Source organism: Ahaetulla prasina, chromosome 2, assembly GCF_028640845.1.
Source record: "Ahaetulla prasina isolate Xishuangbanna chromosome 2, ASM2864084v1, whole genome shotgun sequence".
NCBI classification, from domain to species: domain Eukaryota; kingdom Metazoa; phylum Chordata; class Lepidosauria; order Squamata; family Colubridae; genus Ahaetulla; species Ahaetulla prasina.
In genome coordinates this window covers 5,782,387-5,842,125 of record NC_080540.1, presented here as the reverse complement: position 1 = coordinate 5,842,125, position 59,739 = coordinate 5,782,387, and the positions used below count along the sequence as shown (strand labels likewise).

The following is a 59,739-nucleotide window of genomic DNA, read 5'->3' as shown; positions in this document are numbered from 1 at the left end:
GCAGACACTCAACTGGTCCAACAGCCCGCCTAACTCTATGGAGGGGACTTTGGATCCCGGTGTGGCCTTTGGGGGGGATCCGCCCTGAGTCCCTAGGGAGATAGGGCGGTATATAAATGTGATAAAATAAATAAATAAATAAATAAAAATAAAATAAAATCTCTGGAGGGGGTCACAATAAGGATACCTACAACCATATTCCTGGGCTCTCCCAGCCCTTAAACCCCCTCCTATCGTGGATAATCCAAACTTTTCTTCTCCCCACCAATCTTCAGCCTTACTAGCTTTCTTTGAATAATTTTCAAGGCCTCTTTCCTGTCCCCCCCACAATAGAACCCCTTGTAGCCCCCACAAGTCCATCTCAAAGAGAGGGGCCCCAGCACCCTTCGCTAAAAGGACAAGTCTGGAAGAGCAATTCACACACACCCCAATAGAAGCAGAGATGGTGAGTGAGGGGAAGATCTTCAGTCTAGCGGGGTGGTTGCAGCTTCAGGGGGGTCTTCATGCCAGGACTGGAGGGCAGTGTGGGCTTCCTTTTGTGTCCTCCATGACTCTCAACTGGAATCTTTCTCTGATTGGGGGGGTGGACTAGATGCCCCCTTAAGGACTTTTAAGGCTCCCAAGAGTCCAGGCTGGGTCTGCTAAGATTTCGAAAGGGGAAAGTGGAGCCAGGGGTCTCTTATGAAGAGCCTCCATCTTCCAGGTCACGATCGTCCACAAGATGCTTTTTCAAAAGGGATCTGGACTTTCTTGGTTGTTTCTCTTGAAAACATTTCCCTTCTCATCCCAGAAGCTTCTCCAGTTCTGACTGAGCGGTGGAGGATGGAAGGATTGATATTCCTTGCAGTCACTTGGTGCTGAATCAGGGAGCAAAGGGGTCTGGAGCCTTCCTGGGGCTGCTGAAAGGACCCTGTTGTAGACAGGAGGTGGGGGGGTCCTTTCCACCCCCCTCTGTTGTGGGAGGGCTGCTCATTTTATTTATTTATTTATTTATTATTAAATTTCTATACCGCACCATCTCCCGAAGGACTCAGGGTGGTTTACAGCCATATTAAAATACACAATACCAATACAAATATAATAAATAACAATATTTAAAAACAATTAAAACCAAATATTTAATGGCCAGATCATTAAAACGGTCAAAGACCGATTTAAAACCCATTTAAAAATTTCACTAAAATATTTCTTAGGCTAGTCCCGCTCGATGGAATAATAAGGTCTTCAGTTCACGTTTGAAGGCCCGGAGGTCGGGAAGCTGTCGTAACCCCAGAGGCAGCTCGTTCCATAGGGTCGGTGCTGCCACAGAGAAGGCTCTCCCCCTGGGGGCCGCCAACCTGCATTGTTTGGTCGACGGCACCCTGAGAAGACCCTCTCTGTGGGAGCGCACAGGTCATTGGCAGGCAATCGGTGGCAGAAGGTCGTCTCGTATATATATCCCGGTCCTAAGCCATGGAGCGCTTTAAAGGTGGTAACCAGCACCTTTTTTTTTTTTAGGGCAAATTTTTTTTATTTTTTTTCCATAATAATTCCCACAATTTGACCAGTGTACAATACAATCACTTATACCAGTGATTCCCAAACTGTGAGCCGCGGCTCCCCAGGGAGCCGCGCTATCGTCATGGGGGCGCCGCGGAATATCTGCGCCCGCTGGGTCCGGCGCTGATGCGCCATTTCTGGGGCGCCTGGTGCGCATGCGCAGTTGCAGGTCGGATTTCCGGGGAGCCGCGGGCGCGTCTGGTGCGCATGCGCAGTTGCAGGTCGGATTTCCGGGGGAGCCGCGGGCGAAAAAGATTGGGAACCTCTGACTTATACAACAATCGATCCTATACTCAAATTATGCTCAATCCGGGCTGCTCGACCGCTACTCCCTCCCTTAATCCTTTCTACCCTTCTCATCCTTCTTCAACTTTCCCCACCATCCTTCTCCTCGCTTTCCTACTTCCCCACCTCTTTCCCACTTCTCACTACCATCCTTTCTAACCCTCTATCTTCTCCTCCTTCTTCTCCTCCTATCCTTTCTTCTCCCTCCCTTCTTACCTACCTACCTACCTACTTTCTTCCTTCTTTACTCCTCTTTCCTTACCCTTTCCCTTCGGGAGTGGTTACCGAGCAGCCCCGACTTTACACCATTCCAACTTGTTTAATTCTACCCTTATTTCTGTACAATGGCAATCAATCAACTTATAATCTTCCCCATGGGGGGAGGGGGGGAAATTGGGGATGGGGGGTAACCAGCACCTTGAAGTGCACCCGGAAGGCTACCGGCAGCCAGCGCAGGTCGCGCAGGATAAGTGTTATATGGGAGCAGCGCGGTGGCAAAGATTTGGCCCCTCTTTCCATCCAGGGCTCCTTTCTGTCCAGAAGGTGGAGATGAAAGAGCCCCCCATGTCTTTTTAGATGCAGATCTCCTCATGGGTTTGTCCTCTGACAACTATAAATCCTTCCTTTCCCCCCCCCCCCAAGTCAGTCAGAACTGAAGAAACTTCTTAGATGAGAAGGGAAACGTTTTCAAGGGGAAAAAATATCCAAGAAAGTCCAGTTTGCCTTTTTTGTGGGGGAAAAGCACCTTTGGGAAGTGAAGCCAGAGTTTTGGGGCTCCTTCGGACTCAAGGTAGCTCTAGGTCCCAGGAAGCCTGGAATCTTTGTGGCCTTGCAGCCTTCAAAGATAGCAGGAAAGAGCAGCCCTTTTCCCTCATGCTCTTCCCCACCTGATGTCTCTCCTCTTCCTTTGAGTTTCTCCACTCACAGCTATGCATTGGTCCCTCTTGGGCTTCCATCTTGCTGGTTTCTTCCATTTTGGCTTATCAAGACCTTCTTGAAGTTTTGATTTTATTTCCATTATTTGTATCATAAATAATTCCATTTTCTCCTCCCTCTTCCAGGTCATTTAGAGACTATGTTCAAGATTACTGTCGGTATCTGAGACTTTTTAATTTCTCTTTGCAGGAGACCAGTGAGGCTGTGGCTGTGAACTCCAGAGAGGAGAAAGGGGCGTTGTTGGATCGGGATCTACCGACATTTGGCCGGGACTCCATTCTAGAGAATTTGGAAATCTTGGCTCAGTTGGAGAAGCAGCTTCCTGCACAAAGGGTCAATCGATTAAGGAGAAATCAAGCCGGTCAGCGGTGACGGTCATCCCTGGTCTTGACTCAGAAGGGAAACAAGTGACCCTGAGACCTCATAACTGCAAAATTAAAAGTGAGTAAACAAATCTTGGTTTGGAAAATAAGCATTTTTTATCTTTAGTGGACAAATGAGCAATGTAGAAAAATCGGCTTTTGCTCCAAAAGTGCTGGATGAAGTTAAAATATACTGTAGTTCCATGGAAGTCTACACATTGAGTGAGGTTGGACAGCCAGGTGTGAATCCACCTGGTGGTGATGCTGTCTATCCCTCATTTTTCTATCTTGTAAAGAAGTAGGCTGGGGTCTATTTTGTCACATGCCTTCCCGAAATCCAAATATATTGTGTCCACTGAATGTCCCTATTCCATTAATTCAGTCACTTGCTCAAAAAATGCAATAAGATTTGTCTGCCATGGTCTGTTTTCGACCATCCCGTGTTGGTTTCTAGTAATAGATTTGCTTGTTTCTAGTCTTTCCCAGACCCCTAGCTTGATTATCTTTTCCAGGATCTTCCCAGGTATTGATGTCAGGCTGTTAAACAATTTCACCAGTCATCAAGCAGACAAAGTCCCAGGTAAGCAATCTGGGGTTGCCTTATGTGGGAGGAGAGGCCATGGGAGTCGTGACACAGGTCATGGGCCTATTGAGGGGGTCCTGAAAGAAGGTTAGAGATGCTTTGGGACACCTTGCTTGGAAACAGTCTGGAACATGCACAGTTTGGAGAATGGCGCAACGCTAGAAAAACTGGTGGCCTGAGGTTTGAGACCTCATTTCTCAGTAGTTGTGGTGACACTGGGCTATGCAACCAAATAAAAACTGAATGCACAAATTATCACACCAAGCAAGAAGAGAACCTTCTGCACACAAATTCCAGTCGTTTTATAATTTTGTTAACAATAAACTTAAAGATTCAAGATCCATCCCACCACTAAAAGATTCTAACAACAAAGAATGCAATGACGAAACAGTTAAAGCAAACCTCTTCAACATTTTCTTTGGCTCAGTTTTTGTTAACTCCGATAACACATATCCGACATTCCACAAACGTACCAGCAATGATTGATGACTTAACTCATATAGATTTCACAGAAGACAACGTTGGAAAAGCTCTTCATAACTTAAAACCATCGCTATCTATTGGACCCGATGGACTATGTGCATACTTCTTAAAAAAACTTTCCATTAATATAGCAGAACCCCTAAGTATTATCTTTGATAAAGCTTTCACTACCAGTTCCCTTCCCAAACTTTGGTCACTAGCCACAGTCATCCCTATCTTCAAAAAAGGAGACCCCAGCTTAGTCGAAAATTACAGACCAATCTCTCTGTGCTGCGTCATCTGCAAAGTCATGGAATCAATCATCAACCAATCCATTACCCTCCACCTAGAAACAAACAACCTACTCTCCAATAAACAATTTGGTTTCAGGAAAAAATTATCATGTAACTTACAACTTCTCCATTGTAAAAACATATGGACTACAAATCTTGATCAAGGCAAAACAATAGATGCAATCTACATAGACTTCTGCAAAGCTTTTGACTCAGTAGTACACGATAAACTTCTCCTAAAACTAACATCCTATGGCATCTCAGGACCCCTTCACAAATGGATATCTGCTTTTCTGTCTAACAGACAACAAGTGGTCAAAATTGGCAATGCTCTATCAAATCCTGTTCCTGTCAAGAGTGGCGTTCCTCAAGGCAGCGTCCTTGGACCAACACTCTATCTATATGTATTAACTATACATTAATGATCTTTGTGACCATATCTCAAGTAATTGTGTTCTCTTTGCTGACAATGTCAAACTATTTAACACCACAGACAATACATCTATCATTCAAAATGACCTTGATCATCTAACCGCTTGGTCTAAAACTTGGCAGCTCCAAATCTCAACCAGCAAATGCTCAGTCTTATATATAGGAAAAAAGAACCCAAACACTAAGTACATACTAGATGGACATTACCTTACAGACGACCCCCATCCCGTTAAAGACCTTGGAGTTTTCATGTCAAATGATCTAAGTGCCAAAGCCCACTGCAACTACATAGCAAAAAAAGCTCTAAGAGTTGTAAACCTAATCTTGCGTAGCTTCTTTTCCAAAAACACCACACTACTAACCAGAGCATATAAAACATTTGCTAGACCAATTCTAGAATACAGCTCGCCTGTTTGGAACCCTCACCACATCTCTGACATCAATACAATTGAACGTGTCCAGAAATATTTTACAAGAAGAGTTCTCCATTCCTCTGAAAACAATAAAATACCTTATCCCACCAGACTTGAAATCCTAGGCTTAGAAAACTTGGAACTCCGTCGCCTTCAACAAGACCTAAATTTAACTCACAGAATCATCTATTGTAATGTCCTTCCTGTTAAAGACTACTTCAGCTTTAATTGCAATAATACTAGAGCAACCAATAGATTTAAACTTAATGTCAACCACTTTAATCTAGATTGCAGAAAATATGACTTCTGTAACAGAATCATCAGTGCTTGGAATACTTTACCTGACTGTGGTCTCTTCTCATAATCCTAAAAGCTTTAACCAAAAACTTTCTACTATTGACCTCACCCCATTCCTAAGAGGACCATAAGGGGCGTGCATAAGTGCACAAACGTGCCTACCGTTCCTGTCCTATTGTTTTTATTTTCTTCTTCCTATATATATATATATGCTTATACCTCCTTATATTTACTCATATATGTGTTTATATATTATATAATCTTTTTGTATGATACCTACATATATTGTTGTGACAAAATAAATAAATAAATAAATAAAGTCCAGTCCTGAGATCAGTGGCAGCTGGTTGAAAGTGATGAGGGCCTCTACTTTAGGCCCAGCCCCAGCATTGCTATCAAACAGAAAAGGTTTAATCATGCGCAGGATCAGTGGTTTTGTGCAAATATAACCCACTGAACAACGAGGTGTTCTGATGTACATATCTTTATACTTGAGACAATACAGGAAACAGGAAAATGAAAAAAAAACATCTTTCTCTATATGGTTGTACAAGCATATATCAGAGCATGATTGGCTTATTGACAGCCCACTATCTCAGTTGCCCCCCTAAATGTTGCTATAAGCTTATTTCATGTGTCCTTCTGCTAACTAGGGCACAGGTCTTACAAAGCGATCTAAGTTTTTTGTTGTTGTTGTTTACATTTATACCCCGCCCTTCTCCGAAGACTCAGGGCGGCTTACAGTGTATAAGGCAATAGTCTCATTCTATTTGTATATTTTTACAAAGTCAACTTATTGCCCCCCCAACAATCTGGGTCCTCATTTTACCTACCTTATAAAGGATGGAAGGCTGAGTCAACCTTGGGCCGGGCTTGAACCTGCAGTAATTGCAGGCTTTGTGTTCTTAATAACAGGCCTTACCAGCCTGAGCTATCCGGCCCCTGTTCAGTTACCTGTCAAACTGTCTGTGGTTTCGGCTATGAACTTCCTGTAGTTATAATTGTGGTTAAGCACTTTAACGTTTCTTGACTTGTCTGTATAATACGAATCTTCTAACACCAAGAGTGGAATTTGAACACAATTCATTAGGATTCTAATGAATCCTTTTTCCCATTTTATTCCATGTTATTCCATCTTATCAGTGGGGGCTCTTTGCATGTCTGGATTGGGGTGACTCAGGCTTCCAGGAGTGGCTGCAGCTTTGCATCCTATTTCAGCTCCCCCAACTCATGGGGGGGAGAGCCTATTCCATTGCTCCAGGACCTCCCCCACCGCAGTGACACCCCAAAATCCCTTGGCTGGGGCTTCCTCCACCTAAGAATCCATCAGATCATTTAATATCATCAAGCAGGAGTTTGGGATTATGCTTGTCGAGACCTGATCCCTCATCTACCCACTGCTTCACTGAATGACCGAGATTCCAGTCCCAATTGTAGTCATAAATTGGGGACTACCTCTACATTCAGAGCTTCCTTTTCGCTTTGTAATAGGACAAGAACGAAGGAGGAAAAGATAAGAGCCAATGAACAGCAGAAGAGTTTGACACGTTGCCAAAGACTTAATTGGCAATTAGCTTTGCAAGGCCATACAGAGCACAAAGTCAAAATGGAGCTTCAGGATTTAAACTGACCACCACGAACAAAGTTGCTTCCTTCAAAGGCTCATGTGCCTTTGCTCCTCCTTTATGTCTTATGGGAGGGGCCAATCTTCTCCAAGTCTTACTCCTGAGTCGCCCCTTTTATCTTAACTGTTCTTGCCTTCTGGCAGCTCTGCGTATGCGGGCACTGGGAACAGTCTCCCGTCATTCCTCTGCCTCGCTGACGTCAGACTCTGGAGGCTCTGGAGTCAGCACAGAACTCCCAGATAGCCCTGGCCCCATCTCTGCCTCCGATGCAGAGCCCTTGTCTGAGCCTTCCCCAGACTCCAGGACTGGCCCATGTTCCTCCCCAGCCTCCTCACTGTCTGACTCTGCTGCCAGCTCACAGGCTGCCAGTGGACGACAACAAAATCTAAGATTTTGTGATTCTTTGTGTTTCTCAGAAGAAAATATGATTTCTGTATTATTTTTTCTAGCAGGGACCCAAGATTTACCCACAAGACCACTATCAGTAGATAGTGAAAATTCGGCACAACCAGCAGCTGCAAGAAAGCATGGATGGTGGGAAACTCTTGAATCTCCCGACAGAAACAAGCAGCACTCCGAAAAAGTATGGAAGACCCCATGAATGAGTGTGGGAAATCCTTTACTCGCAGATCCCTCCTTTTGACCCACAGGAAGGTCCATGTGGGAAGTGGATCCAGTCAAGGTTCGGAGGGTGAGAAATCCTCTGGAAAAGACTTCAAAGGTCTCAGAAGCTCCTCCAGACTGAAACCCCATAAATGTGAGGAATGTGACTTATGCTTTGGTCAAAAGTCAACCCTTCTTACACATCAGAAAATCCACACTGGAGAGAAGCCTTATGAATGTCTGGAATGTGGGAAATTTTTCCGTGAAAAAACCACTCTCAGAAATCATGAGAGAATTCACACAGGGGAGAAATCTTACAAGTGTTGGGAATGTGGGAAGAGCTTTTCTCAGAACTCAAGTCTTTTGGCCCATGAGAAGGTTCATGCAGGAATCAAATCTTAAAGTGCTTTGAGTGTGGAAAATGTTTCACCTCGAGTTCATCTCTTCAGAGTCATTGGAAAACACACACAGGGGAGAAAAACGAAAAGTGCCTCGAATGTGGGAAATGTTTTTCCCAGAAATAATCCCTGGTGAAACACCAGAGATGTCACGCAGGAGAGAGACCCTATGAATGCCCAGAATGTGAGAGACGATTTGTGGATTCTTTTGAACTTCAGAGACATCAGAAGAGGCACAAAGAGGAGAAACCATATAAATGTGGGAAAGGTTTTATTTTGCCAGGAGAGTTTCAGATTCATCGGAGAATTCACACAGGGGAGAAACCCTACAAATGTGGGGAGTGTGGAAAATGCTTCTCCCGAAAACAACACCTTAGAAGCCATCAAAGGGTCCATACAGGAGAGAAGCCATTCAGATGCGTAGAATGTAGAAAATCTTTTGCTTATACGGGAAACCTTTCGAGACGTCATAAAACCCACACAGGGGAGAAGCCACATCAATGCAATGACTGTGGAAGATTTTATCGTACCTCATCAGCCCTTAGAAGTCATGTGAAAATTCACACAGGGGAAAAAAATTACAAATGTTTAGATTGTGGGAGAGCATTTGCTCATTAGAAGTCACAGCCGAATCCATACAGGAGAGAAACCCCACAAATGCTCAGAGTGCGATAAATGTTTTTCACGGAAAGATTCTCTTGTGATGCATCAACGAATCCACATTGGGGGGGGGGGGGAATGTCTGGAATGTGGGAAATGTTTTGCCCAACCTTCAGCACACCAGAAATCACACAGGAGTCTGGCATCACAAGTGTGCAGAGTGTGGGAAACCTTTTCACTGTAAATCAAAACTAAAAATGCACCAGCAGGTCCATAGCAGAGATAAATCTCTTCCGTTGTGAACAATATGAGAAACATTTTTTTCAAAAGTCACATCTTACCATTCATAAGCAATTTCACACAGTGACAGAAGGGAAATCCTACAATTGCTTGGTGTTGGGAGCATGAGGATGTTTTGCTCACAAAGCTGCATGAGTAACTTACCAGCGTGATTACCCAAAAGACTTAGGAGTGTTTGGGGAGTATATACAATGTTTTGCAGAGTACAGATGGTCTTCGAGTTATGTCCCTAACTGGGAATGGATTTCCAGTCATAAATCGAGGCACGCAGGTGTTTTAGTTAATTCTTACTAGAGCTTTGTTGATCCATAAGGAGAACCGGAGATTCAGAGAGGAGAAGAATGGGGTGAGACTTGGATGAAGATGCCTCTGGTTGTTTATTTAGAGATAAATAAAATATAGAGGTTGTTTGTTTAGTGTTGATGTTGAATCTGCTGCTGAGAATGAAACGGGAAACTTTATTTTTCCTATTATCTTTTTTTGGAGGGGTTTCTTTTTCTTTTTCTCCACCTTGTCTTTTTCATATATTCACACACACATATTTGTATTAAGCTTCTTTGTTTGATCTTTGTATACAATCCTGAATAAAATTATTGTTCAAAATAATCAAGTGAACTGTTTTCAGGTCATGACTGGGAGCTCAGAAATGCCAAGATGGTTGTCCGATTGTGCCATGCTCTGCAGTCAAAGTCCTGCTGCTTTTTAGCTTTATACGTGTTGCCCTTTAAAACAGCCGCCATCTTGATTCTTTTGACTCCATCTTGTCTAGCTGGACACTTCTGACTTCTAGGGTGGAATTAAAAGTTTTTGGATGAACTTTAGGAAAAATGTCCTGGAGATTTGGATGGACTCCTGCTCCTAAAAGGCAGATCATTGGAGGCTTCCTACATGTGCCTGACACACACCTGGTTATTTTGGACCACATCTTACGTAGAACTTTTGGTCACAGGAAGTGGGACTTTGAATTATGTAATCAGTTTGGTGTGAATAGTTAAGTGGCAAAGTCCTTAGAATGCAGTAAGGCTACTTCTGCTGCCTGCCAGCTGCCTGCAATTTGGCAATTTGAATCTCACCAGACTCAAGGCTGACCCAGCCTTCCAAGGTCCATAAAATGAGGAAAATAGCTGGAAACAATGACCCCGGTTCTAACCCTGGCAAATCATCCTCCCAAACAAGCCCTGATTCTCTCGGGTAACAGGGCTTCTCCTACTCAGGGTTTCCACCTCCCATTTCCCACCTTGGCACAACATAGAAGGCAAGAAGTGCCCTTAAACCAAAGGGAGACGGACTCTTCCCCATCCCCAGCAGCTCTTTCTCCGAGTCAAGATCGGACCTCGAGATGCGCCTCCTCCCCTCCTCTCCAGCGCCGGAAAACCACCAACTGACCTCCAACCTGCGAGACCATCAATGACCCCCAAACTCTTGTGATGCCTTTGCGCAACTGTTTCAGGGCCGTCCGCAGAGCTTAAGCTTTCACACAAACACACACACACAACCAGAGGTGGGTTCCTACTGGTTTTACCGAATAGGTAGTAACGTTAGGGACTAGTTCTCCGAACTAGTAGTAAGGGCAGCCTGGCCACGCCCCTGAACCGGTTCCCCAGTTGCTGCTTGCTCGCCCACCCTATGCATCCATCGGATGGTACGCTGACCAGAACTGACCAGAACTGGGAAGCAGCTGGCTGGCAAAAGGGCGCCGAAAAGTCCTTCGGCCGGTGAGAAGAAAGCTGCGCACGCGCAAAGATGGCGGCAGCGACCGGAGGTCTTTTCGGCGCCCTGCATCAGCGGCTGGTTGGAAAAGAAGCCTCTCGACTTCCAAGCTCAGCAGCAGGCTTGGTCCCTTCACAGGGTCGCTCTTAGAAGTCACAGCTGAATCCATACAGGAGAGAAACCCCATAAATGCTCAGAATGCGAGAAATGTTTTTCCCGGAAAGATCGTCTTTCGAGGCATCAGAGAAACCACACTGGGAAAGAAAACCACATAAATGTATGGAGTGTTTTGCCCAACCCTCAGCACTTCACAGGCGTACCAGAAATCACACAGGAGAGTGGTCTTAGAAGTGTGCAAAGGGTGAGAAAACTTTTCACACTTTGTGAATCACAGGTAGCAAATCACAGCTAATAATGCATCGGAAACTCCATGGCAGAGATAAACCCCTTCCGTCGTGAAAAATGAGGGGAACATTTTTTCAAAAGTCACACCGGAACTTCACACCGTGACAGAAGAGAAATCCTACAATTGTTGGTTTGGGGAAAATACTTTTTCTAGTCACATAAGCTTAAATTTAATCAGGGAGTACATAATCAAACAAAAGTGCACAAATCTTGGGAGTGTTGGAAAGTTTGGCTCACAAAGCAGTAGCACTAGTAACTTACAGAGACGTTACACAAGAGAGAAGAGTTACAAGTGTTGGGGAGTGTAGATTATGTTTTGCAGAGCACAGCTAGTCCTCAACCTACGATTGTAATTGGGAACAGATTCCTGGTCATAGCTTTATATGATCCTCCGTTGTAGTACGCATATGACAGGATCCAGGGGTGGGTTCTACTTACTTTTACTACCAGCTGGGAGCACGCGAGCACGCACTTCTGCTCATGCGTAGATCGACCATAATTACATCCGGGCGGGTGGAACTGGTTGCAAATTAATGTTATGAAACCTTGATAAACCTTGGAGGATTCTCAAAAGGGAGTCATTGTATAAAGACAATAAATGTGATTCTGGCCACCCCTCTTGTAAAACACAACTCTGAAAAGGGGCTCCCAACCCTAGAGCCAAAATCAAGAAAACCAAAACAATCAGGCACCTGAGACACACCCACAAACAGACCCAAACTCTAATCCTCCCATCTCAGCCTGATCCTGTCCCAGAAACTGGAGGAAAACAGCCCTCTACAGGTGTCCAGAAGGCTGGAATGGTGGGGGACCTGCAGCATCTCTCTACATGGGGCTCCCCTTGAAGAGTACCCGGAGGCTCCAGTTGGTTCAGAACGCAGCTGCGCGGGTGATAGTGGGAGCCACACGTTGCTCCCATGTAACACCTCTCCTGCGCAGTCTGCACTGGCTACCTGTGGTCTTTCAGGTGCACTTCAAGGTGTTGGTGACTACCTTTAAAGCGCTCCATGGCTTAGGGCCAGGGTACTTACGGGACCGCCTGCTGTTACCAAATGCCTCCCACCAACCTGTACGCTCGCATAGAGAGGGATTCCTTAGGGTGCCGTCCGCCAAGCAATGTCGGCTGGCGGCCCCCAGGGGTAGATCCTTCTCTGTGGGGGCTCCCACCCTTTGGAATGAACTTCCCCCTGGACTTCGGCAACTGCCGGACCTTCGGACTTTCCGCCGAGAACTGAAGACCTATTTGTTTGTTCGCGCAGGACTGGCATAGGATTTTAATAGGATTTTAATTAGTCTTAATGTTTTAACATTTTAAAATTTGGGTTTTATTCTAAATGTTTTAATTCGGCCATTTGTAAAATAAGTTTTTTAAATTATGGTTTTATGTGTATCCTGTTGTTGTTTTTATCATGGCTGTAAACCGCCCTGAGTCCTTCGGGAGAAGGGCGGTATAAAAATTTAATAAATAATAATAAATAATAATAATAATAATAATCCCCCAGGAAAGGGTCTTCCCCAGGGCAGGGACTGCTACAGAACAGTCACACATCCTGGGTCTCGCCAGACGGCAAATTGTAACAGTCAGGATCTGGGTTAATTATCCGTTTTATCATGGTTTGTTGTTTCCTGTTCTTCAGCTCCTCCTTCAAGTGAGCAAGGGCCCTGCCAGCCACACTGACCTGGAACAAGTTCCGGACTTTAACGTGGATTTGGATCTTTACATTTCTCCTTGAACAGGGAATGATTTCCATAAAGATACACAGTCCTCAGACATATATGTGTGGCTGTATGGACACTGGTCTATGTCTGTGTACGTCTATATTCTCAACCTTGACAATTTTAAGCTGAGCATGAATTCTGGGAGCTGAAGTCCCCCCATCTTAAAAGATGACCCTTCCCAATCAACACCCAGGACATCCAGTATGGCCTAGTGGTTAAAGGCCCTGCCTTAGAAAGCCTGAGGCCATGGGTTCCAGTCCTGCCTTGGCCATGAAAGCCAGCTGGGCGACCTTAGGCCAGTCACTCTCTCAGCCTAGCCCGCCTCACAGGGTTGTTGTGAGGAAAATAGGTGAAGGAAGATGTGTGGGATATGTTCCTTGCCTCGACTTATTTGTAAAAATAATAAAGGCAGATATAACAAAACAAAAAATGAAATCATTTCTATTTTGCAGTGGTTGGCAATATTTTCAGCCTTGTTCCCCTGTTACGCTCGCATCGCTTTAACCAAAAACTGTCTACTGTTGACCTCACCCCATTCCTAAGAGGTCTGTAAGGAGCGTGCATAAGAGCACAAACTACCATTCCTGCCTACTGTTTCATTATATCCAATATATATAATTATTTCATACTCATATGAAATATATACTCATATATATGCTTATATATTATATAGTTATGTAGGAAGTTAGCACCCACCCCCCTCCTAGAAGAATGAAACATTTTAGAAAATATTTGAAAGGCAGAATATATTTCCCTGGATGAGAAATGGAGAAACATGTTTTAAAGACAAAGCAGCTTCCTGACTCCCCCCACCTTTGTCAATGGGTCAGAGGTAGAAATTCATTCTCCCCACCTTTGTCAATGGGCCATCATCTGCAACACAATAGGACCCATCTAGCAACTGAAACTCACCACATGACACCTGGAAAGATTACATCAGCCAGCAAGGCTAGCTAAGACCCCCCCCACCCACTGGGAGTCTGACAATCAATCAGAAGACTTCCTGTGCCCTGGGAAGTTCAAAGCTCAGAAAAAGTATAAAGCCAGGGAGTCCACAGGATCTCAGCCCCCTTTTCTGTTCAGGATCTCAAGCCATGTGATCCTGACCACCATTAAACCATCTTTCCAAGCAGCCTCCATGTTTCCAGTGTCTTTATCCCCACTTGGAACTGAACCCAGATGGACGTTTCTTCCAACCCCCCTTTCAGCCAAGAGCTCATCAGGCACAACTGGAGGGCAGACGCAGCCATGGAGGTTCACTCCAGGCAGCCATCAACCTGCGACCGTTTGTAGTTATGACGGACAGATCCCCAAATGGGACCTATGACCCAGACCCATAATGGGCTGACAACAAAAATAAAACCAAAATCAAGAGACCCAAAAGGATCAGGCTCCCCTTGTAGACACAGACACACAAACCTCAGTCTCCAATCCTCCAATCCCAGCTTTGCCCTGTCCCAGACATTGATAAACAGTTATTTGTAAAAATAATAAAAGGCAGAGATAAATAAAAAAGTTAAAAGGAAAAAGGAAATCATTTCTATTTTGCAGTGGCTTGGCAATATTGTCAGCCTTGTTTCCCTGTTGTATTGTGCTGCCTCTAAGGGAACAAGCATGAGATCTGGGCTGCCCCCCCAAACTCGGTCTGGGGGGGTCTCTGGGGATTTGGAACCCAAAGAATGGGAGAAGACCCACCAGTGCTCAGAGACACACACCCCCCATTTAAACTCTCAGGATGAAGGGTCACCATGTAACCTCTGTACCAATGGTTGTTAGAGATCAGTGTAAGACCTGATGACAGCTAAACTAAAAGATCCTGGGAGTGAAAATAAATATTTATTATCCAGGTAGGAAGGAACACCAAAAAAGGAAAAAAATACAAAAACAAAAGTAACTGAAGATTACTGGCACACTGAACGGAGATACTCAAGGGAAAAACTCAAGGGGCTTCTCGGTGCCGGACTTCATGCAACCTCACACTGGATCAGGAGGGGCAGTCCCGCTTCCACCGTACAGGGGAACCTTCTTTCCATGGGCAGAGGAACCCTCGACACCGATGCTCATAGGAGGAACAGGGCAGCTTTCCTGGCTGGGAGGGGAGACTGAGAGGGAGGGAGGGGGGGGAGGAGAAGAGGCTGCTAAGGGGCGGGGCTGCAAGGAGGGGGTGGAATCCTAGATGAGCGCAGGAGACCCGCCCCCACTTCTCTCCGCCCACTGCCTGGATCTCCGCTTCTCTCCGCGTGTCCCGCTTCGCCCGGCGAGGATCGGCGCTGGATCCCTCGGGAGAGCTTTCTGGATTACGCTCGCGTCAGGTGGGGCTGCTCTCCCTCCGGCCTCTGGGCCGCCCTTCCTCCCAGGAGATCTTCCCCCCGCCAGGAGGAAGGGAGCTGCGGATCCCGCTCTTCGGCTTGCCGGGGGTTTCCTCGGGGAGATCCGGCTCTGGGTTGCCTGCAGGGAGCGGATCCCTTCCTTCCCTCCAGGGGGACAAAGCGGGCTCCGTCCCCGGGCTGGATCTGCCCCCTCCTCGCCCGGCCAAGGCTCCCCGGGGGACTTCGGGTGGATCCTGGCAGGAATTTTGGGGAGGTTACTTTCAGAAGGTCTCTCTGTGGGCCGTTTGAACAGGAAGCCTCTGAACATCCGTTTCTCTCAAGTGCAGTTGCAAAAATGGAGTAAACGGAGCTTCAAGTGGTTTTTTTTTTGAGATATGCAAGGTAGATTTAACACAGACTGACCTCCTTGCAATGGGGAGGCTGGGATGTGGCATCGCCTCCTTGTTGGATGTTTTAGAATCCACAAACTCTAAGGAACGTTGGAGGCTGATCTCCTGAGCAGCTCCTAGAACAAGCTGATGGCCAGAAGGTTGCCTTGCGTGATTTTCAAATGCCTCTCCAAAGTAGCTTTGGGTCCCAGGAAGCCTGGAATCTTGGTGGTCTTGCAGCCTCCAAAAAGAGCAGGAAAGATGATCCCTTCTCTCATCTCCCTTGTCTTCCTTTGAGTTTTCCTATTCACAACTATGCATTGGTCCCTGTTGGACTTCATCCTGCTTGTTTCTTCCATTTTGGCCCATAAAGAATCTTCTTGAATCTCGATTCTATCTCCTGTTATTTTGTATCCTTAACAAACAACCCTATTTTTTTCCTCCTTCTTCCAGGTCATTTATAGATTAAGCTCAGCGTTGCTGTCGGCATCTGAGCCTTTTTCATTTCTCTTTGCAGGAGACCAGAGTGGATGTGGCCGTGAACTCCAGAGAGGAGAAAGGGGCGTTTTTGGATCAGAAGCCACAACATTTTGACCAGGATCCATTCTTGAAAATTTGGAAATCTTGGCCCAGTTGGAGAAGCAGCTTCCTGCACAAAGGGCCAATCGATAAAGGAGAAATCAAACTGGTCAGCGGTGAAAGTCATCTCTGGCCTTGATTCAGAAAGCTAACAGAGACCTCTTAGCTGTAACTATAAAGGTGAGTCAATGAAACTTGGTTTAGAAAATAAGCCTTTTTGAAATCTTTATGTGGCAATGTTATAAAATTGGGTTTTTCTTTCAAGGTGCAGAGTGAAGGCATAATTTGTTTAATCAATAATAGTTGTAGAAGCCACTCTTGGTTGAGTTGGAGGTGGACCCTGGGCAGAAGGCCAGGGAGTGGGGGAGTCGTATCTGCTGAGTGGATGCAGCCCTGAAGCCAAAAGAGGCATCCTAGGGACTCAAGTGGAGGTGGGGCTGCCCTCCCCCCCCACAGCCGTCATCTGGTTCTGTCAACACGGTCAAACTATCTACTAAATCTGGACTCCTATTAATCTTCTCATCGTTCCCATCTCCTTCCACTTATGACTGAAACTTTGTTGCTTGTATCCCTAAGAAACAGGACCATTCATTTCAATTTTGAGAAGCTCTATGTAGCTTTATTTTCTCTGATCATCAATGATCCTTTTTTGGGTGCCTGTGCTGGCTCTCCTGGAGAAGGATGAAACACCAAATCAAAGCCATTCCCCCCTCCTCTTTTCCTGCCTGATGATCTGGGATCCAGTCTCTTTTAGGGTGGCCTGACTGAACTTCCCCTTCTAATATAGAAAGCTTTTTGGTTGGACCTGGTTGTGCTCAGGGCATCAGACAAGCAGCCTGGGGTGGCCCAGGGAATCGGCCGGCCTCTCTCCCATCCGGGTAGGAAATGCAGAGGGAGGACCTCAATTCAGCCAGTCCTGTGTCTTGTGCTAAACTGTGGTTTGTGGAAGAAGCCAGATGTGGCCCCGAAGGGAAACTCTTGATGGAGAAGGCAGCAGCTGCTCTGTCCCCCTCCCTTCTTGCCCAAGGCAGGTGTGGCCCTTCCTACTGAAGGACCCCTGTGGGGCAGGTAGAGAGGAGGGGGCTACGTACGGGTCTGGATGGGGAGAAACAGGCTCAAGCTTAATCCCTCCAAGACGGAGTGGCTGTGGATGCCGGCATCCCGATTCAGTCAGCTGCAGCCGCAGCTGGCTGTCGGAGGCGAGTTATTGGCCCCAAAGGATAGGGTGCGCAACTTAGGTGTCCTCCTGGATGATCGGCTGTCGTTTGAAGATCATTTGATGGCCGTCTCCAGGGGGGCCTTCCACCAGGTTCGCCTGGTTCGGCAGTTGCGCCCCTTCCTTGATCGGGATGCCTTATGCACGGTCACTCATGCGCTCGTTACCTCTCGCTTGGATTATTGTAATGCTCTCTACATGGGGCTCCCTTGAAGTGCACTCGAGGCTACAGTTAGTCCAGAATGCAGCTGCGGGGGTGATAGAGGGAGCTACGCGTAGCTCCCATGTAACACCGCTCCTGCGCAGACTGCACTGGCTGCCTGTGGCCTTTCGAGTGCGCTTTAAGGTGTTGGTGACGACCTTTAAAGCGCTCCATGGCTTAGGACCTGGGTACTTACGGGACCGCCTGCTGTTACCACACGCCTCCCACCGTCCGTGCGCTCCCATAGAGGGACTTCTCAGGTGCCGTCCGCCAAACAATGTCGGCTGGCGGCCCCAGGAAGGGCCTTCTCTGTGGGGGCTCCCACACTCTGGAACGAGCTTCCCCCGGGTTTACGTCAAATACCTGACCTTCGGACATTCCGTCGCGAACTGAAGACCCATCTTTTTATTTGCGCGGGGCTGGCTTAAATTTGGATTTTAATAACGGGAATTTTATTAATTTTAAATGGGGTTTTAACTGATGGCAATTTTTTAACTTTGGGCTATTTTAAATAAGTTTTTTAAAGGGTATTTTAACTTGTATATTTGTATTGTTGGTTTTTATCTTGCCTGTACACCGCCCTGAGTCCTTCGGGAGAAGGGCGGTATAAAAATTAAATTAAATAAATAAATAAATACTAGACTGAATAGAATAGAATAGAATTTTATTGGCCAAGTGTGATTGGACACACAAGGAATTTGTCTTGGTGCATATGCTCTCAGTGTACATAAAAGAAAAGATACGTTCATCAAGGTACAACATTTACAACACAATTGATGATCAATATATCAATATAAATCATAAGGATTGCCAGCAACAAGTTATAGTCATACAGTCATAAGTGGAAAGACTGATAGCCAAGCCTATTTCCTCCAGCACTCACTGCTTCACCCACCCTCCATTTTTCATTTGACATTACTGTACCTTCATTGTGTGTCCCATGGCTTCTCATTTCATTACTTGGTACTGTTGTTTTTACACTTATATTCCTTTCTCCCTTTTTACTCTCATAAGACCCCTGGAGGAGTCCCTCGGTGAGATGGGTGGAAAATAAATTTAAACCGCAAATAAATAAATAGCACAAAGAAGACCTGCATGGTCTTCCCAAGAGGAAGAGGCTGAGCTGTGAAACGGATCCATGCAGGGAGAGGAAACGTGTCATGAGGAGGCCAGGATCAACTAGTCATGATGGGATGGAGCTCATAAGTGGAATAATCAGAAAAAGCAAGAAAAGGGGAGAAGAAATGGGTTGCTTACACTAACCTCAACTCTCTTTCCTCCTCTTTGGCTTCTGTGATGCCTTAATCTTTTGGGTTGCCTGTAGGTAGTCCTCGACTTATGACTACAAATGGAATTGGAATCTCGCTTGTTTAGCAAAGTGGCCATTATGTGAGGTATCACATGATGTCTTTACTCAATTAGTGTAACGATTTCACTGGTCGTTGAGTGGATGAAATCCCAGGTAAGAAGCACGGCTTTGTCTCGGGGGAAGGGGGGCAGAGGGCACGGGAGGCCATCGGAGTCCCAGCACAGCCCTATTTGACTTGAGGGGGTCCTGGAGAAGCTTAGAGAAGCTTTGGGACATGTTGCTTGGAAACGGTATGGAACACGCGGCTTGGAGAATGGCAGAAGGCTGCAAAGGCCTTAATACTGCCTAGGGGTTAAGGGCGCATTTCTGGGTGGCAGCAGTGACAGAGGCTGAAGTCCAGGCCTGGGGTCAGTGGCTGATGGCTGAAATGGCTGAAGGCCCCAGGCCTCCACTTAAGGCACCATCATGGCATTTCTGCCCCATTGCAGGGCCCAGATGGGGCGACTGAGGCTTCTGGGGGGCTGCAGCTTTGTACCCCACTACGTGGCCTGTGCTGAACTTCCAGGGTGTCCCCCACCCCTTCAGGCACCTCTCCACTTCTTCCCTGGGTCTCCCTTCACTTAATGACCCCCCAAAAAAAATCACTTAATGACCACAACAACATAAATGTTTTCCTCCTAGAGATTTTGTGACTCTCTACATTTTTGGAAAGGAAATTCTCTTCTCTGCTTCTGTTTCCTTCCAACAGCGGATAAAAGATTGCGACCAGATTTACCTGCAAGTCAACCTGTCAACAGATAGTAGAAAATCAAAGCAAGGCAGCAGCCAAGAGGAAGCATGGAGCCTGGGAAGCTCTTGGATCCCCCGTCAGACACAAGCAGCTCTCCACAAAACGACAAAAAAACCCATGAATGCTCAGAGTGTGGGAAATCCTTTACTCTCCAGTCCCTCCTTTTGACCCACAGGAAGGTCCATGTGGGAAGTGGATCCAGTCAAGGTTTGGAGGGTGAGAAATCCTCTGGAAAAGACGCCAAAGATCTCAGAAGCTCCTCCAGACTGAAGACCTATAAATGTGAGGAATGTGACTTACACTTTGGACAAAAGGCAAACCTTCGTACACATCGAAAAATCCACACTGGAGAGAAACCGTATCAATGTCTGGAATGTGGGACATTTTTCCGTGAAAAAGGCACTCTCAGAAACCACGAGAGAATCCACACAGGGGAGAAACCTTACAAGTGTTGGGAATGTGGGAAGAGCTTTGCTCAGAAGTCAAGTCTTTGGATCCATGAGAAGGTTCATGCAGGAATCAAATCTTACAAATGCTTTGAGTGTGGAAAATGTTTCATCCAGAGTTCAAGTCTTCGTAGTCATGAGAAAACACACAAAGGGGAGAAAAACGAAAAGTGCCTCGAATGTGGGAAATGTTTTACCGATAAATCAACCCTGGTGCGACATCAGAAACTTCACACCGGAGAGAAACCCTATGAATGCCCAGAATGTGAGAAGCGATTTATATATTCCTATGAACTTCAGAGACACCAGAAGTGGCACAAAGAAAAATTACCCTATAGATGTGGGGAGTGTGGGAAAAGTTTCATTTCGCCAGGAGTGCTTCAAATTCATCAGAGAATCCACACGGGGGAGAAACCCTACAAATGTGAGGAGTGTGGGAAATGCTTTTCCCAAAAACAACACCTTGGAAGGCATCAGAGGCTCCACACAGGAGAGAAGCCATACAGCTGCATAGAATGTGGAAAATGTTTCACTCAAAAGGGAGACCTTTCGAAACATCATAAAACCCACACAGGAGAGAAGCCACATCAATGCTATGAATGTGGAAGATTTTATAGTACCTCATCAGCCCTTAGAAGTCATGTGAAAATTCACACAGGGGAAAAAAACTACAAATGTTTAGACTGTGGGAGAACATTTGCTCATTCATTTCACCTTATAAGCCACAGCCGAATCCATACAGGAGAGAGACCCTACAAATGCTCAGAGTGTGATAAATGTTTTTCACGGAAAGATACTCTTGTGAAGCATCAGCTAATCCACACTGGAGAAAAACCCTATAAATGTCTGGAGTGTGGGAAATGTTTTGCCCAACCTTACACACTTCACATGCACACCCAAATTCACGCAGGAGAGTAGCCTCACAAGTGCACCGAGTGTGAGAAAGCTTTTCCTAGTAAATCAAAGCTAAAAAAGCACCAGAAAGTCCACAGCAGAGATAAATCTCTTCAGCTGTGAACAATTTTTTTTTTATTATTAATTTTTTTTTTTGCTTTTTTCCAACAAACAAAAAAGAAAATACATTATTGCACCCTTGTGCTATACATAAAAAAAAAAGGAAGATTTGGGTCTTCGGATATGTCCTGATTGCCAAAATCCACGTTCTCGAGGTACAGGTAAAATTAAAATTAGAAGTGGTGTGTATAAAGAAGATATTTTCTGGAAGACTTGGAAACCATTCGTGGACTATGCGCTTGGAAAATTGGACGCTTTGGTACGTGAACAATTTTTTTTAACACATTGTTTATCAGGAACTTCACATAGTGACAGAAGGAAAATCGTACAAATATTTGATGTGAGGAAAATGTTTTTCCTAGTCAAGCAACCTTAAATCCCATCAGAGAGCACACAATGAGGCAAAAGGGCACAAGTGCTGGGAGTGTGAGGATGTTTTGCTCACAAAAGCCACATTAGTAATTTATGTGTGGAGTAGATATAATGTTTTGCAGGGAACAGGAAGTCCTCGACTTAGGACCATAACTTGGAATAGATTTCCGGTCATGCGATGCTACAGTTTAAGTATTTTTGTTAATTTTTACCAGACTTTTGTTGATCAATATAGAGAACCAGTGGTGGGATTCAAGTAATTTAACAACCGGTTCTCTGCCCTAATGATTTCTTCCAACCACCAGTTTGCCAATCTGTTTAGAAAGTTAACAACCGGTTCTCCTGAAGTGGTGCGAACTGGTTGAATCCCACCACTGAAGAGAACTGAAGATTTAGAGAGGAGAAAATGGGGTGAGGGTGGAATGCATCTGGTGGTTTATTTTGTGATAAAATATTGATGTTGAATATGGTTGCTAAAGAGGATCTTACTATCTTTTTTGGAGTGATTTTTCACATATTATCTTTTTCATGTTTTCATACAGACACACAGATATTTATATTGTTTCTTTGTTGGATCTGTAAATACAATCCTTAATAAAATTATTGTTCAAAATAATCAAGAGGACTATTTTCAGGTTATGTCAAAAACTTCAAAATGGCAGTCAAATTGCGCCACAGTGTTTAGTCAGAATCTTGCTGGTTTTTTTAGCTCCGTGTCTGATGCCCTTTAAAACGGACAGAACACAAGTTGTGTAGAAACAGCTGCCATTCCGATTCTTTGGGCTCCATCTTCCCCCGCTGGGCACTTTTGACTTCCTGTGTTGAATTCAAAGGGGAACTTTAGGAGAAATGTCCTGGGTTGGAATTTGGATGGATCCCTGCTCTTAAGGGAAGTTCATTGGTGGCCACCTACATGTGCCTGACACACCAGTGATTAAATGAACCGCATCTTACTTAGGACACACATCGTAGGCCACAAGAAGTGCGACTTTCCATTATGTCATCAATTTATTGGAAATTGATACCAAGTTGAGTTTCATGTGACTCCAAATTCAGTTACTGTGAGGCTGTTGTGTGTGCAATTAAGGCTACTGTGTTCATATTTGTGGATTTAACTATGAATTTACATTCCTTTAAGTTTATTCTGAGTCTTTATGGAGATATTACATTATTATTCATATATTGTGTTACATTGAATATTTTTCTTGCCTATTTCCATCAATGCAAATCCAATTTATCTCTTTTTCATAAAAATACCACTTTAAATAGTGTACATTTAATAGGATCTTTTTGTGGGATTCATAAACCTCACTAAAGGAGACCTACCTTAACTCCTCCTTTGCCTTTAACCCTGGTTAAAAACAACTCTAGCTGTTTTCCTTGGGAAGTGGTCTTTTCTCTCTTGACCCCATAGAAATCTCCTTTATGACATCCTGGCTGAGCTGGGATCTGCCAGTCTCCTATTGGCTACTTCAGAGGGGGTTCTGGCATTTCCCCAGCCCCTCCAAGCACAGGGCGGGGCCCTCTGTGAGACACCTGGTTCCCCAGAGGCGCCTGGTATCTGGATGCTCCTCAAGTCTGATGGAGGCTCTTTCTCTTTATGGATTTAAGGCTCTTTGGGAAGAAGGTCCAGTTGTGGGATACCCAGAAGGTCAACTGAAAATAGGAAAAAGGGGCTGTTATGTCATTTCATGCTGCTAATTCCTCCACACACACCATGTTCCTCTGAGCATTCAGCTCCTCCTGCCAAGAAAGGGGATTCCATTATTTGTGGCCCCTCCTCTGGGGGGTCTCTGCCCTCTTCCCTTCTCAGTTCAAGGGAGAGCTGAGGCTGAGTTTGGGTATTTCCCCCTGTAGGAAGTTAGCACCCACCCCCCTCCTAGAAGAATGAAATATGTTAGGAAATATTAAAAAGGGCAGAATATGATATTTCCCTGGATGAGAAATGGAGAAACATGTTTTAAGGACAAAAGCAGCTCCCTGCAACTTCTTGCCATCCCCCTCCCACCTTTGTCAATGGGTCAGAGGCAGAAACACTTCTCCCCATCTTTGTCAATGGATCATCAACTGCAACACAATAGGACCCATCTAGCAACAGAAACTCCCCACATGACACCTGGGAAGATTACATGAGCCAGCAAGGCTAGCTAAGACCCCCACTCCCTGGGAGTCTGACAACCAATCAGGGTACTCTTCCTGTGCCCCGGGAAGTTCAAAGCTTAGAGAGAGCATAAAGCCAAGGCGTGCACAGCTTCCCTTCCCTTTTCTGTTCAGGAACTCAAGCCATGTGATCCTTACCACCATTAAACCATCTTTAAACCTCCATGTTTCCAGTGTCTTTATCCCCACTTGGAACTGAACCCAGATGGACGTTTCTTCCAACCCCCCTTTCAGCCAAGAGCTCATCAGGCACAACTGGAGGGCAGACGCAGCCATGGAGGTTCACTCCAGGCAGCCATCAGCCTGCGACCATTTGCAGTTATGACGGACAGATCCCCAGATGGGACCTATGACCCAGACCCATAAATCCCAAACCAAGAAAACCAAAAGGATCAGGCTCCCCTTGTAGACACAGACACATAAACCTCAATCTCCAATCCTCCAATCCCAGCTTTGCCCTGTCCCAGATATTGATAAACAGTTATTTGTAAAAATAATAAAAGGCAGAGATAAATAAAAAAGGAAAAGAGCAGAGGCTTGGCGATATTGTCAGCCTTGTTTCCTTGTTGTATTGTGCTGCCTCTAAGGGAACAAGCATGAGATCTGGGCTGCTCCCCCAAACTCGGTCTGGGGGGGTCTCTGGGGATTTGGAACCCAAAGAATGGGAGAGACCCACCGATGCTCAGAGACCCCCACCCAATTTTCATTCTCATGATGGAGGGTCACCGTGTAACCTCTGTACCAATGGCTGTTAGAGATCAGTGTAAGACCTGATGACAGCTAAACTAAAAGATCCTGGGAGTGAAAATAAATATTTATTATCCAGGTAGGTAGGAACACCAAAAAAGGAAAAAAATACAAAAACAAAAGTAACTGAAGATTACTGGCACATTGAACGGAGATACTCAAGAGAAAAACCTCAAAGGGGCTTCTCTGTGCCGGCTTTCATGCAAGCTCACACAGACACGCAGGAGCAGGAGCAGCAGCCTCGTTTCAACCGTGCAGGGGAACCTTCTTTCCATGGGCAGAGGAACCCTCGACACCGATGCTCATCGGAGGAGCAGGGCCGGTTTCCTGGCTGGGAGGGGAGACTGAGAGGGAGGGAGGGAGGGGGAGGAGAAGAGGCTGCTAAGGGGCGGGGCAGCAGGGAGGGGGTGGAGTCCTAGGTGAGCGCAGGAGACCCGCCCCCACTTCTCTCCGCCCCCGGGCTGGATCTCCGCTTCCCTCCGCGTGTCCCGCTTTGCCCAGCGAGGATCGAGGATCGTCGGTGGATCCCTCGGGAGAGCTTTCTGGATTACGCTCGCGTCAGGTGGGGCTGCTCTCCCTCCGGCCTCCAGGCCGCCCTTCCTCCCAGGAGATCTTCCCCACGCCAGTAGGAACGGAGCTGCGGATCCCGCTCTTCGGCTTGCCGGGGTTTCCTCGGGGAGATCCGGCTCTGGCGTTGCCTGCAGGGAGCGGATCCCTCCCTTCCCTCCAGGGGGCCAAAGCGGGCTCCGTCTCCGGGCTGGATCTGCCCCCTCCTCGCCCGGCCAAGGATTTCCGAGGAAAGGGCTCCGGGTGGATCCAGGAAGGCGCCTTTGAGGAGGTTACTTTCAGACGCTCTCTCTGTGGTCCGTTTGAACAGGAAGCCTCTGAACATCCGTTTCCCTCAAATGCAGTTTCTCTTTGCAGGAGACCAGAGTGAGTGTGGATGTGGCTGTGAACTCCAGAGAGGAGAAAGAGACATTTTTGGATCAGAAGCCACATTTTGACCAGGATCCATTCTTGAAAATTTGGAAATCTTGGCCTGGTTGGAGAAGCAGCTTCCTGCACAAAATGCCAATCGATAAAGGAGAAATCAAACTGGTCAGCAGTGAGGGTCGTCCCTGGTCTTGACTCAGAAAGCTAACAGAGACCTTTTAGCTGTAACTTTAAAGGTGAGTCAATGAAACTTGGTTTGGAAAATAAGCCTTTTTAAAATCTTTATGTGGCAATGTGATAAAATTGGGTTTTTCTGCCAAGGTGCAGAGTGAAGGCATAATTTGTTTAATCAATAATAGTTGTAGAAGCCACTCTTGGTTGAGTTGGAGGTGGACCCTGGGCAGAAGGCCAGGGAGTGGGGGAGTTGTATCTGCTGAGTGGATGCAGCCCTGAAGCCAAAAGAGGCTGCCTGGGGACTCAAGTGGAGGTGGGGCTGCCCTCCCCCCCCACAGCCTTCATCTGGTTCTGTCAACACTGTCAAACTGTCTACTAAATCTGGACTCCTATTAATCTTCTCATCGTTCCCATCACCCATCTCCTTCCACTTATGACTGAAACTTTGTTGCTTGTATCCTTACCATTTATATTGATATTGATTGTTTCCTGATTGCTTATTTGCACCCTATGACTATCATCAAGTGTTGTACCTTATGATTCTTGATGAACGTATCTTTTCTTTTATGTATGCTGAGAGCATATGCACCAAAGACAAATTCCTTGTGTGTCCAATCACACTTGGCCAATAAAAAATTCTATTCTATTCTATTCTATTCTATTCTATTCTATTCTATTCTATTCTTTCATGGGGAAATGTTCTCTCGGCCCAAACTGGGTCTTGGTTCAGTGATTCAATTTTAGCTATAATGTGTACCGATTGTTCCTGTTTAGGCCTTGTCCCACAATGCACTTGGGGGTTACAGTTTAGTAGGCCTTCTCCTATAGCTTAAATTTTAATTGAAATTCTCTGGATCCTTTATTGGGGATCCTTTATTTGGGTCTTTTCCTTCTGAAGCTATTCAGTGAGTCCCCCCACCCGACCCCTTCAGAAAATGTAGGATCAAGTTTATCCCAGGATTAAGCCATGTCACAGATTGTTGGTTTATCTATTTTTTTCTTCTATTGCTTTTGGGGCCAGTTGGCATAACAAACAGGATCATTCATTTCAATTTTGAGAAGCTCTATGTAGCTTTATTTTATCTGATTAACAATGATCCTGTGCTGGCTCTCCTGGAGAAGGATGAAACGCCAAAGCGGAACCATTCCCCCCTCCTCTTTTCCTGCCTGATGATCTGGGATCCAGTCTCTTTTAGGGTGGCCTGACTGAACTTCCCCTTCTAATATAGAAAGCTTTTTGGTTGGACCTGGTTGTGCTCAGGGCATCAGACAAGCAGCCTGGGGTGGCCCAGGGAATCGGCCGGCCTCTCTCCCATCCGGGTAGGAAATGCAGAGGGAGGACCTCAATTCAGCCAGTCCTGTGTCTTGTGCTAAACTGTGGTTTGTGGAAGAAGCCAGATGTGGCCCCGGAGGGAAACTCTTGATGGAGAAGGCAGCAGCTGCTCTGTCCCCCTCCCTTCTTGCCCAAGGCAGGTGTGGCCCTTCCTACTGAAGGACCCCTGTGGGGCAGGTAGAGAGGAGGGGGCTACTAGACTGATAGCCAAGCCTATTTCCTCCAGCACTCACTGCTTCACCCCCCCTCCATTTTTCCTTTGACATTACTGTACCTTCATTGTGTGTCCCATGGCTTCTCATTTCATTACTTGGTACTGTTGTTTTTACACTTATATTCCTTTCTCCGTTTTTACTCTCATAAGACCCCTGGAGGAGCCCCTCGGTGAGATGGTTGGCAAATAAATTTAAACCGCAAATAAATAAATAGCACAAAGAAGACTTGCATGGTCTTCCCAAGAGGAAGAGACTGAGCTGTGAAACGGATCCATGCAGGGAGAGGAAACGTGTCATGAGGAGGCCAGGATCAACTAGTCATGATGGGATGGAGCTCATAAGTGGAATAATCAGAAAAAGCAAGAAAAGGGGAGAAGAAATGGGTTGCTTACATTAACCTCAACTCTCTTTCCTCCTCTTTGGCTTCTGTGATGCCTTAATCTTTTGGGTTGCCTGTAGGTAGTCCTCGACTTATGACTACAAATGGAATTGGAATCTCGCTTGTTTAGCAAAGTGGCCATTATGTGAGGTATCACATGATGTCTTTACTCAATTAGTGTAACGATTTCACTGGTCGTTGAGTGGATGAAATCCCAGGTAAAACACGGCTTTGTCTCGGGGAAGGGGCAGAGGGCAGGAGGCCATCGGAGTCCCAGCACAGCCCTATTTGACTTGAGGGGTCCTGGAGAAGCTTAGAAGCTTTGGGACATGTTGCTTGGAAACGGTATGGAACACGCGGCTTGGAGAATGGCAGAAGGCTGCAAAGGCCTTAATACTGCCTAGGGGTTAAGGGCGCATTTCTGGGTGGCAGCAGTGACAGAGGCTGAAGTCCAGGCCTGGGGTCAGTGGCTGATGGCTGAAATGGCTGAAGGCCCCAGGCCTCCACTTAAGGCACCATCATGGCATTTCTGCCCCATTGCAGGGCCCAGATGGGGCGACTGAGGCTTCTGGGGGGCTGCAGCTTTGTACCCCACTACGTGGCCTGTGCTGAACTTCCAGGGTGTCCCCCACCCCTTCAGGCACCTCTCCACTTCTTCCCTGGGTCTCCCTTCACTTAATGACCCCCCAAAAAAAATCACTTAATGACCACAACAACATAAATGTTTTCCTCCTAGAGATTTTGTGACTCTACATTTCTGGAAAGGAAATTCTCTTCTCTGCTTGTTTCCAACAGCAGATAAAGATTGCGACCAGATTTACCTGCAAGTCAACCTGTCAACAGATAATAGAAAATCAAAGCAAGGTAGCAGCCAAGAGGAAGCATGGAGCCTGGGAAGCTCTTGGATCCCCCGTCAGACACAAGCAGCACTCCACAAAATGACAAAAAACCTCATGAATGCTCAGAGTGTGGGAAATCCTTTACTCTCCAGTCCCTCCTTTTGACCCACAGGAAGGTCCATGTGGGAAGCGGATCCAGTCAAGGTTTGGAGGGTGAGAAATCCTCTGGAAAAGATGCCAAAGATCTTAGAAGTCCTCCCAGACTAAAGACCTACAAATGTGAGGAATGTGACTTATGCTTTGGTCAAAAGTCACACCTTCGTACACATCAGAAAATCCACACGGGAGAGAAGCCTTATGAATGTCTGGAATGTGGGAAATTTTTCCGTAGAATAGACAGTCTCAGAAACCACGAGAGAATTCACACAGGGGAGAAACCTTACAAGTGTTGGGAATGTGGGAAGAGCTTTTCTCAGAACTCAAGTCTTTCGGCCCATGAGAAGACTCATGTAGGAATAAAATCTTACAAGTGCTTTGAGTGTGGAAAATGTTTCACCCAGAGTTCAGGTCTTCACAATCATCAGAAAATACACACACGGGAGAAAAACGAAAAGTGCTTTGAATGTGGGAAATGTTTTTCCCAGAAATCAGACCTGATGAAACACCAGAGAATTCACACGGGAGAGAGACCCTATGAATGCCCAGAATGTGAGAGACGATTTATGTATTCTTCTGAATTTCGGAGACACCAGATGAGGCACAAAGGGGAGAAACCTCATCAATGTGGTGAGTGTGGGAAAAGTTTTATTTTGCCAGAAAAGCTTCAGATTCATCAGAGAATCCATACAGGGGAGAAGCCATTCAAATGTGGGACGTGTGGGAAATGCTTCTCCCAAAAAGCAAACCTTGGAACCCATCAGAAGCTCCACACAGGAGAGAAGCCATACAGATGCGTAGAATGTGGAAAACGTTTCACTCAAAAGGGAGACCTTTGGAGACATCATAGAACCCACACAGGGGAGAAGCCACATCAATGCTACGAATGTGGAAGATTTTATTGCACCTCATCAGCCCTTAAAAGTCATGTGAAAATTCACACAGGGGAAAAAAACTACAAATGTTTAGATTGTGGGAGAACATTTGCACATTCATCTTCCCTCAGAGTTCACAGCCGAATCCATACAGGAGAGAAACCCTATAAATGTCTGGAGTGTGGGAAATGTTTTGCCCAATCTTCAGCACTTCACATGCACACCCGAAATCACACAGGAGTGTGGCCTTACAAGTGCTCAGAGTTTAAGAACCCTTTTCCTAGTAAATCAAAGCTAAAAAGGCACCAAAAAGTCCATAGCAGAGATAAATCTCTTCAGCTGTGAACTCTTGGGAGCACTTTTTTTCAAAACAACCTTTACCAGGAACTTCACACAGTGACAGAAGGGAAATCCTACAATTATTTGGTACACAATTTGGTACACATCAGAGAGTACACAATGAGGCAGAAGGGTGTAAATGTTGGGAGTGTGAGAATATTTTCCTCGCAAAGTCGTATTAGTCACTTAACTGAGTGATTACACAAAAGAGTTTTAAGTATGTGGGGAGTAGATAAAATGGTTTGCAGAGAACAGGAAGTCCTCGACTTATGACCACAATGTGGAATGGATTTCTGGTCATAGGTTGCTACAGTCGTAAGTTAAGGAACCAGGAATTTCTCTTAATTTTTACTAGACTTTTTTGACCAATGAGAAGTGAAAATTTAGAGAGAAGAAAAGAGTGAAGGGTGGAATGAATCTGGTGGTTTATATAGTGATAAAATTTTGTCGCTGAATCTGCTGGTTGAGGATGAAGAGGGAAAGTTTCTTTTTCCTGTTACCTTCTTTGGAGGGATTTTTTTCCTTTTTTTCATTGTCTTTTTCATATATTCACACAGAGATATTGGTATTAATTTTCTTTCTGTGCATATAATCCTGAATAAAAGTATCGTTCAAAATAACCAAGAGGGCCTTTTTTAGGAGATGGACTGCGTGGCTCAAAACAGACAAGATGGCAGTCAGATTGTGCCATACGGTGCAGCCAAAGTGGCTCTTGGACCTTCCTTGGATAAGGAGCTGGGCTGCGAGGAGGAGGAAGAGGAGGAGGAGGAAGGCTGTTTGAGAGTGCAGGGCCATGGTTCCCATTGGCTACTAGCAGAGGGAGCCATGCAGGGGTGAAATGCTCCCGGTTCGGACTGGATCGCCCGAGCTGGTAGCAATGGCGGCGGGTGGTTCAGAAAACTGATAGCAAAAATCCCTTCCCCACCCCCCCATGCCCAGCAGAGCTGCACAATCCTCAAAGGTTTTTTTTTCTTTTAAAAGCATTTTTCTACGGCTGAAAAAATGCTTTTAAAAGTAAAAAAAAAAGCCACTGATGATCGCGCTGCTCAGCTGAGATTGTCAGAAACTTTTAAAAGCATTTTTCCTACAACGTCTTCGGCCGAAGAGGCTGTTGAAAAAATGCTTTTAAAAGGAAAAAAAATAGTTGGCCACGCCCACCCAATCACATTACCCCCCCACCAAACCACACTCACAGAACCGGTAGTAACAAATTTTACATTTCACCACTGGAGCCACGTTTTCAGAGGAGCTGGAAACCTGTCGCAAGAGGCTACCAGAAGATGCCCCCTAGAGGAATAGAATAGAATAGAATTTTATTGGCCAAGTGTGATTGGAGACACAAGGAATTTGTCTTGGTGCATATGCTCTCAGTATACAGAAAAGAAAAGAAAAGATACGTTCATCAAGGTACAACATTTACAACACAATTGATGGTCAATATATCAATATAAATCATAAGGATTGCCAGCAACAAGTTATAGTCATACAGTCATAAGTGGAAAGAGATTGGTGATGGGAACTATGAAACGATTAATAGTAGTGCAGATTCAGTAAATAGTCTGACAGTGTTGAGGGAATTATTTGTTTAGCAGAGTGATGGTGTCGTGTCCCACTCCTCCACTGACGGCCGGGTCAGGGAAATCCGAATCAGGCTTGCCTCTGCAGCTCTGCCCAAAGTCCTAGCAAAGTCCTCAGAGCAGGCAGGAGACCAGTAAGTGACTTCAGCAAGATAAGTTCGACTTTTGCCTGACTCAGAGACTGCCAGAAAGCAGATCCTTTATATAGGCCATGGAGTGTGGCTCCATGACTCAGCACTCATTAAGGCCTGCCCCTCCCTTCCTTCTGTTGCCTCCGCCTATCCAATCTTCTGATGCGAGGATCACTCCAATCAGCTGTTGGTAATAAACCCTCCTCAGGCTCACATGCTGTGGAGGAGGGGGGGTGTCTAGCTGCTCCGTTTGCCTGGGCATGGAGTCAGGGCTGGGGCAGGAGATTCTCCTTCTTCTGCAGTTTGTCTGGGCATGGAGCCAGGACTGGGACCGGGAGGCATACATTCCTCCGTGTTCGGGAGCAGATAAGAAGGCCCCGGCTGCTCTGAGGGCGGGCAAGACACAACACTATCCCTCACCGCAGGGCCCTTCCCCCGGAGCTGACGATCGGGATGCGGTCGGGCCGGGTTCTGCTCGTGGAAGGCCCGCACCAGGTCCGGGGCGTGGACGTCGGAGGCGTTGACCCAGGTGAACTCGGTCCCGTACCCTTGCCACGCAACCAGGTATTGGAAGCGCCCCTTCAGCCAGCGGGAGTCACGTATGCTGTGCAGCTTGTACTCCTCCACCCCGTCCTCGTCGACAGCGACGGGTGGCGCCGGGCGCCGGAGGGGAGACGGCGGGGCCTCAGGGACCAGCAAGGACCGATGGAAGACGGGATGGATCCGCATGGAACGCAGCAGGGTCAATCGGTAGGCCACCGGATTGATGACCGCCTCGACGGGGAACGGACCGATGAACCAGTGGTCCAGTTTCTTCGCCGGCCGGTCGGATGGGAGATGCTTTGTGGAGAGCCACACGCGGTCTCCGACCACCAGCGGGGGTGTTGCCCGTCGGGAACGATCAGCGACCCACTTGTAGTCCTCCTTCGCCCGATTCAGCTGCCGACGCACCATCTGCTGGACCGCGTGCAACTCGGAGAGAAAGGACTGTCTCGGGCACTGGGGAGTCCGGGGGCGCCAGAGGGAAGAGCCGCGGATGGTACGCTAAGTTGGCCTGGAACGGGGTGGTCTGGGTGGAGGTGTGTTGGGAGTTGTTGAATGCGAACTCCGCCAGGGACAGGTAATCGGCCCAGTTGTCCTGCTGTTGGTTCACTAAGCACCGGAGGTACTGTTCCAGGACGCCAATGACCTTCTCCGTCCCGCCGTCGGTCTCCGGATGGTGCGCCGACGACAGGCACACCTGCACCTCCAATGCGGCCATCAGGCTCTTCCAAAAGCAAGCTGTGAACTGCACCCCACGGTCCGACACCACCCTGTCCGGCAGACCGTGGAGGCGGAAGACGTGCTGCAAGAAGAGACGGGACGTCTTGGTGGCGGTGGGCAGCCCGCGGCACGGGATGAAGTGTGCCATCTTGGTGAGCATGTCCACCACCACCAGCACCGTGGTGAACCCCGAGGAGGGCGGCAGGTCCGTCAGGAAGTCCATGGAAATCGCCCCCCAGGGTCTGTCAGGAGTCGGCAAGGGCTGGAGGAGACAGGGAGGGGCCCCCGTGGCGGCCTTGGCTTGCCGGCACGGCACGCAGGACGTCACATAGGCATGGACATCATGCCGCACCCGGGGCCACCAGAAGGTCCGCGTTACCAGGTTGAGAGTCTTGAAAAACCCGAAATGGCCCGCGGCAGGGTTGTCGTGGCACTGGGTCAGGACGAGGGACCGGAGCGGCCCCGTGGGCACATACAACCGCCCCCGGAACTTGAGTACGTCGTCTTCCAATGTCCACGGAGACGTGGGGCCCGCCTCTGCTCGCCGCTGCTGAGACCAGGCGTCTTGGCGCTGCGCCTCTCGCACCCGGGCCCGTAAGTCCACCGGTTCCCGGGCGGCGGCCAAGGCTTCCGCCGGCAGTACGGTCCGTGGAGGAAGAGGGTCTTGGGCGCTCAGGTACTCCGGCTTACGGGACAGGGCGTCCGCCCTCCGGTTGTGGCCGCTGGGGATATAGGTGACGCGGAAGTTGAACCGGGCAAAGAACAGCGACCACCGGATCTGCCGCTGGTCCAACTCCCGAGCCGTGGTGAGATGTTCGAGGTTCCGATGGTCCGTTCGGACCTCCACCTGATGCCGGGCCCCCTCCAGGTGGTGCCGCCACGCCTCGAACGCGGCCTTGATAGCCAGCAACTCCTTTTCCCAGATGGTATAGTTGCGCTCGGAAGGGTTGAGCTTCCGCGAGTAGTACGCGCAGGGAAAAAGAGTGCCGCCATCCGCCGGGACCTGTAGCAGCACCGCTCCGAGGGCGACGTTGGAGGCGTCCGTCTCCACCACGAAAGGCCGGTGCGGGTCGGGATGTCGCAGGATGGGCTCCGTGACGAAAACCTTCCTGAGAGCCGTGAAGGCTTCCTCCTGCGGGGGACCCCACCGGAACGGGACCTTCTTCTGGAGGAGCTGGGTGAGCGGAGCCATCAGCGTGGCGAAGCCCGGGATGAAGGTCCGATAGTAATTGGCGAAGCCCAGCAGCCACTGGACATCCTTCACCCGACGCGGGGCTTCCCAGCTGCTCAGGGCCTCCACCTTGCGCGGGTCCATGGCGATCCCCTCGGGTGAGAGGATGTGCCCGAGGAACTCGATGGACGACTGGAGGAAAAAGCTCTTCTCCAGCTTGGCGTAGAGCTGGTGCTCCCGCAGGCGCTGCAGGACCAGGCGGAGGTGCTGGAGGTGACTTTCCCTAGACCGGGAATAGACCAGGATGTCGTTCAGGTAGATCACCACGAACCAATCCAACATGTCCCGGAACACATCGTTCATAAAATGTTGGAAGACGGTGGGGCCGTTGGTCAGCCCGAACGGCATGACCGTGTACTCGTAGTGTCCGTACCGGGTGCCGAACGCCGTCTTCCACTCGTCCCCTTCATGCATCCGCACCAGGTTGTAGGCCCCCCGGAGGTCGAGCTTGGTAAAGATGGAGGCCTCCCGCAGCCGGTCCCTCAGCTCCGGGATGAGCGGCAGGGGGTAGCGATTCCGCACCGTGATGGCGTTCAGCCGGCGGTAGTCACAACACAGGCGCAAATCCCCCGTCTTCTTTTTTACGAAGAGGACCGGGGCCGACAGAGGGGACTTGGAAGGCCGGATGAACCCTGGGGCCAGATTTTTGTCCAAAAAGTCCCTGAGGGCGGCCAACTCGGGCTCGGACATGGAATACAGGCGTCCCGTTGGCAGCGGGGCGCCAGGTTGCAGGTCCACGGGGCAGTCGTAGGGCCGGTGCGGGGGTAAGCGGTCCGCCTCCTTTTCGCTGAAGACGTCAGCGAAGTCCTGCAGCTCAGGGGGCACGGCGACGGCCGGGGTGAAGACGTCCTGGCCGGCACAGGTGTGGCGGATGTGGTCGACACACTGCAGGCTGGGAAACGTGATGGCGTTCCGCGACCAGGCCACCTGAGGGTCGTGCGTCCGCAGCCAGGCCAGTCCGAGGATCACTGGGAAGTGGAGGTCCACCGTCACGTAGAAGCGAATCGCCTCCTCGTGGTCCCCGATGGCGAGGCGCAAGGGCTGCGTGGCAAAGTTAATGGGTCCGGCCACCAGCTCCCTCCCGTCGATGGTCTCGACGCTCATTGGAGGGTCTACCGGAACCAAGGGGATACCAAAATGGTCCACGAAGGCCCGGTCCATAAAGTTCATGGTGGCCCCCGAATCCACCAGTGCGTGCGCCGGGATCTCTTCCAGCCGGTCACCCACCCACACCCGGGTGTCCAAAATCAGGTGCCGAGGGGGCCCGGGGTCCACGTCGGCCATGTCTGGCGGGGGCTTGGTCCGTGCCCGGCCTAGGGTTTCCCCTGGGCCGGGCCTGCCCCGTTTCCGACTGGCCAGGCCGGGATTCTGGGACGAGCATACGTGCTCCGCCGCGCTTCCTGGGGCATGCGGTGGCGAAATGGCCGGGCTCCCCACAGTACAAGCACAGCCCCCCTTGGCGCCTCCGGCTCTGCTCCTGGGCCGTCAGGCGAGGCCTGGCCGCTCCTAACTCCATGGGCTCCTCAGCGGCGGCCACGAAGCGCGGGGTGGCCCGGGACGGGGTCGGCACGGGTCGAGGGAGGGCGATAGTCTTTGACGGTTGCTGGCGGCGACAGGACGGGCGTTGCTGGAGACGGGTGTCGAGGCGCAGGCAGAGGGCACCAGGTCAACGAGGTCATGGCGCCTCCACCCGAGCCAGCTCGTCCTGGAGCTCTTCCGAAAGGCCCCTCTTGAACGCGTCCGCTAGTGCCGTGTCGTTCCAGTCCGAATCATGGCACAGCAACCGGAATTCCGCGATGTACTCCCGGAGGGGGCGGAGCCCTTGTTGGATCTCTCCGAGGCGCCAGGCAGCCGTCTGGGCCCGCACAGGGTCTTCATACATCAGGCGTAGTTGCCCCCAGAACCCCTGGTAGTCCGCCAGCAAGAGGCTGTCCCTGAGCACCAAGGGCGTGGCCCACTGCGCAGCCTGGCCAGACAACAGGTTCATCACGAAGGCCACCCTGGCCCAGTCATCTGGAAAGTCCCCCGGCCGCATTGCCATATAGGTCTGGCACTGGGCCATGAAGGCCGGGAACATCTCCATCCGTCCTGAGAACTTCTCCGGCACCGGTACCGGGCTGTGGCGCTGAGGAGGAGGAGGAGGAGGAGGTTGGACTGCTGGGGCATTCCCAGCAGCCAGTTGAGCAGTCAGCTGGGCGACTTGCTGTTGCAGTTGCTGGTTATCTGTTTGTAGCTGCTGCACAATCAGCGCCAGCTGTTGCTGATCCATCTTGTAGATGTGTGGGGAGTCAGGCAAGATGTCGTGTCCCACTCCTCCACTGACGGCCAGGTCAGGGAAATCCGAATCAGGCTTGCCTCTGCAGCTCTGCCCAAAGTCCTAGCAAAGTCCTCAGAGCAGGCAGGAGACCAGTAAGTGACTTCAGCAAGATAAGTTCGACTTTTGCCTGACTCAGAGACTGCCAGAAAGCAGATCCTTTATAGGCCATGGAGTGTGGCTCCATGACTCAGCACTCATTAAGGCCTGCCCCTCCCTTCCTTCTGTTGCCTCCGCCTATCCAATCTTCTGATGCGAGGATCACTCCAATCAGTTGTTGGTAATAAACCCTCCTCAGGCTCACATGCTGTCGAGGATGGGGAGGGGTCTAGCTGCTCCGTTTGCCTGGGCATGGAGTCAGGGCTGGGGCAGGGAGGTGCTCCTTCTTCTGCAGTTTGTCTGGGCATGGAGCCAGGACTGGGACCGGGAGGCATACATTCCTCCGTGTTCGGGAGCAGATAAGAAGGCCCCGGCTGCTCTGAGGGCAGGCAAGACACAACAGATGGCCTTTGGGAAAAAACTGTTCTTGTGTCTAGTTGTTCTGATGTGCAGTGCTCTATAGCGTCGTTTTGAGGGTAGGAGTTGAAACAGTTTATGTCCAGGATGCGAGGGATCTGCAAATATTTTCACGGCCCTCTTCTTGATTCGTGCAGTATACAGGTCCTCAATGGAAGGCAGGTTGGTAGCAATTATTTTTTCTGCAGTTCTAATTATCCTCTGAAGTCTGTGTTTTTCTTGTTGGGTTGCAGAACCGAACCAGACAGTTATAGAGGTGCAAATGACAGACTCAATAATTCCTCTGTAGAGCTGGATCAGCAGCTCCTTGGGCAGTTTGAGCTTACTGAGTTGGCGCAGAAAGAACATTCTTTGTTGTCCTTTTTTAATGATGTTTTTGATGTTAGCTGTCCATTTGAGATCTTGCGATATGATAGAACCTAGAAATTTGAAGGTTTCTACTGTTGATACTGTGTTGTCAAGTATTGTGAGAGGTGGAAGTATGGAAGGGTTTCTCCTAAAGTCTACCACCATTTCTACGGTTTTGAGTGTGTTCAGTTCCAGATTGTTTTGGTTGCACCACAAGGCTAGTCGTTCGACCTCTTGTCTATATGCGGATTCGTCATTGTCTCGAATGAGACCAATCACTGTTGGGTCATCTGCGAACTTCAGTAGCTTAACAGATGGATCATTGGAGATGCAGTCATTGGTATACAGAGAGAAGAGAAGTGGGGAGAGCACACAGCCTTGGGGGGCCCCTGTGCTAATTGTACAGGTATTTGATGTGATCTTGCTTAGCTTCACCTGCTGCTTCCTGTTTGTTAGGAAGCTTGTGATCCACTTACAAGTCTGTTCCGGTACCGTTAGCTGGTTTAGCTTAGTTAGAAGAATGTCTGGAATGATGGTATTGAATGCTGAACTAAAGTCTACAAAAAGGACCCTTGCATAGGTCTTTGGAGACTCAAGATGTTGTAGGATGTAGTGCAGAGCCATATTAACAGCATCATCTGTTGATCTATTTGCTCGGTATGCAAATTGCAAGGGGTCTAACAGCGGATCTGTGATGGTTTTCAGGTAGGAAAGCACTAGCCTTTCAAAGGTTTTCATGACGACAGATGTTAAAGCAACTGGTCTGTAGTCATTCAGTTCCTTGATGGTGGGCTTCTTCGGCACTGGGATGATGGTAGAGCGTTTGAAGCAAGAAGGAACATAACACATCTCTAGTGATTTATTGAAAATATGGGTGAAGATGGGAGCCAATTGGTCAGCACAGACTTTTAAGCAAGAAGGCGTTATCTTGTCTGGGCCTGGAGCTTTTCCTGGCTTTTGTCTGTGAAATAGGTCCTGCACTTCCTTTTCTGTGATCACTAGGGGTTGTGAACCCAATGAAATGGGGTCAGTTGTAGGAGGCTTGGCTGTTGTTGGTGTGTCTGAGATGGGGGTTGTGGAGATAGGTGGCTGTAGTTTCCTTTCAAACCTGCAGTAAAACTCATTCAGGTCATCTGCCAGTTGTTGATTACCTTCAGCCTGGGAAGGAGGTTTGCCATAGCCGGTGATATTTTTAAGAGTTTTCCACATGTTTGCTGGTTCATTTGCTGAAAACTGATTCTTTAGGTTTTCAGAGTAGCTTCTTTTTGCTGCTCTTATCTCCCTTGTTAGTGCATTTCTGGCCTGATTGTACAGCATTTTATCACCTTTTCTGTAGGCTTCCTCTTTGGAATGTCGTAGCTGCTTAAGTTTAGGTGTAAACCAAGGTTTGTTGTTACTGTGTATTCGCAAGTTCCTTGTAGGTACACATAGGTCTTCACAGAAGCTGACATATGATGTTACAGTATCTGTGAGTTCATCCAGGTCTGCAGAGGTATCTTTAAAAATAGAGATGGGGAACTGTCGATCCCAGCAGGATTCACCCTTGGGGGGGGGGCTGGAGGGGGGAGGAAAATGAGGTGAAGGGGAGCTTCTTCCTGATGGGCCTCCTCCATCTTCCCAGGGTGGAAGAAGGCAGGCAGACACTCAACTAGTCCAGCAGTCTCCCTAACACTCTGGAGGGAACCTTGGATCCCGGTGGGGCCTCTTTGTCCCCCAAAATACAAGAGAAGGAAGAGACCCCCCAGGAACACTCTGGGCTGCCAGGGACATAATATCCATGCTTCTCTATCACTCTTCCTTTGGGGGGGGGGATCTGGGGAGGGGATCACAATACGGATTCCTACACCCATAATCCTCTGCTCTCCCAGCCCTTCGATCCCCATCTGCCCTGGAAAGTGAGACGGGAAGATTTTCAGGGTTTTTTTGGGGGGGGTTGCAGCTTCAGGGGGGTGTTTCATGCCAGGACCGGAGGGCAGTGTGGACTTCCTTTTGTGCCCCTCCATGACTTTCAACTAAAATCTCCCTTTCTCTTTGTGCCTGGAGGGGTGGACTAGATGTCCCTTTAAGGTCTTTTAAGCCCCCCTTGAGTCCAGGCTGAGTCTGCTGTGGTTTAGAAAGGAGAAGGTGGAGCCAGGGGTCTCTATGAAGAACCTCCATCCTCCAGGTCATGGTTGTCCTAAGATGCTTTTCCAAAAGGGATCTGGGCTTTCTTGGTTTTTTTCCCTTGAAAACATTTCCCTTCTCATCCTAGAAATGTCTTGTCAGTTTTGGAAGGCAATTTTCTTTCTTTTTTGCTTCTGAACTGCCACGTATTTTAGCTGGAGAAGTTGGGAAGGGGTTGTTGTTGGAGTGGTAGAATGTTAGTCATAACAACATTCCGTATTCAAGGACATCCTGTGTCTGATGGAGACTGCCTGAATATTGTATGCAGTTGAGTGTGAAGAGTTGATTGGACAATGTGATGAACTTGTGGGTGTGGGGCAGGGCTGTGAACTGTCAACTGGGTGTGGAAAACCTGGAAGCTTTCAGTTTCGGGTTTTTCCAGCTGTGCCAACATGACATCTCTAATAAATTGGAACTTTGAGGAACCTCAAGCCTCAGAGCTTTATTTCATTGGGGGTCTTCCTTGGAACCCTGACATTTCTTCCGTTCTAACTGAGTGGTGGAGGATGGAAGGATTGATACTCCTTGCAGTCACTTGGTGCTGAATCAGGGTGCAAATGGGTGTGGAGCCTTCCTGGGGCTGCTGAAGGGACCCTGTTGTAGACAGGAGGTGGGGGGGGTCCTTTCCACCCCCCTCTGTTGTGGGAGGGCTGCTCATTTTGGCAAAGATTTGGCCCCTCTTTCCATCCAGGGCTCCTCTCTGGCCAGAAGGTGGAGGTGGCTGTCCTCGAAAGAGCCCCCCCATGTCTTTTTAGATGCATCTCCTCCTCATGGGTTTGTCCTCTGGGACACAATGCAAATCCTTCCTTTCTCCCCCTCTCAGTCAGAACTGAAGAAGCTTCTTAGATGAGAAGGGAAACGTTTTCAAGAGGAAAAAATACCCAAGGAAGTCCAGTTTGCCTTTTTTGGGTGAAAAAATGCACCTTTGTGGAATGAAGCCAAAGTTTTGGGGCTCCTTCGGATTCAGGCTCAGGAGAGGAAGCCCTCAGCAGTGGCTGGTCTGGAGCCTTTCTTAGACGTGAGCCAAGGGGGGGGGGCAGAGAGTGCCTGGAGGGCTGGGACCCCGGAAACCCCTCCCTGCAGCCCCGTTTTTGCCTGCATTTGTTGCCCTGGTTAAATTCAAAAGTTCCCATCTGAGCAGCAGCTGCTGGAGAGATGAAACGTTCTTCCTCCCAAGAGCCCAGAGTGAAGGAGACCCCAGGAGATGCCCCCCCCAGACCCCACACAGGAGAGACACCCCCCCCTCCTTCAGCACCAAGGACTCTGTGGGACAGATCCTCCCTCCAGAAGTGGCTTCCTGGTGCAGCAGCCCTGGGACCGCAGTTTTTGTGTTTTTTTAATTTGAATTTATATCCCGCCCTTCTCCGAAGACTCAGGGCGGCTTGTGTTAAGCAATAGTCTCCATCCATTTGTATATTATGTACAAAGTCAACTTATTGCCCCCAACAATCTGGGTCCTCATTTTACCTACCTTATAAAGGATGGAAGGCTGAGTCAACCTTGGGCCTGGTGGGACTTGAACTTGCAGGAATTGCAAGCAGTTGCTGTTAATAACAGACTGCATTAGCCTGTTGAGCCACCAGAGGCCCTTGAGGAATGGGAGGCGAAGGTTCTCCCCTTGGGAAGCCAGCTAGTCTTGGGTTCAAATCCTGTTGCTGCCACTCTCACCTTTGAGCATGGGAGCCTGCTGTGGCCTGGCTGAGGTCCTGCTTGGAGACTTCACCCCATTCCTAAGAGGACCATAAGGGGTGTGCATAAGTGCCTACCGTTCCTGTTCTATTGTTATATATATATTTCTTTCTTCAAGATATGCTGTTTTATCTATGACATTTGTTTGTGTATACTGTTGTGACAAAAAGAAATTAAATTAAATTAAAAAAAAAAAAGATCGAAGCTCTCTTGCGCTCCCTCCCATTTCCCACTCCTGGGATCCCCCTTTCTCCCCCCCCCCCTTCCCCCAGGAGGAAAAACACACAAAGGGGTTCGGAGCACGTGGTCCTGGGAAGGCAGATTGGGGGCGAAAGGCGGAGGGGGAAAGAGAAGAGGCGGGGCTTCAAGACGGGGGCGGAGCCTGAGAGGAAGTCAGAAGCCACCGCCCCCCTCCCCTCCCTCTGGCTGGATCTCGGCGAGGATCGGCGCTGGATCCCTCGGGAGCGGCTCCTGCATTCCGCTCGGGGCAGGTGAGGCTGATCTGCTCTCTCTCTCCGGCTTCCAGGCCGCCCCCCCTCCCAGGAGATCTTCCCCCGCCAGGAGGAAGGGAGCTGCGGATCTCGATCTTCGATTTGCCGGGGTTTCCTCGGGGAGATCCGGCTCTGGCGTTGCCTGCAGGGAGCGGATCCCTCTCTTCCCTCCAGGGGGGCAAAAGGGGCTCAGTCCCTGGGCTGGATCTGCCCCGTCCTTCCCCGGCCAAGGCTCCTCGGGTGGATCCCCGAAGGAGCTTTATGGAAATTCCTTCAGAAGGTCTCAGTGGTCCAGCAGATCACGAGGCCTCTCTGAGCATGCGTATCCCGCACGTGCATTTGAAAAGAAAGAGTAAATTGTGCTTTAAAGCATTTACTGGGATTTGTAGCGTGTTATTAACACACTCTGACGTCTTTGCAACAGGGAGGTAAGGAAAAAAGTTTAAATTAAATTGAGCTCCTGTTTTCTTAACCCACAAAAGAGATCCTCTTTCTTTGAGCTCCGTCTGAAAGGCCAAAAATAAAATCCTTTATTTTTATACTAATCTTTGCTTTGCTTCTGCTTTAAACTTTGTATTTCCCTTGTTTTGCCCAGAAGAGGCTGTGATGTGGCAGCTCCTTCTTGGGTGGGTGTTTTTCAAAGCTCAAAGGAAGTTTTGAGGATGGTCTTTGTGAGCAGCTGCTAGAAGAAGCTGATGGCCAGAAGTTGGAAATTGGAAATACAGTTTGAGACGCCTAACTGGAATCTTTGTGGCTTTGCAGCCTCCAAAAAGAGCAGGAGAGAGCAGCCCTTTTCACACATGCTCTGCCCCATCTGATCTCTCCCATCTTCCACTGGGTTCTCCTAGGCACAACTATGCTTTGGTCCCTGGTGGACTTCAGCCTGCTGGTTTCGTCCATTTTGTCTTAAGATATTTTTGAATTACGATTCAATCTTCATTATTTTGTATTGTCATCCAATAATCCTATTTTCTCCTCCCTCTTCCAGATCATTTACAGATTGTGCTCAATATCACTGTCGGCATTGTGGCCTGGATGGAGAAGCAGCTTCCTGCACAAAGGGCCAATCGATTAAGGAGAAACAGAATCAGTCAGAAGTGAGGGTCATACCTGGCCTTGACCCAGAGGCCTCTTCATTGTAACTTTAAAGGTGAGTAAACAAATCTTGCTTTGGAGAACAAGCACCCATTTTTTAAATCTTTATTTGACAAATGAGCAATGCAGAAAAATTGGGTTTTGCTCCCAAGGTGCTGGGTGAGAGCATAATGTAGTTTGATTGAGGACTATACGTTGAATGCAGTTGGTCAGCCAGTTGGGAATCCATCAGCTGGTGATGCTATCTCACATTTTGTTTATCTTGCCAAGAACTAGGTTGTGGTCCACTTTGTCACATGCCTCACTGAAGTCCACGTATGCTGTGTCCACAGAATTTTAGTCGCTTTGTCAGAGAACGCAATAACCGTTTCTGCCGTGGGCTGTTTTTGAGAAACCCATGTTGGCTTGTAATAAGAGCTTTGTTTGTTGCTAGGCTTTGGCAGATCCATTGCTTGATTATCATTTCCAGGATCTTCCCAGGGACTGATTGGGTCCTTAGCTTCCTGGATCTAATCCCCCTACCCTCTTTTTACTTTATTTGATAAAATATACAAAAAGTGTCACGAGGAAGCCGGGATCGAGAAGTCATGGTGGGATGGAGCTCATATGGGCAAAAGTGAGAAGAAGCAGGAAAAAAGGAATAAGAATCAGAAAAAGTTCATTTACAGGAGCCTGAACTCTTTTTTTTTTGTTTGTTTACATTTATATCCCGCCCTTCTCCGAAGACTCAAGGCGGCTTACAATGTGTAAGGCAATAGTCTCATTCTATTTGTATATTTACAAAGTCAACTTATTGCCCCCCCAACAATCTGGGTCCTCATTTTACCTACCTTATAAAGGATGGAAGGCTGAGTCAACCTTGGACCTGGTGGGGCTTGAACCTGCAGTAATTGCAGGCAGCTGGTTTTAATAACAGGCTTCTTAAAGCCTTGAGCCACCACGCCCTTCTCTTTTCCTTCTCTTTTGCTGATGCGATGCCTTAGTTTAGTTTGGTTTGGTTTGGTTTGGTTTAGTTTATTGTCATTGCACCTTGTACAATGAAATGCCATCTTCAGTCTACATTATAACTGTAAAAAATAAAACACAAACACACATCCTTCGCATTCTATGCAATTGAATTGAAACCCCCTGATATTGCATTAACATTGCACTATACAGTAGAATTCAGTCTAGTTAGTGCTCTGAGATATAAGCTGTTTGTCGTGTCCCACTCCTCCGCTGACGGCCGGGTCAGGGAAATCCGAATCAGGCTTGCCTCTGCAGCTCTGCCCAAAGTCCTAGCAAAGTCCTCAGAGCAGGCAGGAGACCAGTAAGTGACTTCAGCAAGATAAGTTCGACTTTGTCTGACTCAGAGACTGCCAGAAAGCAGATCCTTTATATAGGCCATGGGGTGTGGCTCCATGACTCAGCACTCATTAAGGCCTGCCCCTCCCTTCCTTCTGTTGCCTCCGCCTATCCAATCTTCTGATGCGAGGGTCACTCCAATCAGCTGTTGTTGGAAGTAAACTTTCCTCAGGCTCACATGCTGTGGAGGAGGGGGAGGGGTCTAGCTGCTCCGTTTGCCTGGGCATGGAGTCAGGGCTGGGGCCGGGGGATGCTCCCTCCTCTGCAGCCTGCTTGGGCATGGAGCCAGGGCTGGGACCAGGAGGTGCCCCCTCCTCCTCAGCTTGTCTGGGCATGGAGCCAGAACTGGGGCCGGGAGGCATACATTCCTCCGTGTTCGGGAGCAGATAAGCAGACCCCGGCTGCGGTGAGAGCGGACAAGACACAACACTGTTTTTCAGCCTATTTGTCCTTCTTTTTATTATCCTGTACCATCTGCCAGATGATAATAGTTCAACAAAAAGGCTGCCCAGGATGAGATGGATCTCTCAGAATGTTTTGACCTTTCTTAAGGCAGCGGGAGCTGTAAAACTCTTCCAAGGAGGGGAGAGGGCAACCAATGATCCTCTGGGCAACGATGTTAACCCTCTGGAGCGCTCTCCTATCTGCCATTGGGCAATTGGCAAACCATACGCAGGTGCAGTACATTCAAATACTCTCAATGGTGTAGCGGTAGAAGGGCACTTAGTTTTTGGTAATTCCTGTGGTGTGTCCTGGAATTATGACCAGAATTGGAGTCTTGGTTGTTGAGCAAGATAATCGTTGAGTAAGATGTCATGTGAGAGCTTGGCTCAATGACTGCAATGCTGTACTCCTGATTGTGATTGTTAAACAAAGTCCCAGGTATGGAATGTGGGGTTGTCTGAAGTGAGCAGGGGAAGCCTTGTGTTTCTCAGGCACAGGCCCCGTTCGACTTAAGGGGTCCTGGGGAAGCTTAGAGCTGCTTTGGGACACGTTGCTTGGAAACGATACAGAACATGCAGCTTGGAAAATGGAGCTAGGTTGGCTCCGATGTGGGGATTAAGGGTGCATTTCTCGGTGGCAATGGTGACCCTGGGGTGAAGTCCAGGCCTGGGGAAAGTGGCAGCTGGTTGAAACAGTTGTGTTGTGACTCAACAAGCTGAATACCCCACCTCCCTTAAGGCAATTATGTGGGAAATATTTTTCTGGACTGTCTACCTGGGTCTGGAGGTAAAAATGCCCTCAGAAACCCTCCAGGTGCTCGGAGGGCTGGAGATTCTTCCTGGGTGACAAACCACATCAGACCTTGGTGTGTGGGAAATCTTTGCTTGAAATGAGACAATTGTTGTCCTGCATTTGTGAGTCCCCTCAGAGAAAGCCCCTAGAAATCTTTCTGGCATAGAAAAGGATTTATCCTGAAATCTTTTCAAAAAAAGACAAAAACAGGTCATAATTGTGGTAAAGAGAGAAAAAAGGTCCCTGGCCTTGGAGTTATTAAATAAAGCTTCTCATCTTTTTAATTTAGATTACATTTAAGTCTCTTTATGGATATTTCTGTGAGTCTCTTACTGTGATATTTCATTATTATCCGTATATCATACCATGTGACATTAAATAATTTTTTGCCTATTTCTATTGATCTGGAAGTAATGACCTTATATTCCATAGAAATATCACTTCAAATAGTCTACATTTAATGCGATGTTTCTGTAGCTTCAGTAAAGGAGACTCACTTTAACTCATCACTTTCCTCTAACTGTGGTTCAGTCTCTCCTCCATCCTCTATGAAATGGCATCTCCTCCCCAGCTGAATGCAGCACAATGTTTTCCTAGCTGTTTTACCTGGGAAGGAGACGTTTCCCTCTTGATCCCATAGAAATCTCCTTTATGACCTAGTTGCTGATGTGCTCAGAAGCTGGGATCAGCCGGACTCCTATTGGCTACTTCAGGAGGGCTTCTGGCATCTTCCTGCCCCTTCCAAGCACAGGGTTGGTCCCCCTGTGAGCCCCTTGATCCAGACACCTGGTTCCCCAAAGGTGCCTGGTACCCGGATGCTACACAAGTCTGACGGAGGCTCTTTCTCTTTATGGATTTAAGGCTCTTTGGGGAGAAAATCCAGTCCTGGGATACACGGAAGGTCACCGCCCTGAGTCCCTAGGAAGATAGGGCGGTATACAAATTTGAATGAATAAATAAATAAATAAATAAATAAATAAATAAATAAATAAATAACTGAAGAAAGGAAAAAGGGGCCGTTCTGCCATTTCATGCTGCTAATTCCTCCACCACGCACCCCATGTCCATTTGCCAGCATTGAGCTGCTCCTGCCAACAAAGAGGGTTTCATTATTTGTGGCCCCTCCTGTGCGGGTCTGTATCCTTCCTTCCCTTCTCAGCTCAAGTGGAAGAGGCTGAGTTTGGGTCCGTCCCCCCTTTCAGCCAAGAGTTCATCAGGCACAGCTGGAGGGCAAAGAGAGCCATGGAAGTCATCCAGCTGCACCTTTTCAGAGTTACGATGGATTCCACCCACAAAAGGTATTCGTGACCTGGATCAGAGACTCCCTTAAGGATAAAAGTCTGTAGTTATTTATTCATATTTATTATCAAATATAGAAACCACCCAACTCACAATAAGTTAGCTTATTTGCCCTGTTGGCAAACATCTATGCTCTAAATTGAGGCTCCAGTCTGTCTCAGCTCCCAATTGGCTGACTTAGTTGCTATGCCTGTTCATTGGCTGACTTTGTTACCATGTCTTCCCAGTCATGAATATTCTGACTCCTCCCTTCATGACTGGAGTAGACATAAAATCAAATTACCTTAATATTCTTCAGATACCTGAATTTGAAGACCCACGTTCACAGTTCCCTTCAAATACCTGAGAACCCTTTTACTGTGATACATCCTTTGCAATGAAACAAAGATCATCCACAAATGCTAATAGTTGACAATCCCCACCTTGTAACTTCCCAGTGTAAATGCAACCATCAGGCTTGCAACTCTTGAACCCAAGACCCTTCAATGCCGTATCTAAACATATATTCCAATTCCTGGGTGACTGCTTCAGCCCATAAATGGCCTTGTTCAATTTATACACCGTGTTAGGCTTTTTATTTTCATACCCTGGTGCTTGAACCATGTAAATTTCTTCCTCTAATTCTGCATTGAGGAATGCAGTCGTTATGTCAAAATGCCAGATTTTATGGCCATGCGCCGCTGCCAACGCTAGTGCCAGTCTTATGCTTTCACTCTTTACAGTTGGCGCAAATAACCTCATCATAGTGCACATTTTTCATCTGAAAAACCTTGTGCCACTAACCTTGCCAACTCAGTAAGCTCAAACTGCCCAAGGAGCTGCTGATCCAACTCTACAGAGGAATTATTGAGTCTGTCATTTGCACCTCTATAACTGTCTGGTTCGGTTCTGCAACCCAACAAGAAAAACACAGACTTCAGAGGATAATTAGAACTGCAGAAAAAATAATTGCTACCAACCTGCCTTCCATTGAGGACCTGTATACTGCACGAATCAAGAAGAGAGCCGTGAAAATATTTGCAGATCCCTCGCATCCTGGACATAAACTGTTTCAACTCCTACCCTCAAAGCGACGCTATAGAGCGCTGCACACCAGAACAACTAGACACAAGAACAGTTTTTTCCCGAAGGCCATCACTCTGCTAAACAAATAATTCCCTCAACACTGTCAGACTATTTACTGAATCTGCACTACTATTAATCGTTTCATAGTTCCCATCACCAATCTCTTTCCACTTATGACTGTATGACTATAACTTGTTGCTGGCAATCCTTATGATTTATATTGATATATTGATCATCAATTGTGTTGTAAATGTTGTACCTTGATGAAGGTATCCTTTCTTTTATGTACACTGAGAGCATATGCACCAAGACAAATTCCTTGTGTGTCCAATCACACTTGGCCAATAAAAAATTCTATTCTATTCTATTATTGGGCAGTACTTTCTTCTGGTATACCCATTTGCATCCTACAGCTTTGCTACCCTGTGTCAAAACCATAGATGTGAACACTTTATGTTCATCCATGGATTTCATTTCTTTGTCCATGGCTTCTTTCCACTTTACTTGTTCAATTTTAGGTAATGCCAATACTTCCTTACAGTTTCTTGGTTCATACCATACATTACGCACCTTAACTTTACTAGCAGAGTCACTCTGGCATTGCTCCTATGTTTCAACCCTTTCTTGCTTCATATCTTTTTCAGCTTCTCCTCCCTGAACGCTGACACTGTCACTAAGTGAATTACCATCACTAAGTGAATCAGCATAGTCTCAGAAGCTGCAGACTAAGTCGTCTCAGCTCCCAGTTGGCTGACTAAGTTGCTATGCCTATTCATTGACTGACCTTATTACTCTGTCTTCCCAGTCATGAATATTCTGACAGACATTCACCTCAAACAAGTTCTGGTCTTGATTGTGGATTTGAATTCTTACATTTATCCTATCAAAAATAGCACCGCAGAAAACAGATTGGGAACACAAGTTAAAATAGGGAAGAAAATGGTAAGTGAACACCTGTCTATCCTAGATGAGTTCAGATCACCAGGACCAGATGAATTACACCCCAGGGTTCTGAAGGAACTGGCAGATGAGATCTTAGAACCACTGAAGTATATTTTTCAGAGATCCTGATCTCAATACACGGGGAAGGTTCTGGAAAAGATAATCAAGCAACAAATCAGCGAACACCTAAAAGCAAACAAAGTAATAACCAAATTCCAACATGGGTTTGTCAAAAACAGATCATGCCAGACTAATCTTATCGCATTCTTTGACAAAGTGACAAAATTAGTGGACCAGAGGAATGCTGTCTATATAATTTACTTGGACTTCAGTAAGGCATTTGATAAAGTAGACCATAACCTACTACTAGATAAAGATCTTGGAATCCTCGTGGACAACCTTTGAAATATGAACCAGCAGTGTGCAGCAGCTGCCAAAAAAGCCAACAGAGTTCTAGGTTGCTTAAACAGGGATAAAGTCAAGATCACGTGAAGTGTTAATACCACTTTATAATACCTTGGTAAGGCCACACTTTGAATACTGCATTCAGTTTTGGTTGCCACAATGTAAAAAAAGATGTTGAGACTCTAGAAAGAGTGCAGAAAAGAGCAACAAAGATGATTAGGGGTCTCAAGACTAAAACATAACAAAGAACGGTTGCAGGAACTGGGTAAGGACTAGGGAGACATGATAGCTGTGTTCCAATATCTCAGGGGATGCCACAAAGAAGAGAGAGTCAAGCTATTCTCCAAAGCACCTGAGGGCAGAGCAAGATGCAATGGGTGGAAACTAATCAAGGAGAGAAGCAACTTAGAACTAAGGAGAAATTGCCTGACAGTGAGAAAAATTAAAACCCGAATAACCAAAGACCTACTTGGCGACGTTTCGACGAAGTCTCATTCGTCATCTTCAGGCTTCAGCTTCGTGCTTCTGGGAGCAATGTGTGATTGCAGCTGTTTCTTCCTTTTAACTGCTAGTGGGGGTTTGAACTGATTGGGTGGGAGCTTGGCTGTGCTCTGATTGGATGGGGGTTTGTGCTCTGATTGGCTGGGGTGTGTCCTGTGTTGGTGGGGGCTTGGTTGTGCTCAGTTTAGTCTGTGTTGCAGGGGGATTTGAGCTGGTGAGCTGCATAGCTGTTGCTTGGCTTTGTGGTCGTGCTACATCTTCATAGTGGGTGTCAGTCTGCTGCATGTATGGATTGGAGGGGTTTGAAATGGCTAATGTTGCAGCTGCAGTCTGGCTTCTGGTCCTTGGTCGTGCTTCATGATCAGTGTGGGTTTGGGTCTGCTTTCTGGGTGGATGTGCGGTGGTGACATCCTGTGTGGACCTCGTGAGTGTGGGTCTGGTGTCATTCCTCGTGTTAGGGACTCGTTTGTCAATAAGGGCGGGTTTCCAAATGGCTGGTAGGCGGAGGTGTCATCTCGCTTTGTTCATGCTGTGTGGGCGTTTTCTATCTCAATGGCTTCTCTGATTTTTCTGTTGTTAAAGTGTTCAGTTTTGGCAATAGTTCTGGTCGTTTTAAAGTCAATATCATGTCCTGTGACTTTAAAGTGTTGGACCAGGGAAGAAGTTGGTTCCTCTTTTTTGAATGAGTTCTTGTGTTCTTCAATGCGTGCACTTATTCTTCTGTTGGTTTGTCCAATGTATGTGGTGGGGCAGGCGGTGCATGGGATTTCATATACTCCTTGATTTTCTAACTCAATTTTGTCTTTGGGGTTTCTTAGGATGGTGGATATTTTTCTGTTTGTGCAGAATGCTGTCTTGATGTTGTGTTTGTGGAGGATCTTGCTGATTCTGTCTGTGGTGCCTTTTATATATGGGAGGAGGGCTGTGCCATTTTCTTGTTCTCTGTCTTGGATTTTAGTGGGGGGTTCTTTTTGGATTAGCTTGGTAATCTTTTTTGTTTGGAATCCATTGGATGTTAGTACGTTAGTGAGAGTGTCTAGTTCGGGTTTTAGGTGTTGTTCATCAGCTAAGCATTTTGTTCTGGAGATGAGTGTCTTGGCTACGGAGTTGATCTGTGCTGGGTGGTGGTGTGAGAGTGCGTGCAGATAGCGGTTTGTGTGTGTTTTCTTCTGGTAGATGGTGTGTCCTAGGGAGCCATTGGGTTTCTGTAGACTAAGACATCCAGGAAGGGAAGTTGGTTATTAACTTCTGTTTCCATGGTGAACTGTATTTTGGGGTGTAGGCTATTGAGGTGTGTGAGGAAGTTGTCAAGTTTTTCTTTCCCGTGTGGCCAGATTATGAAGGTGTCGTCTACATATCTGAGCCAGAGTTTGGGTTTGTGATCAGATTTTTCTAGTGCTTGGGTTTCAAAGTGTTCCATGTAGAGATTGGCAATGACAGGTGAGAGGGGTGATCCCATGGGTGCTCCTTCTACTTGTTTGTATTTTTGTCCATTATAGATGAAGTATGTGTTGGATAGGCAGTGGTTGGTCAGATCTAGGATGTGCTTGGGGGGGTTATATTTGTTTTGGATAGCTGTCAAGGCTTCTTTGATTGGCACTTGGGTGAAGAGGGATATGACATCAAAGCTCACGAGTAGGTCGCTGGGCTGTAAGTTTTGTTTCTTTATGATCTCTATGAACTGGAATGAGTTTTTACGTGTGAGGTGATGGATTCTGCATAGGGCTGTAGTTGTTTGGCAGAAATTTGGCTAGGTTTTGTAGAGGTGAGCCTATGGAGCTGACTATGGGTCTGAGTGGGGTTCCTTCTTTGTGTAACTTGGGAGGCCATAGAGCTTAGGGCATCTGGATGATTTCTCTCTGGGAATGATTCTTTGTTGGATTTCTTCGCTGATGGGGGAGGCTTTTATTTTGGATCTAGTGGTTTTTTCTAGGTAGGTGGTGGGGTCTGTGTTTAGGGGCTTGTATGCAGGGTCTTGGAGTAGGTTGGTTAATTTGGTTTGGTAGTCAGATGTGTTCATAACCACCGTGGCGTTGCCCTTGTCTGCTGGTAGGATTATTATGCTGGTATCTTTTTTCAGGTTAAGTAGTGCTGTCTGTTCCTCTTTGGGTAAGTTGCTTTTGGGTGGCTTGCTGGTGCAGAGGATGTTGGAGATCTCGAGTCTGATTTTGTTAGCGTCATCGGGGTTGATTTTGGTCAGGCTGGTTTCAACTCCGCATATAATGGTTTCAGTGGGGATGTATTTGGGAGTGACTGCAAAGTTGAATCCTTTGGAAAGGACATCGGTTTCAGCTTTGGTGAGGATCCTATCTGAGATGTTATGCACTGTTTGTTTCATGTGTTGCTGTGAGGGTGGAGGGGTTTGTTTCTGGTGTTCTTGTAGTCTTCGGAGTTTGTTGGTGTGCGTGTCTGTCTTGAGGGTGGTCTGTGTTTTGGCTCTCCAGACGGCAAGTTGTTTGGATTTGTCCCAAAGTGCAGGGTGCATCTTGTTGCTGAGTTTGAGGTGAAGTGTGAGGAGATCTTTGTTGATTTGATCTAGGAGGAATCTTTTTGTGTGAAGTTCATTTCTGATTAAGGCCAATTCTGTTCTTTTTAGGATGCGTTTGGTGGCTGCAGAGTTGGAGTGGAATTTCAATTGGAAGCATTTGGGGATTAAATTTTGATCGCGGCAGTTTCGTAGGAATGCGAGGTCACATAAAATGGAAGCTCTTTGGACTTCTAGTTTTTCATAGGTCCTGGTCAGATGGTGGATTTCCTCCCCGTAGAGGTGCAATATTTGTTTTCTGAGGTTTTCACGGGTGTTTGTATATAGGTCTTTGGTTGTTCGGGTTTTCTCCCGTGTAAAATTGGAAGTGTCTTGGCGACGTTTCGACGAAGTCTCATTCGTCATCTTCAGGCTTCAGCTTCCCTTCAGGCTTCAGCTTCCCTTCAGGCTTCAGCTTCCAGAAGCACGAAGCTGAAGCCTGAAGATGACGAATGAGACTTCAAACGCCGCCAAGACATATATATATATATATATATATATATATATATATGTCTTTGGTTGTTCGGTTTTCTCCGTAAAATTGGAAGTGTCTTGGCGACGTTTCGAAGTCTCATTCGTCATCTTCAGGCTTCAGCTTCGTGCTTCTGGGAGCAATGTGTGATCGCAGCTGTTTCTTCCTTTTAACTGCTAGTGGGGGTTTGAACTGATTGGGTGGGAGCTTGGCTGTGCTCTGATTGGCTGGGGGTTTTTCTGTGCTCTGATTGGCTGGGGGTTTTTCTGTGCTCTGATTGGCTGGGGGTGTGTCCTGTGTTGGTGGGGGCTTGGTTGTGCTCAGTCTAGTCTGTGCTGCAGGGGGATTTGAGCTGGTGAGCTGCATAGCTGTTGTTTGGCTTTGTGGTCGTGCTACATCTTCATAGTGGGTGTCAGTCTGCTGCATGAATGGATTGGAGGGGTTTGAAATGGCTAATGTTGCAGCTGCGGTCTGGCTTCTGGTCCTTAGTCGTGCTTCATGATCAGTGTGGGTTTGGGTCTGCTTTCTGGGTATATATATCCCCTCCCCTCCCCATCTGGATTTCCGTTTCCCTCGGTGAATCCCGCTTCTTCCTGGGAGGATCAGGAGAGGCTTCTGGATCCCGCTCAGACCAGGTCTTTCCTTCCGGCCTCCAAGCTGCCCCTCCTGCCAGGAGATCTTCTCCCGCCAGGAAGAAGGGAGCTGCGGATCCCGCTGTTTGGCTCACCGGTTTTCCTTGGCTCCGGGGAGGGGTGGCGTTCCAGGTGGATCCGGGGAGGAGCTTTGGGTAAGTTACTTCAGAAGGTCTCTCTGCGCTCCGTAAGAGATCCTTTTTCCTTCAGCTCAATTTTAAAGGGGAACAATGAAATCCTTTGATCTTATGCTAATGTTTAATCTGCTTCTGATCCTAAAGGCTTGGTAGAAACAGGAAAAATCGGTATTTTCCTTGTTTTGCTGGAAGGGGCTGTGATGTGGCCCTTCATGGGGATGTTTTGCAAAGCCAAGGTTTTAAGGAAGTTTTGAGGCTGGTTGCCACCTGACGCTTCCCTCTGCTTCCCTACTATTCCCAGAGGGGCTGCCAGGGGGAGGCAGAAGACTTGGGGTTGGGGAGGAAAGTAATTTTGACTTAAATATATAGATCGTTATGGCACTCTCTGAGCAGTTTACAGACGTCAGCCTCTTGCCTTCAACAATTTTGTGATTTTCTGTGCTTCTCGAAAGGAAATAATGTTCTCATTCTTCTTTTTTGTTCCACCAGCAGGAAAACAACTGTGACCAAAGATTTGCCTTTAAGACAACTAACGAGAGATAGTAGAAATTCTGCCCAAGGCAGCAGCCAAAGGAAAGCATGAAGCGTGGGAAACGCTTGGATCCCCCATCAGACAAAAGCAGCCCTCCAAGAACGCCCAAAAGAACCCATGAATGCTCAGAGTGTGAGAAATCCTTTGCTCGCAGGTCCCTCCTTTTGACCCACAGGAAGGTCCACGTGGGAAGTGGATCCAGTCAAGGTTTGGAGGCTGAGAAATCTTTCTCTGGGAAAAACTCCAAAGAGCTCAGAAGTTCCGCTAGACTAAAACCCTATAAATGTGAGGAATGTGACTTATGCTTTGGTCGAAAGTCACACCTTCTTACACATCAGAAAATCCACACTGGAGAGAAACCTTATCAATGTCTGGAATGTGGGAAATTTTTCAGTAGAAAATACAGTCTCAGACTCCACGAGAGAATTCACACAGGGGAGAAACCTTACAAATGTTGGGAATGTGGGAAGAGCTTCGCTCAGAATGCACAGCTTTGGTCCCATGAGCAGAGTCATGCAGGAATAAAATCTTACAAATGCTTTGAGTGTGGAAAATCTTTCACCCAGAGTTCAGGTCTTCGGAATCATGAGAAAACACACAAAGGGGAGAAAAACAAAAAGTGCCTCAAATGTGGGAAATGTTTTACCTCAAAATCAAACCTGGAGCGACATCAGAGAATTCACACTGGAGAGAAACCCTATGAATGCCCAGAATGCGAGAAACGATTTGTGGAGTCTCATGAACTTCTGAGACACCAGAAGTGGCACAAAGGGGATCTACCCCACCGATGTAGGGAGTGTGGGAAAAGTTTTATTTCGCCAGCCCAACTTCAGATTCATCAGAGAATCCACACGGGGGAGAAGCCCTACAAATGTGGGGAGTGTGGGAAATGCTTTTCCCAAAAACAACACCTTGGACGCCATCAAAGGTTCCACACAGGAGAGAAGCCATACAAATGCGTAGAATGTGGAAAAGGCTTTGGGGACACACGCGGCCTTTGGTGCCATCATAAAACCCACACCGGGGAGAAACCACATCAATGCAATGACTGTGGAAGATTTTATCGTACCTCATCAGCCCTTAAAAGTCATGTGAAAATTCACACAAAGGAAAAAAACTACAAATGTTTAGATTGCGGGAGAACATTTGCTCATTCTTCTTCCCTTAGGAGTCACAGCCGAATCCATACAGGAGAGAAACCCCACAAATGCTCAGAGTGCGAGAAATGTTTTTCTCGGAGAGATTCTCTTGTGATGCATCAGCGAATCCACACTGGAGAAAAACCCTATAAATGTCTGGAGTGTGGGAAATGTTTTGCCCAACCTTCAGCCCTTCGCATGCACGCCCGAAATCACACAGGAGTGTGGCCTTACAAGTGTGCAGAGTGTGAGAAACCTTTTCATTGTAAATCAAAGCTAAAAGAGCATCAGAAAGTCCATAGCAGAGATAAATCTCTTCAGTTGTGAACGTTGAAAACTTTTTTTGAAGTTCTTACAATTTTTAAACTACTTGCAATTCACCTGGAAGTTTGCACAGTGATAGAAGGGAAATCCTACAAATGTTTGGCCTTGGGAAAATGTTTTAGCTAGTAAAGCAACCTCAAATTCTCAAAGAGAGTCTACAATGAGGGAAAAGGCTGTAAATGTTGGGAGTCTGAGTGTATTTTGCTCACAAAGCAGCATTAGTGACTTAGTGACACAAACGGGTTATAAGGATGTAGGGGAGTATATATAATGTTTTGCAGTGTACAGCTAATTCTTGACTTATGAGCACAACTGGGAATGCATTTCCGGTGACAAGTTCTTCCATTTGTAAGTCAAGGCACCCACGTATTTTTGTAAATTCTTATTAAAGGTTGTTGATCAATAAGGAGAACTGAAGATTTAGAGAGGAAAAAATGGGGTGAAGGAAGATGCAGCTGGCTGTTTATTTCGTAATAAAGTGTTGGTGTTGAATGTGCTTGTTGAGGGTGAAGCAGGAAAGTTTCTTTTTCCTACTATCTTTTTTGGAGGGATTTTCCCCCTTTTTTTCATTGCTTTTTTCATATATTCGCACAGATATTTGTATTAATTTTCTTCCCCACAAGAGCCCAGAGTGAAGGAGCCCCCAGGAGATGCCTTCCCCGCAAGACCCCGCACAGGAGAGAGACCCCCCCCCCCTTCAGCACCAAGGACTCTGTGGGACAGACCCTCCCTCCAGAAGTGGCTTCCTGGTGCAGCAACCCTGGATCCGCAGTTGAGGAATGGGAGGTGAAGGTTCTCCCCTTGGGGAGCCAGCTGGTCCTGGGTTCAAATCCTGATGCTGCCACTCTCACCTTTGAGCATGGGAGCCTACTGTTGCCTGGCTGAGGTCCTGCTTTGAGCAATGATCCTGCAGAGCCAGTTTGGATGATCAGAAGGGGGGCGGGGGCTTCACTGTCGGGTGGGTCTGGGTGTCCTGTGGAGAAAGTTTTTTCTTCAAAAGGTATCCTATTTTCTATTGGCATCCTTCAGTCTCAAAAACTATGGTGTCGTGCTCTGGAAACGGCATCGAGTGTGGCTAAAAAGGCCAATTTGAGAGTGGCGATCCCTTCCACACTGAGGGCAGATGCATTCTGTCCCCTGCCCAGCCCCCAGATTCTGCTGGTTCCGGGACTGCCTCTTTGCCTCAACCTGCCAAACAAATGTCTCTTCGAAAGTCACACCTTGCCATTCATCGTGAATTTCACACACACTGACGGAAGAGAAATCCTACAATGGTTTAGTGTGGGGAAAATGTTTTTCGTAGTCAAGTAATCTTAAATGTCCATCTGAGTGTGTACAGTGAGGCAAAAGGCCATAAACATCGACAGTGTGAGCAGGTTCACAAAGCAGCAGCACTAGTAACACAACACAAGAATAACTCTTGATGTCTTGAATAACACAAGAGAAAAACATTTCAGGTGTTGGGGAAGCACAGGTAGACCTTGACTTACGAATCACAATCGTGAACAGATTTGCACTCATAAGTTGTAGATGCCAGTTAAGACTCGGGGTGCATTGCAGGCTCTTATCTGCCGTGGGGAGCTCTCGTATTCACATGGAAGAGACCCCAAGAGACAGGAGATAGGATTAAAAAGTAAAACTTTGAAGCTTTCATGGAACTTTAGTTCCTATGGGAACTGTATCTTCTGATATCCTACGGCAGGTTCTGAATTTCTCTGAGGTGCACTTTTCCCACACGGATCACCCCAAATTTTCTAACCTACAAACCCCCTGAAAGAAGCTCTTGCAGTCCCCGCATCTAATAATAATAATAATAATAACAACAACAACAGAGTTGGAAGGGACCTTGGAAGCCTTCTAGTCCAACCCCTTGCCCAGGCAGGAAACCCTACACCATCTCAGACAGATGGTTATCCAACATCTTAAAAATTTCCAGTGTTGGAGCATTCACAACTTCTGCAGGCAAGTTGTTCCACTTATTAATTGTTCTAACTGTCAGGAAATTTCTCCTTAGTTGCTTCTTTTCTTGATCAGTTTCCACCCATTGCTTCTTGTTCTACCCTCAGGTGCTTTGGAGAACAGCCCGACTCCCTCTTCTTTGTGGCAACCCCTGAGATATTGGAACACTGCTATCATGTCTCCCCTAGTCCTTCTTTTTATTAAACTAGACATACCGAATTCCTGCAACCGTTCTTCATATGTTTTAGCCTCCAGTTTATCTCTCAGATTCCTCTTGAGGACAATTTACCTGGGCAACAAAAAGAAGAGGAAGGGTGAAGAGGAAGTCAAACCAAATCTTTCTTGATGATTTAACCAAAAATTCTTTTTTTTTAACCTTATTTTTGGGTATCTAAATAAGGAGTTATTATTTCAGGTAACATTTAATTGGTTTCAGTTTTGTTACTATTATTTGGTAATGTTTAATTGTTATGAGGGGAATTTGGAAAGGGGGATTATATACTTAAGTCATTAGGTTCTTTTGTTAATTTTTACTGCATATTTCTTCGTCAGTAGGGAGAGCTGAAGATTTTGAGAGACGTTTGTAGGAAATGGGATCAGGTATAGAATGAAGACGCACCTGGTTGTAATTGAAGAGACAGTGATTAATCACACACTCGGGATTCATTGGGAGCACAGGTTACTTAGCTCATGCATCGTAGATCATGAGAAGTGTGACTTTGAACTCTGCAATATTTGGTTTAGTGTGAATTGTAAATGGATACCAGGTTGCCCTTCATGTGACCCAAAATTCAGTTAATGTCAGGCTTTCATAGGTGCAATTAAGGCTACTGTGTATATTGTTATGGTTTTAACCATAAATTTATTTTTTAAAGTATATTTTCTTTGTTACTGTGATGTTTCATTATTATTCATATACCATGTTCTATTAAACATTTTCTTGCCTATTTGTGTCAATCTGGAACTAATTACTCTATTTTTCACCTCTTCAAATAGTCTAAGTTGAATTTTTTTTTTATTTGAATTTATATCCCACCCTTCTCCGAAGACTCAGGGCGGCTTGCACTGTGTTAAGCAATAGTCTTCATCCATTTGTATATTGTATACAAAGTCAACTTTTATTGCCCCCAACAATCTGGGTCCTCATTTTACCTACTTTATAAAGGATGGAAGGCTGAGTCAACCTTGGGCCCGGTGGGACTTGAACTTGCAGTAATTGCAAGCAGCTGTGTTAATAACTGACATAGTCTGCTGAGCCACCAGAGGCCCTTCAATGTTTTTGTGGGATTTACTAATTGCACTGAGACCTACCTTAATTCCTCAAGAGCCCTTAATCCTGGTTTATTCTTTCCTTCTCCTCCATCCTCCATGAAATGGCATCTCCTCCTCAGCTGAATGCAGCACAATGTTTTCCTAGCTATTTTACTTGGGAAGTGGACTTTTTTCCCTTGATCCCATAGAAATGTCCTTTGTGACATCATTGCTGATGTTGCCAGAAGCTGGGATCAGCCAGACTCCTATTGGCTACTTCGGGGGGGCTTCTGGCATCTCCTTGTCCCCTCCAATCACAGGGTGGGGCCTCCTGTGAGCCCCTTGATCCGGACACCTGGTTCCCCAGAGGCTCCTCCAGTCTGATGGAGGCTCTTTCTCTTTATGGATTTTGGTCCAGTCCTAGGATACACGGAAGGTCAAATGAAAATAGGAATTAGGGGCCGTTCTGCCATTTCATGCCGCTAATTCTTACACACACACACTCACCCCCATGTGCCTCTGTGAGCATTCAGCTCCTCCTGCCAACAAAGGGGGTTCCATTATTTGTGGCCCCTCCTGTGGGGGTCTCTGCCGTCTTCCCTTCTCAGCTGAAGTGGGAGAGGCTGAGTTTGGGTCCGTCCCTCCTTTCAGCTAAGAGCTTATCAGGCACAGCTGGAGCCATGGAGGTTCACTACAGGCAGCCATCAACCTGCAACCATTTGAAGTTACAACAGAACCCGTCCACAAAAGGTATTTCATGACTGCGATCCATAATGGGCAGACAACCATAAGGTGAGGATCACCTGTATGTATTGATTTTTATTTATTACCAAATTTAGCAACCACCTATATCGCTCACAGAGTGAATGATTTGCCTTGTTGGGAAAACTCATTGGATTCCATGGCCACCTCTCTTGTGAAACACAGCTGGGGGGCGGTGGAGGGGACTCTCAACAATAAAACCAAAACCAAGAGAACCAAAAGAATCTGGCATCTCACACCCACACCCACACCTCTCTCCAATCTTGCAGTCTCAGCCTTCCTCTGTCCCAGATATTGAGGGCCAAACAGGCCTTATTAATTATTTTTTTATTTATTAATTTAATTTATATACCGCCCTTCTCCCGAAGGACTCAGGGCGGTTTACAGCCAAATAAAAACAGATTTCACAAAAATGTAAAAAACATTTTAAAAAGCTAATTCAATTAGGCCGAAACAGACTAAAACTATAATAAAACCCACATTAAAACTACATTAAGCCAGCCCCGCGCGATAAAACAAAAAGGTCTTTAGCTCGCACCGAAAGGTCCAGAGGTCAGGGAGTTGTCGTACCCCCGGAGGCAGCTCATTCCACAGGGCAGGAGCCCCCACAGAGAAGGCCCTCCCCCTGGGGGTCGCCAGTTGACATTGTCTGACTGACG

The 59,739-nt window shown here is 47.1% G+C and overlaps 4 protein-coding genes across 12 annotated transcripts; all 4 read left to right on the top strand.

The window, feature by feature from the left end:
• Nucleotides 1-7,812: 7,812 nt before the first annotated feature.
• LOC131189526 (gastrula zinc finger protein XlCGF49.1-like) lies at nt 7,813-8,846 on the top strand. Its single transcript, XM_058165650.1, has 2 exons — nt 7,813-8,208; nt 8,448-8,846. Exons 1-2 carry the CDS (start codon nt 7,813-7,815, stop codon nt 8,844-8,846), a joined length of 795 nt encoding a protein of 264 aa, XP_058021633.1.
• Nucleotides 8,847-15,174: 6,328 nt separating this feature from the next.
• On the top strand, nt 15,175-22,544 carry LOC131192773 (gastrula zinc finger protein XlCGF26.1-like). 2 transcript variants are annotated; one of them, XM_058172276.1, is made up of 3 exons: nt 15,175-15,274; nt 16,178-16,419; nt 19,715-22,544. In XM_058172276.1, the coding sequence occupies exon 3, from the start codon at nt 19,804-19,806 to the stop codon at nt 21,118-21,120; it is 1,317 nt and encodes a 438-aa protein (XP_058028259.1). In that variant the 5' UTR covers nt 15,175-15,274; nt 16,178-16,419; nt 19,715-19,803; the 3' UTR covers nt 21,121-22,544. The 2 variants fall into 2 exon arrangements, with proteins under 2 accessions (XP_058028259.1, XP_058028260.1); XM_058172277.1 differs by lacking the exons at nt 15,175-15,274; nt 16,178-16,419 and adding an exon at nt 18,009-19,119.
• Nucleotides 22,545-24,951: 2,407 nt separating this feature from the next.
• Nucleotides 24,952-58,014, top strand: LOC131192764 (zinc finger protein OZF-like). Of its 8 annotated transcripts, none has more exons than XM_058172261.1 (4): nt 24,952-25,057; nt 25,420-25,664; nt 42,450-42,611; nt 53,603-58,014. In XM_058172261.1, the coding sequence occupies exon 4, from the start codon at nt 53,693-53,695 to the stop codon at nt 55,109-55,111; it is 1,419 nt and encodes a 472-aa protein (XP_058028244.1). In that variant the 5' UTR covers nt 24,952-25,057; nt 25,420-25,664; nt 42,450-42,611; nt 53,603-53,692; the 3' UTR covers nt 55,112-58,014. The 8 variants fall into 8 exon arrangements, 7 of the variants coding, with proteins under 7 accessions (XP_058028244.1, XP_058028243.1, XP_058028242.1 ...); XR_009153790.1 differs by having other exon boundaries at nt 24,970-25,664; nt 53,603-56,151; nt 56,192-58,014; XM_058172260.1 differs by having other exon boundaries at nt 24,970-25,333.
• On the top strand, nt 27,857-31,775 carry LOC131192770 (zinc finger protein OZF-like). Its single transcript, XM_058172271.1, has one exon. The coding sequence runs from the start codon at nt 28,413-28,415 to the stop codon at nt 29,742-29,744; it is 1,332 nt and encodes a 443-aa protein (XP_058028254.1). The 5' UTR covers nt 27,857-28,412; the 3' UTR covers nt 29,745-31,775.
• Nucleotides 58,015-59,739: the final 1,725 nt, after the last annotated feature.

Bases quoted from the DNA above. Each gene is read 5' to 3' on its own strand.
- LOC131189526 (XM_058165650.1), top strand. From the start codon at position 7,813: ATGGAAGACCCCATGAATGAGTGTGGGAAATCCTTTACTCGCAGATCC. The intron at 8,209-8,447 runs GTTCATGCAGGA...TTTGAACTTCAG, and splicing joins GTCTTTTGGCCCATGAGAAG to AGACATCAGAAGAGGCACAA.
- LOC131192773 (XM_058172276.1), top strand. From the start codon at position 19,804: ATGGAGCCTGGGAAGCTCTTGGATCCCCCGTCAGACACAAGCAGCTCT.
- LOC131192770 (XM_058172271.1), top strand. From the start codon at position 28,413: ATGGAGCCTGGGAAGCTCTTGGATCCCCCGTCAGACACAAGCAGCACT.
- LOC131192764 (XM_058172261.1), top strand. From the start codon at position 53,693: ATGAAGCGTGGGAAACGCTTGGATCCCCCATCAGACAAAAGCAGCCCT.